The 72,089-nt window shown below is 39.6% G+C and overlaps 3 protein-coding genes across 4 annotated transcripts; 1 reads left to right on the top strand and 2 right to left on the bottom strand.

Annotated features, from left to right (window-relative positions):
- Positions 1-28,371: 28,371 nt before the first annotated feature.
- Positions 28,372-32,609, bottom strand: tent5aa (terminal nucleotidyltransferase 5Aa). The gene is made up of 2 exons (XM_077599700.1): positions 31,704-32,609; positions 28,372-31,377 (listed from the first exon to the last, which is right to left on the bottom strand). The coding sequence occupies exons 1-2, from the start codon at positions 32,226-32,228 to the stop codon at positions 30,598-30,600; spliced, it is 1,305 nt and encodes a 434-aa protein (XP_077455826.1). The 5' UTR covers positions 32,229-32,609; the 3' UTR covers positions 28,372-30,597.
- A 5,795-nt stretch (positions 32,610-38,404) lies between these two features.
- On the bottom strand, positions 38,405-67,991 carry ibtk (inhibitor of Bruton agammaglobulinemia tyrosine kinase). 2 transcript variants are annotated; one of them, XM_077598436.1, is made up of 29 exons: positions 67,858-67,991; positions 65,842-66,725; positions 65,567-65,663; positions 65,346-65,470; positions 63,918-64,028; positions 62,626-62,796; positions 61,378-61,495; positions 60,988-61,168; positions 60,747-60,870; positions 59,247-59,424; positions 58,900-59,053; positions 58,108-58,492; positions 56,555-56,784; positions 55,965-56,051; positions 55,801-55,883; positions 55,266-55,303; positions 55,046-55,142; positions 54,840-54,941; positions 54,648-54,765; positions 54,417-54,477; positions 52,770-52,897; positions 52,535-52,647; positions 52,258-52,403; positions 52,067-52,179; positions 49,756-49,854; positions 49,478-49,636; positions 48,600-48,797; positions 41,863-41,995; positions 38,405-39,316 (listed from the first exon to the last, which is right to left on the bottom strand). In XM_077598436.1, exons 2-29 carry the CDS (start codon positions 66,163-66,165, stop codon positions 39,191-39,193), a joined length of 3,999 nt encoding a protein of 1,332 aa, XP_077454562.1. In that variant the 5' UTR covers positions 66,166-66,725; positions 67,858-67,991; the 3' UTR covers positions 38,405-39,190. The 2 variants fall into 2 exon arrangements, with proteins under 2 accessions (XP_077454562.1, XP_077454563.1); XM_077598437.1 differs by having other exon boundaries at positions 52,258-52,400.
- A 1,206-nt stretch (positions 67,992-69,197) lies between these two features.
- Positions 69,198-71,291, top strand: tpbg (trophoblast glycoprotein). Its single transcript, XM_077598767.1, has one exon. It carries the CDS (start codon positions 69,627-69,629, stop codon positions 70,758-70,760), a length of 1,134 nt encoding a protein of 377 aa, XP_077454893.1. The 5' UTR covers positions 69,198-69,626; the 3' UTR covers positions 70,761-71,291.
- The last annotated feature ends 798 nt before the right edge of the window (positions 71,292-72,089 follow it).

The raw sequence follows: 72,089 nt of genomic DNA, 5'->3' as shown, positions 1-72,089 counted from the left end.
TAACGCCGGCCCGCCCACACTACGCGAAAAAAAACTTTTAAGATATTGAATATTCCGTGCTATTTGCTGTACAATTATAAAATATATTTTTCACTCGGTGATCAAGTTTGTTTGGTTAGGTCAAGTTTTTTTTTGTTAAAAGTTTTCTCAAACTCCCCTGGACATTCTTACAGGGCCTCTCTCAATGGGTGTAGCCCCCTTTGGTGCACTATGAATGGCTTCAGAGGCCATCTGCTGAGAATGATGATTGTTTTTATACTTACCATCCTAACCATTCAGCGTCTGGGAAAGCAGGATTTCCATGTAAATATGTAGAAAAACAATATTCTAGGGTCGTGTGGTGGGTGTGGGGGGTGGGGGCCTGTGTCTGGAGCCAATCCCAGCTGTCTTCGGGCCAGAGGCGGGGGACACCCTGAATCGGTGGCCAGCCGATCGCAGGGCACGAGGAGACGGACAACCATGCACACTCACACCCATACCTACGGGCAATTTAGAGTGTCCAATCAGCCTACCATGCATGTGTTTGGAATATGGGGGGAAACCGGAGTACCCAGACAAAACCCACGCAAACTCCACACAGGTGGAGGTGACCTGGATTTCAACGCAGGACCCCAGAGCTGCGAGGCCGACACACTAACCACTCGTTCCACCGGGCAGCCCTCAAATGATTGTCATTGTAATACATTCATGTATATTGCTATAGGTCACAAGAAATGTCTGAAAAGATTTTGCAGTCCTTCATTTGACAAACAATTTAGACATCCACTGTCCTGATAACTGAAGTAATGTCTAAATTTATTTGGTTTCACACCAACATTTTTAGAAACAGCAAACATGATGGTCTTTCCTCACCTTCCACCTTAGTCGAGAGTGAAGCGAAGTGCTAAATACGGTTGGTCATATTCCCTGCTCTTAGCTTTTAGGAGACTTTCCTTTGTTTCATTATTGTTGTCTCTCGGCATGTCTCTTTAATCACTGCTAAACATTCGTTTTTGTTGTCTGGTGACTGTTAACTGCAATTTATATATCCTGCTCTGTTTAGTACATCCCAAAAAACATGATACATGGAAAGTCCTACACATAGCTTCTCGATAGCTATAATACTTTGTGCACGATGTTACAATGAGAAATAATCTACCTTCAACTGTAGTCTATGTGCAATTAAACTTTCTTCTGGAACGTCATAAAAAACGGGGATGATTCTTTCCTGTGACCGACAAAGTTGGATTTTCTATAGTAGATAGCTTCTCCGTTCCTATAGTGCCAACACAACACTTTTGTATTTCCATATATGAAATGGGGAGTAGTTATAAAATGTTCAATGCCCCATTAGAAATGACATCTAAATTAAAAAGTTATTTTTGTTTTTTTTAATCCAGCACAGAATGATTGCCCACGTTTTCTCTTTAATGCCATTGTATTATGTTTAGTGAATTGACTTGTCATTTTATAATTATCAATTCATTGCTTTAGTAATTTAAAAATATATATCTTTGTTTGCTGAAGTTGTGAATTGTGATTTACTATGACACAAATTCTACATATAACACCATGTATACAGGTTTTCTCTTTAATCCCATATTCTTATGTTTGGTGATTTGCCTTGTCAATTTCTAATTATCTATTCAGTTCTTGGTAAAAAAAAAAATCTTTGTTTGCTAAAGTTGTGAATTGTGATTTACTATGAAATATATTCTACATGCAACACATAAAGACGAGTATAAGCCTATTATACACCATTAGTAGATGAAAGCTATTAGTGATCTTGGCCACAGGAATTACTCCAAAGCTTTTCTTGGTGTATCATTAGCACGTTGTTAGCGTTATTACTGAAAGGTAAAGTAATATACTACAATGTATGTATTGTTGTTCAGAGCCATCGTATTCCCATTACTATTATGATCCACAAAATGAATATGATTTCACATTATGTACATCAAAAACCCAATAGGCTCCAAAGGATTCTCTTTCATAAGGAAGTCACATGTGCCTTAATCAAATGCATGATTTTCCTATTTAGTTTTCCTTGAAGATCATTGATGTCGTAATTGGAATAGTGCCCATTAAATTGTTCTTGGACAGGCATGCACACCCTTATGTTCACAGTGGCTCTGCTCTTCCTCAAGGTTATATGACAGCAATGTGCATCATAATAAATGAGTTCTGTTCTGGTAAAAACCTTTGATCTTGTCATGATTTTGCCTTAATCCTAAGTGTTATTGTAGAAAAACAAGTCTGACCTTTTACATTTCGGGGGAGTTTATTTTCCAAGTAAGTAAACGCAAGGCTACTATCTGCCATTTTTGGCCGATATCTCTATGAGTTGTTTTCTCATGCGTGAGACAGTACAACAATGGACTGGACCGCTAGACAATAGCAATTATTCAAATTATGGTCTGGGCTGAATTTCCTTAACAGCATTTGACAGACAAGATGTGGGATTTAATAAATGGCTAACTATCATAAGTGGAGTCAAGCTAAGCTTCATGCACGAGTTAGGCCTCTGGAGAACAGTGTTAATTTTTAACAGACAAGATGTGGCATTTAATAAATAGCTAACAATCATAAGTGGAGTAAAGCTAAGCTTCATGCACGAGTTAGGCCTCTGGAGAACAGAGTGTTAATTTTTATACAAAGTGAGCTCTGCATGATCAATATTGCGGTCAGCATATGGGTTACTAACTTTTTCAACCACATGTTATTGCTCTCTGCCTTGCCTCTACATGCCACATAACTTGACTTGCATATTTACTGTGGTAAGTCATTCCTCTTTTGCCGCACAATTCCTCCAAACATGTAGACAGCTGCACTTTAGCACCTCGGGGTTTGAGTTTAAGTCTAAATGGACGTCATACAATTGACACCGCTATTCCCTTATCTCTCTATCAAGATAGGTAGAAGCTATGGCATACATTACACAAATGGTTGTGAGTTCAGGTATCATTGAGGGATCGTCTAGAGCAGGCCCAGGCAAGCCGCAGATGGAAATGTCTGATTCTCCTCTTGTCTAAAGATTTATTCTCCCAGTGCTGTATAAAACACAAATCTTCCAGTATGTCTTGGGGGATGCCTAGATTAGGCTAAAGGTAATGGGAATTAACAGTTTAGTCCTCAGTCAAGTGAGTCAAATGAATTTGGCCCTTAACCTGCCCACCATCAATTGATCTATTTTGGCTGCAGCCACATGGATGTCTGCAGTATGTCTCCCCTTGTACGTCTGATGGGAATCAGTAATCATTCATCCTCCATTGCAGTAGCTCCTGCTGGTTTGCACAGAGCTGCCATGAACGTTTACAATTTATTTCCTCAGGCTTTCATCCCAGAAGGACCATCAAAGTACAGAAAGAAGCACAACGATGCCACTAAACTAAATTATATTGGTTAAGACGTATAACTTGTACTGCTATGTCTTGGGTGGCAAGTAAATAATGGGTTAGCACAAGCCCCTCTGAGCTCATAGGTTCAATGGCAGCCAACGGCATGCAGTTTGTTCGCGCTTTTTTGTTAGGAAAAAAAACAAAACAAAAAAAGAACTGAACCATGTAAGCCAGAGATGGGGAAAACTGGTCCTCGAGGGCCACTGTGGGTGCAGGTTTTTGTTGCAATCGATCCAGCACAGACACTATGCCCAATGAGATTTCTGAAGAAAACAAGAAGCACTTGACTGCAATCCACTGATTGGTGGAGACGAGATTGGTGAAAAGGTGTCCTCCTTTTGGGTTGGAATTCGTGGAATAGTTTGCCCACCCCTGCTGTAAGCCAATCGTTTTTTGGAGGATTGATACTTAATAAGAAATGGTCATGTTTATTTTCACACTTCTATTTAATATCCTTCTAGTTTTAGATTTTGCACAAATCCCAACAGGAGCCGCCTCGTGGTGTCGAGGTTCACTCACCTGACTACGGTGCGGGCAGGCAGGGGCTTAATTCCCACTGGTGGCGGTATGACTGTGGGTGTGGATGGTTGTTTGTCGCTCTGTGTGCCCTACGGCTGACTGGGGACCAGTCTAGGGTGTAGTCTGCCTTTCGCCTGAAGTCAGCTGGGTGAGGCTCCAGCAACCCCCGCAACCATTTCGAGGACGCGCGGTATAGAAGATGAATGAATGATAAACAATTACTAACAGGTTCTGTTTCATGTAGGAAACTCTTCAAATGTGGTGTTCACAGAGTCGGCAGTACCCTTCAAGCTCGCTGTTTAACACTATTATGACTGTGTGATTTTAAAATTAAATAAATGTTTATCAAGCGGCTCAGTGTGCAAATGGTTAGTTTGTCTGCCTCACAGTTCTGAGACCAAGGGGTGAGTCCAGGACTTTGGCCTTTCATGTTCTCCCTGTGCCTGAGTGTGTTTTTTCTGGGTACTTGTTTCCTTCCACATCCCAACAAACAGTGTTAAACAGGTTAAACACTCTAAATTGCCCCGAGGTATGAATGCGAGCATGAATGGGTCCTCTCCTCGTTCCCTGTGATTACCTGGCAACCAATTCAGGTCATTCTCTACCTACTGCTCACAGTTGGCTGGGGAAAGGTTCCAGCAACCTTGCGACCCTCGTGAGGATAAGTGGCATGGAAATTAAAAGGATTTAATTAATTCATTATTTTTTCATTTAATCCGTATTTAAAGAAAAAAAATCAACCACAACAATGAACAAAACCAATATCCCCCAGACTGTTTGAGCAAAAGTGAAATTATTATTATTTTTAATTTTTAAAACTTTGACACTGGACGGTTGTTTAATTTAACACCCCTTTGTCGATACTAATCTCAAGAGCAAATCCATCAAACATTGTAGAGAGCATGCTATCACTGTTTTAGAATAAAATGGCATATGAAATTTGTTCCATTATGTGGGTAAATCTTGACCAGATTGATCAACTACTATATGATAAGCTTAACATGTCACAAATAGGAAACACGTTTTGAATAAGGATAGGAGATAGTCCATCTTATAGGCAATTGACTTCCATTTGTTATTACACAATGTTAAACTCCACCAGTTAGTTCTACATTATGGTCACATGGAAAGAGAGGTGTTGAATAATTACTGCTGAGACAGTTTTTGTTTGTTTGTTTTTTTAAACCAAATTACTCATTTTAATGTAAGCATGCCTAAACATTTCCCATACCAATTATCCTCACAAGGGTTGTGGGGAGTGCTGAGACTATCTCAGAAAACTACAGGTATCAGGTTGCGGATACCCTGAATTCGTGGCCAGCCAATCACAGGGCAAAAGGAGACGAAGAACCATTCCCTCATAATTAGGAGCAATTTACAATGCTCAACCTGCCTACCGTGCATGTTTTTCAGGTATGGGGGGGAACGGAGTACCCAGAGAATATCCATGCAAACTCTTGACAGCTAGGTCGGAAACCACCACACGCTAACCACTCGCCCATCTGGCCGCTTATCCCTAAACATGTAATTTTTAAAATACTGAAGATCAGTTTAAAATAAGTATATCAAAATGAAATATAAATAAGAAAGGCGAAAATCCCTCTGCCTGCTATCGTCAATTGCCAAAATGATACTGATGTGAAGCCTGCTGAAATATCATTGTTTTCCAAATAACCCATGCTGTGTAGCAATATAACCTCATAGGCATGATCTCCAACTAATAAGATTCATGTGTGGATTATATTTTGTCCAATGTGTGTCCTAGTATCTTAGGATTCTGTGGTCGGCAACCCCATAAATCCAAAACTCCCTGCAGTGCTAGAGCAGCCAAACTGCCACACAAAGCTTCTTTTTGTTTTCATGAGTTTCCTTAGAAATGTACTTTGAGCTTTAAAGTACCTTACAAAGAACCAAGAAGCTGTCTTGATTGGGTGATTGTGAGCAAGACATGTCCTGGTCTTGCTGAAAAATCTATCTGCCTGGTGGGATAACACGCCACAACTGAACCTTGGACATTTCCCATATTATGTGTTTCGTCTCTATGGGCCAACTCTATATTTTATGCAATTTAATCCGCAAGATTGAATGTTTGCAACAACTTCCAGAAGTTCTGTATTGGTTGGCTAATTGTGGGTGATGGTGTTTCCTCTTATAGGAAGGGACAATCTGGCAAGATCACAACTCAGGGTCATTGCGATTACAGCTAATGAGAAGCAGGATAAAATTCCTTATATCTGGAAGCCAAACACACAGAGAACAACAAAGGGGGTATTTGGTCGGGGAAAGGAATAGTTAAAATGTAACAAGTCAGCCCAAATATATTGGCATAAAATTTGTTTCTACAGGTGAGAAATTACTGCAGCCACAAGTACTGAAGCTCTGTGGTGGGTTAAGTTTCAGTTACAGTGCTATCATGTTATTAAAAAAAGTCAAGGACTGGTTTTCCAGCTCGGGATGTGAAGAAAGATGAACATAGAATTACATCTCTTGTCAAATTTATATCTAGCCGGTAACTCTGTCGCCTTTTCCCACACCCAAAAGATTCAACTGAAATGAAATAGTGTCTAGCAACAGCTTTAATAAATACACAAAGAGTTGTAATTTATATACAGCATTTTGAAGCCAAAATGAAGAAAGCGAAGTCCAAAGAAAAGATAATGTGAAATATGGCATTTGGTCACCTCCTGACAAAAGGTGGAAGTTGACTGACCAATGTGCCAGATGGATTGTTTCCCAAAGCTATCCGAGAACTTGGTGTTATAAACCATTTGGAAGAGGGCAAGTTTTTGTAACACTGTCTTTTGCTTTTGCTTGACATGAAACCTTCAGGTTTTAAACCTGTGTTCTGTGGCTTCAATTATATTTGAAAGCCTGAATGAGTGCTTTCCTTCCATATTTGTGCCATTTAAAATAACAGAGAATGTCACTGCTGCCTACTTTTTTTTAGCTGGGCATGTTAATTGCTCATATCTGGGTTTGACCAGTAAGTTATTAGTGTGAAACAAGACAACTTATTTTCTTTTGCATGATATTGACAACCAGATGATAGTCTATTTTCCTTCTCATCTAGAGTATATGAAGTAAATCTCTACCCAGATTCCAGTTTTTATATATAATGTACTGTATATACTTAAATGCTAGATATTTAGTAGTTGCTTTATTATTATTTTTTAATTCATTCATTTATTCTGTTTTTTTTTCAGTTTCATAAAATTGTGAAGCAAAGGAGAGGTCCTGCTTAAGACTATAACAATAATAACCACAACAGTCAAGTCAAGACCCCAAGAAGACCGGCTTACACCCAGAATGGACTGCAATTAACTTGTAAATATAGCACGTGAAAGAAGGTCTATCCTCAAGAATACACGTCATATTAAGTGGAAACAGATTTAAAGTGGACGAACCGTTGGAATGGCACCAGAAATTTGCCACATTCTGGACTGGGTGAACCATCCAACAGTATTTCACCACTTCAAGTCCCAAAATGCAGGAGTAACTCATTACAGTTGTAGCTTAGAATGGCAAACTATCAAGCAAGCAAGAATCCTGACAACTGATGAACAATGAATGTGTAAGTGTTTATAATATGTAAAGTTGATTATCATGTATTTTCCCACAATTATTAGTTTTACAAGAACCTTGCTGCTTGTGGACAAGGCCAATAGTCTCACTTGCAATCACTCAGCCTGGCCCTGCCCACATTTTTGCATTAATATGCAACCTTAGCTAGTATTTAATCCACAATAACCCACAGTCTTAAGTATTGTAGTAAAGTAGAAGAATTGTATGTGATTGCAATCAACTCAGAAAACGTATCACGGAAAACTTCACATTTCTAGGCTCATGGGTTTGATCTCGAGCGCAACCTTTACTTTGTGGAGTTTCCATGTTCTCCCATTTCTGTGTGGATTTACTAATGAACACTCATTCCAACTCCTTCGTGTGAGTGTGAAAGGTTATTGGACCATGTGCACCCAACGATTGGCTGGCAACCAGTTTAAAGTGTACCCTGATTACTGTTAGGAAAAGGACAGTTAGCTGGGACAGGCTACAACACCTCTGGAAGGATAGTAAGTGTTACAGAAATATAGAAATATGCTTAAAAATAAATGCTTCTTTCTGAAGCTTGGAGGTTAGTGATTATCTGCACCCTCTGTGCCTATTTATACTGAGATGTATATCTAAGGGAAATACAGTCAGCCATAACATTGTATAAACGGGGACAAACACTAAAAGAGAGCAGACGGGAAAATTGAACCCTAAGAGCCTTAATTTTGTAGAATTAGCGATTTGCCACAAAATTGCAGTATATCTTCATACTAGTTGACCTCAGGCCACATATGGAATTTGGTTGAGAAGTTTTCACTGAATTTAGGCCTGTTCAAAGTAACACACCCTCGCTGTACCACTTTGAACATGCCCGGTTCAAGTAACAATTTTACACTTTTTCTTTATTGCTTACAAGGGTCTAAGTCACGGGGCGCCAACCGAGAATGTTGAAAGAGCCATATTGGATGAAAAAAAACAAATGTCTGGAGCCGCAAAAAAATTAAGCCTTATTTAAACCGTATAATGAAGGCAAAACATGCTATATGAATGTCTATGTTAGCCTACTTTCAAATTGACTAAGTTGGCTATGTATGCATAATGAGCATTCATAATTAATAAATGTTTATTTTCTGCTGCACTGGATTCAGTAGAGAACGACGTGACTGCTCTGTTGTACGATGCCACCTCAAGTTTAACTTCATTACAATATTAATGAATTATCTTTTGTAGAAATTTAAGAAATGCAATAAAGAAATCTGATTTATTTTATTTTGAGTATTCAACAAAACAACAACAAAATGGAACGTGCATAATGCTTCCCCTCACCATCTATGAATGGTTTCAACGCTTCATTATCTCCCAGTTTGCAACAAAACTTGCAGCAGTAGTGGAGTTTGGAGATGCAATCCACTTCTTAAATATATTTATGCACTCCTCTAATTCCTCCAGAAGGAATGCAATCACACTTTTTCTTTCTTTCCCAACTGGGTACTTGGCTGCAAATGTAGTATCCCTTACCTTGAAATGTCTTTCCACATGACTCGTTTTGTTATTTGGTTTATCGCTACAAAGCGAACATTCAATGAAGATGATTCGGTTCAAGAAATATTGAATACTCTCTTTTCCTCAGTTATTTGTCTCTTTTCCTCTTGGGATCAATGGCCCATCTCACAATCACCATTTGTTTACAACAGGCACCTGTCTAGCATACCGCCCTAGTGATAGAAACGTGTCACAAACTACGGGCAAATGTTCCTTGACAGAAATGTTGAAATGTAATATTTATTCTACACATTTTACAGCATTGGAAAACATAAAGAATGTTTGTGACATCTTTGTCCTCCTACAAAAACTATATTCAAACAAAAAATATTTTTCCCTCCCCCATTTTCAAGCATTTTTAAAAAGCTCCAAAGCGCCACTTGGGAAGCCCTAAAGAGATCCAGGACCTATGGTTACCGCCCCCAGTCTAAGTTTTGTCTTGCGCACAATCAGACAAGCCACAGGCAGACAGATATGCAGCTCAGTTTTCATGTGATGTTGCACATGAACAGCCTACATCATACCTTCAAAATCATTGTATGAATCAACAAACAGGCTGCTTTTAAAGGCAACGGAATAAAGGCTGTTGATTAGTGTGAAGGACTCATCAGTAGTCATGTTTTATTTCCTACCCTTTTTTCAAGCCATAGGCTTTTCTATGCACAATTAAGGATATTAGAGCAGTAAAGAAAAGGACTCTGCTAGTTTCACTGAAGCAGTGGTGGGCTGTCAGGGCCTTCAAGGCCTTCTCTGCTGGCCTAAGAAATATCTGAATCATACATTATATTTTGTCAATCAATACTTATTAAACAATTCCAAATTGTCTGTTAGCTTCCTTTCATTGCTTTTCCCCCTGGTTGCACTGCTTCCAGATGTGTGTTTTCATATTGAAGCATTTAACCAATCACATTTCAGCCATTATTTGTTGCCACGGTCAGAAATCTGCCGCAAAGCCTTCACAGTCAGTTCTGCAGGCTCTGCTGCATTAAACAAGCGTCGATAAGACTGTTGCTTTAACCAATCAGATTTCGAGTTGGCAACACCACAATGCCTTCTCGCAGGCGTAGGGATATGTCATTGCCTTGTCGCAGGCGTAGGGATACGTCATCGCTTTCACCAACTATGATTAGCTACCAAACTGTATCTGGAGCTAGCTGCACAAGCAAATATATTGTTTTGTTGATTTAAAGCCATTTTCAAGACGGACTATGCCAGAAATACGACAGGACAGGCTTGACTTTCAGCATTAGCTTCAATGGCGATAGAAAAGAAGGAAGAAAGAAAGGAGGATGGATATTGTGTACAGTTAAAAAGGATTTTTGGGGAGTAAAATATGGCTATATTCCTAAATAATATTTCAATTGTGGGCCCGGTTCTGATATCTGAAAAGCTCCAGTGTTTGTATTTAATTACTAAATCCTGCTAGGAAGTGGATTTTACCCCATTTTAGTGCAATTTTTGCCATTTCGCCATTGACGTCCATCGCTGTCTTTTCCTGGGAAAAATCACCCCCTGGCCTGGTTGTAATGTCTGAAAAGCTCATTAATCATGAAATGCTGCTAGGAAGTGGATTTTACCCCCTTTTGTGCATTGATTTATTGATTATTTTTTATGTGTCGCAGCTGTAGAGGTTTTATAGCCATAAAATAGTTTTTGAGGGTTGGATTGATTTGTTGAAGGCGCTACGAGAAAATGCACAGACCGCCACTGAGTTTCAGTGACCTTAAAGTACGGTATCATCACTCAACTTTTACATGGCCAATGGTCTAAAAGCTGTGTTTATCTACGCTGGGGCACGTGTGCATAGTATGTTTGGGATTCTGCTACTGGAGGTATATGACGATGGAAAACTGGATAATTATAGTTATCTCCATTCCAAGTACGTTTTACTGTGGTTTACCGTTTAGAGTTCTGGATTGAAGTGTTGCACCATTATTTGCACAGCATCTTGTCCAAGGAAAAATGAATGACATTTGTAGAATGGTGGTTTTTAAGCCTTTCACTGTAATTTTAGCTTCAATGAGCACTGGGGGTGAAAGGTATGTAGAAAATTGTCACTCTGCGATAATAAAATATTCACACCAAGCCCTTGGCAAAGTTTCAAAGCGTCCCTCCATTGCCCCACTTACTGTACAGACTGTTAATGTAATTAGTTGTGAGTGGGAGCATCTGCTGACCAAAAACGGGGCATAATTATACATCCGGATAGCAACAAGGTAGTAGCGTCATTTCTTATGAAAAGTCTAAAGGGGGGTGCAGCCAGGACTGGGAGTATTATCAAAGGTTTAGAGCAGGGGTCTCGAACTCAATTTACCTGGGGGCCGCTAGAGGCCGAGTCTGGGTGAGACTGGGCCGCATCAGGATTTCCACAAGAAAAGCACTGATAAAACTTTCCAACGTTATCAAATATCTTTATTTTTTAACAAAAAATAATGAATTAAATAAATTAACTTAAAGATGAATAAAAAATAAATCAATCAGTAATATAAAACCAAATAATACTAATGAGCATACAGTAGATATATACTGGCTGGCTAAGTAGAGAAAATGAATTATTTTTATTCCGTTTCAAATGTCTGTATTTACAGCTCTTTAACCTTTAACTTTCTGAACTTGAATGGAACATTGAACATGAAATATTCTGAACACAGCTTCTTTTGCCTACTCCTTGCTGCTAGAGACCTGGCAGCGCTTCTTCTCACATAGTCACATTTGGCTTGAGGGAGGAAGCAGTGGAGACCCTCAGTAGAGCTTGAAGATGCTCATCAGTAAGTCTGGACCTGTACTTGGACTTATTGAAGTTCAAGGTGGAGAAGAGCTTCTCACACAAGTATGTGCTCCCAAAAAGGCACATGGTCCGCTTGAACCTTCGGGAAAGTTCAGGGAAGCTGGGGGTCAACTCTCTCAAAAATTGCCCAAGCTTGTCTGCTTCTCCACTCACCTCCCTGAACTTGGCTTTGAGTGCAGAGTTGCACTGCAGGTCAATGAGCTCCATTTGAAGCTCAGGAGGGGCATCTTGCACATCAAAGGAGAAGGGGTCCGCAAAAATTTGAAATGTGGCTTTGTGTGTCTTGAAGTCTGCAAATCTGTGATCAAATTCCTCCTGTCGCTTCGAAATGGCCTCAACATACTTCTCACCACTGAATGGTGTGCCTGCATCCACGAGAGCCTTGCATGCTGGGAAATGGCAAAGGTTTGTCTGAGAGAGCTGGGCTTTCCATAACACAAGTTTAGTGCAGAATGCTCTCACGTTGTCATAGGCAGCACTGACAAGTTGCCCCTGGCCTTGTAGCTTCTTGTTCAGTACATTAAGCTCATGTGTGATATCAACAAGAAAAGCCAAGTCCATGAGCCATTTGGGATCACTTAGCACAGGATCAATCAACTCACAAACGGCGTAGCTAGCTTTGACTGCTGCATTACTGTCTTTGGTAGCCTTCTTGAAGAGATCCTGTTGCCTCAGAAGACGTGTTTTAAGACTGGCAACCTGGTTGGCTCTCTCATCTCCCTGGTATTTTTCGTACTCCTCAGCATGTCTCATAGTACAATTACGTTTCAAATTGTATTCCTTGTGCACCGCAACTTTTTCAGTGTAAATGAGACACGTCGGGGTGCTCCTGTGTTCAACAAAGAAATATTGCACTCCCCACTTTTCTTGAAACTGTCTGTGCTCATCACCGACCTTTCTCTTCACGGCAGGCTTTGAAAGAGACATCTCTGGGGCTCTGTAATATGTTTTTCCACTTGGAATGAGTCTCGGGTTGATCTTTCACATTCAGTCGCGCGGGTTTGTGGCGCATGTGCACTTTCGCTCTCCGTTTCAATCGCGGAGATGGCTACAGACACTGACACAGGCTGGATCACGGATCATAGCGCCTCATTCAGTTCTATGCTGAAAGCAGCGGAGGAGTGTGCGCGCCGAGCGGAGTGATCGGCCTCACGGCTTCTCCTCCGCCCAGCTGATTGGAGGAATGAATGAGTGAGTGAGCGAGGCACTGGACAGCCCGGCCGATGTCCCGCCCTCCAGAGCCGTATACCTCACCGTGATTGGTTCATTCAGCTCCGAACCAAAGTTCCCTCTAATTTTTTGTTGGTCTGAGCAGAAAGACAACCTCCCTGAGCGCACTGAGTACCAGTGTGAGCGACATCATCGGTACTCGGATGATTCGCTTAAAGACGTTTCGCCGACGGACGTTTGACAGACGGGCAGGTCGCCGAATGGACGTTCCACCGAACGTTCATTCGGCCGAACGGAGGTTTCGCCGAAACGGGATTCGAACGCTCGCCCCGCCGGATCGTGTGTGTACAAGTTTTTCAACCTCGGCCCGCGGGCCATATACGGCCCGTTAGGATTTTTAATCCGGCCCGCCGCCGGTGTTTTCCAAATTATAGTAAAAATCAATGTTCGTCTACCATCAATGGCAGTCCGGGAATAAGCACTCTTGGGCAGGCAGATGTAGCAGAACCGAGCCGTAAAATGACAGCAATCGGGTCAAATCCATCCTAAAACAGCATTTAATGATTAAATACAAATACTGGATGATATCGCGATGGAGGCAAAAAAACGTCTATAGACGTCCATTCGCCAAACGGCTCAAAATGCTCTCAAATTCGGTCAAATCCAGCTGAAAACAGCGTTTAATGATTAAATACAAATACTAGTATTTGTATTTAATCATTAAACTAACAAATACTAGTACGACCTGTCCGTCTGTCAAACGTCCGTCGGCGAAACGTCTTTAGGCGAATCATCCGGTCACGACATCATCATTGCTCGCTATCGGCACACCAGTATCACACCTGCCACAAGCAGGTGCATGTCAATGTTCCCTCTAATTTTTCATGTAAAACATGCTGTAAAACAAGAAAAACATGAGTGGACAGAGCTACTGCCACTGGCTGCCACTTAAACGGCGCCATCATGGGGAAAGGGGTAAAAAAAAAAATTAAAAAAAAAAAAAAAAAAAAAAAAAAAAAATTAAAAAAAAAATCGATATTTCATATTAAGACGGGGGCCGCAAATTATCGTCCCGCGGGCCGCAGTTGGCCTGCGGGCCGCACGTTTGAGACCCCTGGTTTAGAGGGAACTCACAATATCTGCATATTAATTTAGAAATATGTCAAATTTACTGTTCGTTAATAATCTTTCCAAATTTTCCAAAATTATAAAGGTGATCTCAAATGCCAGATGTGTGTTGCCCAGGGAAATACATTTATACTGGACAAAAACAGCGTAAAGCACAGTAAACTATATGCTACCTTTGAAGATGTTGACCTCTTGAAAATGAAATTTGGTATTAAGAATAAATAAAAAGGGATTATGGAAATTAAATTGGGAAAGCCAATATTCTACAAAAAAACTCATTTGATGAAAATTCCTATAGTATTGTATTTGTCTTGTCAATAAAGATGATTTAATCTTCTGTTTTATGCAAGTAAAAAACTATGCTGGCAAAGAACCATGTCTCAGTTTCTTTATTTTCAGCACAGTGCCAAATATGCTTTAGTAACACCATCTGGACCAAATCTCTTTGTGACCCCCTCCCTCCAAACCTGTCCAAATAATTTGGTTAAACATCCTGTCTACAAATGAGGGACAGAGGTGATGGCCAAACCTTACTCGGGCCGTGTTACAAGCCACCCTGCAGTGTTTTGGGTCATCCAGAGAGGAAATGAAAGGCAAACTGTTTTTAAAGAGTCGTTTGTGCGTGACTCACTAAGAAACCTGCTGCTCTCCTGCTAAATTTACACAACTTTCTCGTAGGCCAGAACAACTCTGTTTACTTGAAGTGTAGTTCACCGTGGGATTGCGGTTTAAATCTGTATTTAAGTCCAGTGAAGTTTCTAAAGTTACAAATTTCTGCTGGAGGAATAGGCTACTAATTGTCTGAGGCTACAGTTCGGGGCTTTCATGTCTTCATGGTGTATAACCTTTGATTTTTTTGCATTCAATCCGTGTCACTATTGCACACAATGTTTGTCATCCACACTGAAATCGTTTAGTTGTTTGAAAACCTGCCAAGCAGTCAGAGTAATGCATTTCCCCACGCTGTCCCCTTGCCTTGTTTAAAATGTGTCCCATTTTGTCGTCACAAGTCTGAAACTGCAGATGTCATATAATCTTGCTCATTGTCACATAATCAGAGAAACTTTCTCTTAAATTCTTCTTCAATTTTTATTACTGTCGGAATCCAAAAGACAGACTTTTGACTCCACAATGAATTTTGACCATTTTAATTTCCATATTGTCCACGGGTCTCAGAGGCACGGGTACCCCTCAGTTACCCAATATTATTCGAGTAAAATAACTCTGTGAAACAGGTGAAACTATTCTGTTCTGGGTCTGCTTTGCTATATCTATCACATGGTCCCTTGAATTTGTGGAGGGAGATCTCAAGACTGCAAATGTATTTTAAGTTGCTGCATGTGCAATACAAAGGTTGTTCTCAGGTTAAGGGTCTTGCAACAACCAAGACACTGAGCTGTAAATGCTCAAGAATGTCTATGAGCAAAATACAGGACAATTTCGAAGGAGCCTTGATTTAAATCCTATTGAACATCCTTTTCCCTGATATTGAGCTTTTCCAATTTACCTATGTTATACTGCTGATAACTGAAGAACAGAAAAGAGTAAAATAAATGTTTTATGACCCCGGTGAAAGATGAGAGTTTAACCTTTCTTTTGTTTCTGTATTCGCTTAGCAATGGAATACAATATGCTACCCGGCGGGCGAGTGGTTAGCACGTTGGCCTCACAGTTCTGGGGTCCCGGGATCAAATCCCGGTCGGTCCACCTTTGTGGAGTTTGAATGTTCTCACCAGACCTGCGTGGGTTTTCTCTGGGTCCTCCAGTGTCCTCCCACATTCCAAAGACATGCATGGTAGGCTGATTAAACCCTCTAAATTACCCATTTGAATGAGTGGGAGTGTGAATGGTTGTCCGCCTCCAACACCCCCGCGAGAAAATGAATGAATGGAATACAATATTTTGTGTGCCTCGAAAAATATGTCAAAAATATGGTCCTAAAGGGGGTTTCTTTTGAATAACAATGCCATTTAGCATCATTTTGAATTGAATGCTTTTATTGTCATTATATGAGTATAATGAGATTCACAGCTTCACCATGATGTGCACAAATCAATAATAATAATAATCAATAAATAAGTAATTAATAAATAAGTAGTCAGTATGATAACAACATAAATAAGTGGTCAACATAGGTAAGTAGTCAGTTTGCTATTTAAAATGTTTTGAATGTTTAAAATGTTTTTTCTTTTGAATTCACTTGAACCGAAATTCCATACAAAACGTGTGTACATATATAGGGTATTAGCGGGGCTGGCAAAAAGCAATTACTACATGTCTACAGTATGTCTGTATTAGTAGCAATGAAGTAGATGTTTGTGGGGAAAAATGACAGCTATAAAAATAAACAAATCCCACTGACCCATAATTGAATATAATTGAATTAAAAGTCAAATTGAATTACTCAACTAGTCCACTGGAGTTTGGTTTACGATGATCTTTTCTAACAGCTCTAGCCTCATGGCCTTTTTTTTCCATTTAGGAAAAGATCCAACTGGCTGTGTGTGTGGAATTGCACCGGGGGATCCAAGCATGGCAGGCGCACAGAAAAGAAAACAGCTGTCAGACAATGAATTACTGTTCTGTGACCAGACAAGTGCTTCTCTGAGGATTGGATGAGGAAGCTGGAAGTGTGTAGACTCAGGGGTGTCAGACTCGGGTTGGTTCGCGGGCCGTGTTAACGTCAACTCGATTTCATGTGGGCCGGACCATTTTAGATATATTTAGATTTTTTTAATAAATTGATTAAAAGCCCTGAATATTCAGTTTTTTATAGATCTAAAATAATGTTTATTTATGGCTTTTTTTTTTAGATATTATTAGATTTTACAAAATGATTTTTGAAATAAAAACACAGAAAAAATTGATTAAAAAATTACAATTAATGATTTAAAAGGAGGAAAATCAGGAAATTTAATATACATCTATACTCTTCATTTTAATTTGATCCTAAAACAGAAAGTCGGCACTCATGATTTACTTTCCCGGGCCACACAAAATGATACGGCGGGCCAGATTTGGCCCCCGGGCCGCCACTTTGACACATGTGGTGTAGAGAATCACACACATGACCATGCACTTCATCACGTGCACAAATAAACAGCACAGTCTCTTACACACCTGATAAAAGTGCAATAAAAGTCAATCTTTTGGTCTTGACCAACCTACATAGTGAAATCTTTATATTAAGTGACACTGTTTAGCACCACATTCCAAACTAAGCTTAGCAAATTTACCACTGTGTATAAACATTTTAGCAATTTTCCAAAAATGCTTTTCTTTTTCTGGCAATGACTGGAGAAGGTCTACGCATGCCGCACACTTTGGCAGAAGCGTGGCTTTGCAGTACAAACAGAGCACATCCTCAGACTGACCCCTGTGAACCCAGCCGGCGGCTCCACACACTGATCCCGGAGACTGGAGATCTCAATGCTGCCTCTCACACACCACTGTGAGCGACTGAAGCTCACTGGCCTGTCAGCATAGAAAAGCCTCTTTCAGGAACTTGCACCGGAGGCCTCTATGTATTTAAAATATTTGTCCAATATAGGTGTTCATGGCAGCCGCATTTGGATACTTCACAATCTTGCTGCCAAGAAAACAATCATTTAAGGTTATCATTAGTATTTTAGATGCCACATCTTGGTTGTTTTTTTTCCTGGCTAACAGGATTACTTCAAAAGATACAAAACCGATTTACCTTAAATTTTGTGAAGATGTTGCCTGTGCCATGGAAGTTTCTATTAAATGTTGACTGGTTGGATACAAATATCCAAACTGCAGTCCAGATGCCATTTGTGGTTAGATGCTAAGTTTCTGTCAGCCTGTCGCGCATTCTACCAAAATGAATCGCAGCCGGCGGCACAGCGGTGGTGTGGTGTGGTGTGTGCACAGTTTGCATCATCTCCCCGTGCATGTGTGGCATTTCTCTGGGTACTCCTACATCCCAAAACATGCATGGTAGGCCTATTGACCACTTGAGATTGTCCTTTGGTATGAGGGTATACATGATTGCTTATTTGGCTCCTTGTGCCCTGTGAGTGACTAGGGACCAATTTAGGATGTAGATCTGGTTGGGAGTTTTGCACTCCTGTTTCTGGGGGTCGGTTGGCAGTGGCTCGGATGGGCCGGGGGACCAACTCAAGGCCTGGGGCATGGACGGTGTCACATCGGACACAACTGTGGGTGAGGTGTTAACGTCACACCCTTGGGTTTGCCACTGCGCCCTGGATGGAAATTCTATTTTCTGCATCACTAACACACATTACAGTGGGTGCATGCATGATTAGGTATCAGTAGACACACAGGTACTGAACGTCGGTGCTTGGATTAGAGATTACGTTGTAAAATGTTGATTTATTAATGTTCACAGGTGATTTATTCTGATACTGGGTTCCCTCTTCTGGTTAAAATGTGTATGCCCTGACTATATGGTGATCCCTTGACATGAATTCCATTTTATGAATTAAAAAAAAATACAAGCCACCACAAGGGAGGCTCACCAAACTCCCTTGTGGCACGTCAAAACTGTTTTTACCTTAAAAGTCCCACTATCATAAAGAAAACATGCAGTAATTAATCAATATAATTTTTTCAAGGTCTACTACAGAAATGCTACAATAAAAATAATGTATGTAATATTGTGCCTGCATAGTTAAAATCAATGATTAACGGATCTGGGGGTGTTTTTTTCCTCAAAACAATGGAAAACATTTAGGCAGACAAGTGGTCTGTCATGCATTTAGTACAATTGAAAGTGATTCAGAGGAGGAAGTAATTCCCAAAATATGATTGCTGGGAGATTTTACCACACAAATTTAAACCAGAGACTAAAGAGACCCTGACACTGTAACATATTGGGCTCCATCAACATCGGCTCTCAGGTGCCTACTGAATGGTAAATATTTTGCATTTATGATTTCAACTTTACAAGCAAGTGTAGCAATTGAAAACAGGCCAGCTCAAACTTTGTTTTGTTTTGGTTCCAATGTCATTTTACACAACTCTTCAATGGCAACACAGGATTTTTCACTTGGTCAAAGCAGTTTTCAGTCAAATGTTTTGATCAAAACAACAGATTAGTCTACTTACCAGTTGGTCCATAACCTTTTACATCAGGGCTGGGCTGTGGGTGCAGGTTTTTGTTCCAACCAACTCAGCACCTACAGGTTATCCAATGAGGTTTCTGTGGAAACAAGAAGCACCTGACTGCAATCTAGCAATTATACTTGTAGGACACCAGATTGGTGAAAAGTTGTTTTCTTGAAGGGTTGGAATGAAACTCTATTTATTTTTGTACAGTACTCTTATAAAACTGCAAATGGTGAGGTGTTAAAATTGTTGCAAGAACAGCAAATGATATTTTTAGGTTGTGTCATACAGTTTTAGATATCAAGGCTAAAATGTGTTAAACAGCGACATAAATGATTTCAATTCATAGCAGTCCTCAATGTTGTAGTTAAAACATATTTTAGGAATATGCATTAGACGACACATGATCTCTCTCACCACAAGAATAATATAATGTTTGGAAGGGAGACCTAAGCAGTTTCTCCGCCCACTACAAAGTTGCCATTCGCTTGAGCTCATCTCCAAAAACTATAGCTGGAAGGAGTATGCGCATTCCTCAAACAGAGATTTGAGATGAGTGAAAAGTTTTCCACCCTTCAGATAAACACAAGTTTGATAGCTGCAGGTCTCACTGGTATGAAGACGATAGACTGTTGAAAATCCTATTAAAATGAACTTCATTCAACCCATCACCCTGCAAAATCAAGCACATAAGTGCAGTTTATCTGTGGATTATGTGTGTGTGCGTGTGTTTTTTTGTCTCCAGGGTATCACAGCTGTGGGTGTGAACCAGTAGGATCACAGTGGGTTCTCAGAACTCTGTAATGGCTGCTTTGAATAAGGAAAGAAAAAAGATAAGAGGAAGAGAGGATAAAAAAAGGGATTAAAAAACTGTTGCTGAATTCCTGCAAAGAACATAATGAGTGCCTTTTTGTCACATGTTTTCAGGCTGGGCTTTATTTTATGCTGCAGCACTAATTTGAAATTGTAATATTTTATTGCATTGTTACACCCCACGCATGTTGTTAACTGCTTACCAGTGGCGGGCCGTCAGGGCCTTCAAGGCCTTCTCTGCTGGCCTAAGAAATATCTGAATCATATTATATTTTGTCCATCAATACTTATTATTCCAAAGGGCCTGTTAGCTTCCTTTCATTGCTTTTCCCCCTGGTTGCACTGCTTCCAGATGTGTGTTTTCATATTGAAGCATTTAACCAATAACATTTCAGCCATTATTTGTTGCCAGATCAGATCTGCCTCAAAGCCTTCACAATCAGTTCTTGCGGGCTCTGCTGCATTAAACTAGACTGTTGCTTTTAACCAATCAGATTTCGAGTTGGCAACCCCACAATGATTTTTCATAGGCGTTAGCATTTTGCTGGCTGGGACATGTCATTGCTTTCACAAACTATGATTGGCTAGTAGGTAGACCAAAGCAGCCAGAGATCGCAAACTCCACCCACATGGCCGACAGTGGCAAAAACAAATGAATTCTGTTGCAGATTTCTCTCACAAAGCTATTTTCCAGACGGACTTTTCCAGAAAAAAATGGACATCATTAAGAAAGGGCAGTCAACTCCGAAGCTAGCAAGCCTGTTACAGACGGAATATGGTGTGTGCGGCACTTTCAGTGTGCTAACTTAGCTCCACAAGCAAATAGTATATTGTTGTTTTGATTTAAAGCCATTTTCAAAATGGACTATGCCAGAAATATGACAGGACAGGCTCGACTTTCATCATTAGCTTCGATGGTGATAGGAAAGAAGGAAGAAAGAAAGGAGGATAGATATTGTGTAAAAATGATTTTTGGTGAGTAAAATATGGCCATATTCCTAAATAATATTTCAATTGTGGGCCAAGTTCTGATATCTGGAAAGCTCCAGTGTTTGTATTTAAGCTCCAGTGTTTGTATTTAATCACAAAATGCTGCTAGAAAGTGGATTTTACCCCAGTTTATTTTTTGGCGTTTCACCATTGACGTCCATCGCTGTCTTTTCCCGGGAAAATTTACCCCCTTGGCCTGGTTGTAATGTCTCAAAAGCTCCAGTATTTGTATTCAATCAATAAATGATGCTAGGAAGTGGATTTTACCTAATTTTAGTATTTTAGTGCAGTTTTTGTCATTTCACGTATGGACGTATCGACGTTCATCGCTGTCTTTTTACCGGGGAAATGATACTCCGGGCCTGGTTCTGATGTCTAAAAAGCTCCAGTATTTGTATTTAATCAATAAATGCTGTTTTCGGCTGGATTTTACCCCATTTTCGGGCAATGTTTGCCCGTACGCCATTGACGTTCATCGCTGTCTTTTCCTGGGAAAATCACCCCCTGGCCTGGTTTTAATGCCTGAAAAGCTCCAGTATTTGTATTTAATCATGAAATGCTGCTAGGAAGTGGATTTTACCCCATTTTTGTGCATTAATTTATTGATTATTTTTTATGTGTTTCAGCTGTAGCTGCAGTAGAGGTTTTATAGCCATAAAATAGTTTTTGAGGGTTGGATTGATACGTTGAAGGCGCTACCAGAAAATGCACCGCCCGCCACTGCTGCTTACAATGAGCTCCATGGGTACAGCTGCCCAAAACACTATATTTTCAGAATAGCTGAGCACTAACACCACACATTTATAAACCACTCAGCAAAAAGCTTTCTTTAATAGCTGTTCTTCAAATATCTATCTAGTGCGTGGGGGGTGCAAACTTGGGCCGCATTCATAAAAATCGAAAGATGTGAGGTCCAACTTCAAATCGTTACATTTTCATTTCAACAATATATAGAGTAGTATATTGCCAGATCATACAACACTAATATGCATGTATAGACTATGATATAATATTGTATAAGTCAGGCAGTCGTCGACGTACCACCACATTCGGGACCGACAGATCGGTCGTACATATCGATCCATGTTGCGGATAATGTACTCTGCATTTGTGTTTCCGCATTGCAATTAAGGTAATCGCTCTTCGCCCTTCTTGTTTTTTGAAAAATAAAGCAGTCTCGTCAGAAAAAAAACTAGGATTTTGTTCATATGTTAAATTCAAGAACACAAAAATAATTCATTTTAAATTATGTTTATTGTGTGCCACTTGATGATGTAGTGGTTCACTCGCCAGACTTCGGCGCGGGCAGGTTCGATTCACGCTGGTTGCGCTATGATTGAGTGTGAATTATCATTTGTCTCTCTGTGTTCCCTATGGTTGATGGCAACCAGTCTAGAGTGTAGTCTGTCTTTCATCTTAAATAGGCTCCAGCAACCCCCGCAACCCTTACGAGGATGTGCGGTACAGAAGATGAATGAATGAATGTTAATTGTGTGTGGGTGTGGTGGCCCGGTGGAAGAAAGGTTGGCGTGTTGGCCTCACAGTTCTGAGAATGAGGGTTCCATCCCAAGTTCGGACCTTCCTGTGTGGAGTTTGCATGTTCTCCCGGGCTTGCGTGGGTTTTCTCCAGTTTCCTCCCACATCCCAAAAACATCCAGTTGGCTGGGATAGGCTTTGGCATCCCCGACGACCCTTGTGAGGATAAGCAGTACGTAAAATGAATGAATGTATCTACGTTCTTACTAAATGCCTAGCTGCCTCAAGAGTTGGATGTTCAGGGTTAAAAGCAGTCTATCAGCCCATTTCGTGGTGCAGACCTCCTACGCTGACTTCACATAACCTGCGAATGAGCTCTGCTAACAAAGTACTTCCTCATACCAAGGGTGCCTCAACTCCCATTGAGCAAACCAGCTTCTCTTTTCAGTGCTAAGGAGTTTGCAGTATTCACATTGATAAACACTTCGTTCTGTTGTCTTTCCAATGAGCATACTTACATGTCCAATGAATTATGAACACATTATCACTGATTACATTCAGTGTATATCGCTGTCTTTTTGCAAGCCCTCTAGTAAAAGAGAAAATTCTTAAACCTTACTTCCCATGTGATATTAGTTCTCGCAGAGAGCCTAATGTGAATATGATTAAATTTAAGTATGTTTTTTTTCATTAAAGTTTTTAAGAGCAGAGATTTGTGTCTGGTGGTCCGTGACCTTAAACTGACAGTCATTAAAACTTTATATGTATCTTTAATGGCTTTTACCAGTTTGTAAATGTAATTCTGGAGGAATTTCATTTGCAACTTTGCTCTTATACCGTCTGCTCGGGCTTATCACTCCCCCTCAGTGATATACAAAAAAAGTATGTACATCCAAAAAATTCCAATTACTGAGACTAGACACCACATTAATAAATCCCCAGCGGAACTTTACCGGTCCAAACCCAGCTGTCAGTATGGTAAAGGCTACTCTCCAAACTCTTGTGTCTCCATAAAAACTTGCATCTGGAAAATATTCTTCTCTCCAACTGAGAGGGAAAACGATGAGAAATCCCAAGAAGGTCACTCTCCAACCCCTGCAGTGGAAAAGACATCAGAGGATAGCTGAGCTCTCAGACAATCAGGAAGGACAGACTGGAGGATACGTATATGAAAAGTATCTAAGCTATGCAGCTGCACTGTTTACTCAAAGGTAAAACAGATAATTATACAGGGATTCACGCTGCAGTCTGTTTTAGCTCTCACTCTCCTCCTGCCAACTCTTTGAGGCACGTCAGTGTGGTCTTTCACAACTCAGACAACTGGAAAGTTAAACTCACAGCTCCCTCAAATTAAAATGGAATTATTGTTTGATGCTCCATTCCAAATTAAGGAGTCTGGATTCAGGCCCTTTGGTGCTTCTCTACATAACTTAACGACTTAAAGAATTTACCACAAATGAGAAGGGTCTCTAACGTGGGAATTAAGTTGTGCTTGAAAAGGAATTGGGGGGAAAAAGCTATGGGTGCAAATACAGCTCATCTGTGGTTACAATTGTAGGTTCTGGTTATTATGAGACACTTTCCTGAAAGCAAACACAGTTTGGCTTTCTCACCTGTCTGTCACCTATCATTGGATTGGATAACTTTATTCATCCCGTATTTGGGAAATTTCATAACTAAGAAGGTGTGTAACCTATATTGAATGGAAAGTTAAATGCAAAATTAAATGAAAAGTGAGACCTGCTCTAATTAGGGAGACTTATTGTACAGCATGGCACGGATTAGACATGTGATGTTACTAAGGACATTTTTCTCAGATAGTTCTATATCTAGAACATAATCACATGTATTTCAAGGTTGTAAGAGAAGCCACGTCTTTATATAAAGCAAAACCAAAATAAGCGTCAGGGAGACAATGTGGGTTTTCTTTGCTGTTTGAAAGTGGCATTTTCCATACACTGGACAACTGTTATGATAGAAGAGCCTATTCAGTGGGGCCTCAAAATTCCAGCACCCTTGCGAGAGTTCAACTCCATGGCTATCAAAAAATAAAGTCTGGCTGTGTACAATAGTTTTCGTTTGAGTTCTTTTGCTTTTAAGGAGAATTATAGACTCAGACACTCACATCTTGGCAACATTGGCAAATTCAAGGTAGTTATCATTGTTTTCAAGTTCACAGTGCTTCTTTTTACAAGTCAAGAATGTTAAAAATGAGATTTGTGAGTCACCACTGTGATTTAAATCACCTTCACATTCCATGATCATCATTTGTTAATACTGAATAGACTACTGCACATACACCGAATTGTAAAGAATGCCAGAATGTACTCAAAGGGTTTAGATTGTTGACAGATGATTTTCCAAACAATACATTGGTTCAAAATCTGAGCTCAAACAAGCCTAAACTTGATCAACCCAGATATTTGCCAACTATACATTACCCATGTATGCATGATTAGTTTGAGCATGGAAATTCCTGATCAACCTTAGCCTGTTAGTCACGATTGTTATGGCTGAGGGTAATAACTAATTCGATATAGTGAGTGTGTTAATAATCTGATCACATTTAGTAAATATAATACTGTGTCATACATTGAATTTCGTACACATGCTTTAAAAGTGCCATGTGAAATGTGGGATTGTAAACTCTGATCCAGATCTTTTTTTCCCAATCTGACAATCATTAGCCAATTGTGCTCCATATGGACCTTATACTTGATTGTCAATGTGCAGCTGCCAGCCATGAGCGGGATGCTAATCAGAGAAAATGTGATGAACAGGCGGAGATTCATTTTTTTAAAAAAACTTGAAAGTCTCCCTTTTTTCAGTGTTTGCAAGTCTCTTCACATTCAGCTTCATTTTAGTCTGGCAGTAGATGGCCACTACTGAATGAGTTTCTGCTTGGGCCTGCTGGGCCCAACAGGCTCTCGCAGCAGGGAACTCATCTAAAAAGCATCTGAATAGCAACGTCAGTGAAAAGAGAAGCTCTTACTCTTCTTTTTTGGTGAACAAAGTTTGGATGCATTCAGACTTGGTTTCTTAGAGAATGCACACCACAACTATCTTTCACCCATATAAAACATAAATATATGTTTGGCTCTACTGGCAAGTGGCCTATCTTTCCCTTCACAGGCCCAACCAAAAAAAACATACAAAGGTCAGTTAAAGGACTGGTTATGCAGGCAAGTATAGAAAAAAATGATGTGTTGTGTCCATGTTACATTTTTTTTTATATCTCCCCTAATGTTTATTCATTTTATCTTGGCCTACTTTAAAAGAACTCAATTTTCCAAATAAGATGAAGAATCCTTCTCACAGGGAAACACAACTTAAACCTCAGCCTGTTTTGGCATCTTTTGAATGGAAATATGTGGTTCTTTATTTGTGCATGTTAAATGTACATTTTAATGGGTACGAAAATCATAGATTTGCATATATTGACTTCTATCGGATTTCTCTCCGTCCACTACAAATTTGGAATATGATAAATATTAAAGGTTGAGATAAGTGGGTAAAGCATCCTTCTACAATGCAATATTTTAATTATACTACTTTCAAAGCGCTCAGTTTACAGTGAAGCCCCAAACCTCTTACAAAAATAAGTTGCTGTTCTTTTCATTTTAAAATGCACAGACAGTCTCACTAGGCATTTTTAGAGTAAACGTGCTCGGCTCACTAAATTGCTGATCAATTTAATAAAACCCAATATAAATCCACATTAACTTTAAATGTTTTAATAAGTTAGACTTTTCCCCCCAATATTTCCTTTCAAAATGAGCAAATTCAATTGTCAACTCTTATTGTCATGTAACATAACATTAAGGATGTTCCAATGATACATTTTTGCTTGTGAGTTTAAGTCACCAGATATCTACTATATAAATATACTAATATACTATACTAAAAACAACTAAATACATTTTAAAAATCTGACCTTTTTAAATGTGAAATACTGTCGCACAAAGTATTTTAGTATGCAGATCACGCATTCCTTAGGCCACTGAGAATGATGAAAATAATGTTTAAACTCCCTAAAATGACCCCACTTGGGAGTTATACAAGATTCTCCTCAGCTAGGATGCAATTCATCAAAATATTGTCTCACGCTTCATAAAATCACTTGTAGCTGTAATAAAACCTTCTATATAATTTATGTATTATATTTTTAAAATTGTACATTCACCTACTGGGGATTTTATTAGGAGGGTTTCGGTCCATTTTGACATGATGTTTTAGATTAGTCGACTACACATCCATGATAACAAGCCCTTCCCCATGGTGCTCTATTGGATTGAGATCAGGTGACTGTGGAGGCTATTTGAGTACTACATTGAACTCATTGTCAAGTTTAAGTAACCAGTCTGAGGGGATTCAAGCTTAATGACGTGGCTATTATGGCTGGAAGTAGCCATCAAAATGTGGGCTGTGGTGGATCAATTTATCAATGGATGGATGGATGATTAGATGGATGGATGGATGGATGGATGGATGGATGGATGGATGGATGGATGGATGGATGGATGGATGGATGGATGGATGGATGGATGGATGGATGGATGGATGGATGGATGGATGGATGGATGGATGGATGGATGGATGGATGGATGGATGGATGGATGAATGGATGAATGTATCGATGGATGGTTGGGTACACGGTCGATTGGTTGCTGGTCTTTTGGTCGCCGGTCTTTTGGTCGCCGGTCTTTTGGTCGCCGATCTTTTGGTCGCCCGTCTTTTGGTCGCCGATCTTTTGGTCGCCCGTCTTTTGGTCGCCCGGAAGGTAAGTGATAATTACCATTTAAATCGTTGCTCAAATTCCCTAAATACAAACTGTGAATTACTATTTAGTCATACTTAATGCCCTAGTAATTATTAGGCTAAAGAAAAGCTCCAAATTTCCTGGACTTTTATTGTTTTTTGTTGGAGAACTTGTTAAGACCCTGACTGACGTAGCTTCTTAAAGGGACAACGCATGTACATACAAACTCATACACTCACACGTCGGCTCAGTGAAACTGCTCATGGCCATTGTTGGCTTTTATTGATGCGTATACCGTGTTGTTTTACCTTGTTTTGTCGCCAGTCTTTTGGTCGTCGGTCTTTTGGTCGCCGGTCTTTTGGTCACCCGTTGTCGCGGTCGGGGCGACCAAAAGACGGCGACCAAAAGACCGGCGACCAATCGACCGCACATGGGATGGATGGACGGATGGATGGACGGATGAATGGATGGGGAGACAGAAAGCGACATGGTGGAAGACTGGTTAGCACATCACCCCCATAGTTCTAGGATTGCGGGTTTGAAACATCCTGTATGGAGTTTGTGTATCTACTCCTTGTGCCTGCGTGGGTTTTCTCCAGATGGTCTGGTTTCTCCCCACATTCTAAAAACATGCAAAATAGGCAGAATGAACAATTTAAATTGTCCTGAGGAATTAGTGCAAGCATAAATGGTTGGTTCTTCATCTCACACCCTTGGATTGGCTGGTAGGTGCACTAAGGAAAATGAATGACTATTGGATTTTCATTACTAGCTAAAGATACATCCGAATCTAAAGGAGATATAAAGAGAATAGTGCCTCTATTGTACATGCCTGTCCAGCTCAAGATTGATGGTACAATTTCCTATGGACTTGTTTCGTAAATTCCACATCTATGCAACAGGGTCAAGCAGTGAGTGAGTGCAGAGGATGGATTGTGGTGGCAGCTAAAAGGGTCAGGGGGGAAACAAAAAGTCTTCTCAATAAGGAAAAGCTTTTATTCAAAACTTCTGATCCATTTTTCTTACTTAAATTCCATTAGGATAAATATATTTTTTATCTTCATGTAGTTATCAGGATGAAGGCGCATCCATTTGACTTTGATCAGTGAAAATGACTTGATTAAAATTAATGGGGTGGAAAAGAGCAAAGGCAGAACATGAGACATCTGTCTTTATTCTCATATATTTTATTGATGAAAACATCATTAAATCTGGACCCATTGGACACGAAACATAACATAGCAAAAAGCTATAGAGAACATATCCATAAAAGTCTGATCACATATTCAAAATCGCTGCAGAATAGGCAGTCTCCTTTAGTGATAAACATTGATTTGAGAAAAAAAAAGTACATATACGAGACAATGAACTTTTATGTTTTCCATATTGTTCTATAAAACACTGCATCATGAGGAACATATTGGAGCCAACAAAAGTGAGGACAATGCAGCAATCCATAATGTCAAGTTGATAGGCACAATCAATACTCAACAGGCAGATTGGAGCGCATCATAAGTGAGTTGGCAAAGCTGGAGCATGTAATAATGTATGTACATTGTGTTAAAATGTGGCTACATGTAGCATTCAAGACATTAAATAAGCAACTACATTACAACACTTCAGCTCAAATATTTGTTGACTTGTACATTCCCATGTTTTTTTTCTCTTTCTCTCTTGAAAGAAATCTGGTGATTAAAAAAGCAATAATTCTTTTGGAGGAAGCAGCACTGTCATTATTTTGAGATCCAGTTTGCACATTGAAGCAGGGCAGCTCTCGAGATGAGAAACCCCGTCACCAGCTGCACCCATCTCTCCAGACTGATTTTCTCCAGCTCCTTTTCTCCCTTACGTATTTCTCTCTGACTTTGTTTTTTTTAAAACACAATCTATTCCCATACGTTCGTAATCCATGACCAAATCAACAGCTTTCATCAATGTACTGCCTGCTACCACAGCGGATCCTCAAAATATTTGGCAGGGCATTTTTTTTGACTCTCAAAAGAACAGACCAAACTGGACTGCTTGAGTAGAAGCTGAGGAATTCCCTGTCAGGGTGCTACAGCAAATAGTGTCTTATCATCTGAGGTGTCATGGTAAATATTCTTCAAGCAGCAGCTCTGTCTGACTCCCTCTGATTGGCAGCATTTAGTCTCATTTCGTCGCTTTGTAGCACCGCCAAGGAGCTTCTTGTCATTGCTGTTGTTTTACGTTAGGTAAAAATTATACGCTACCTGTGGTACAACATTTTTATGGAACCTGGCATGAGCCAAAACAGAACAAATTTTATAATACACATAGATGAACATGAAATGGATCTCTTGTACACCCTGAACATGTAGGATGGCTTCAAGTACATAATTGTTTATGCTATCAAAGTGGCTATTGACCTCTGACCTGAATGAACTTGGTGCAGTTTCCCAGGTGAGAGGGGTGGGGGGACGGGGGATCACCCTATTTCCTACAAAATATACTGATAACCTTGAGTTTTACTTTGGTCAAGTGCTTTCATTGGTCACAAACAATATCAGCGTTCTTGGTGCGGGTATGATAAATGAGGGTTTGAGGATACTATACTGTTCTTAACTCTATACTTCCTGTATATTTAATCTGTGCCTGCGATTGGCTGGCCACCAATTCAGGGTGTCCCCCGCCTCTGGCCCGAACTCAGCTGGGATTGGCTCCAGCACCCCCATGACCCTAATGAGGATAAAGCGGTTCGGAAAATGAGATGAGATCATCTATGCCCATTTCTGCTCTCATACAAAATATGAGTCATGGTCTGTATTTGCCAATACCGGTCTTTGCAGGTGTATCTCAAACATTCGCAATAGCCTTCCTGGTGCCGTTGTCTTGCGTGCTGCACTAAACTATCAGATTCACACGATAAATGGCCTGCTCGTTCTTTTCGGGCGATAGGCACTTGAGCACATGTTTGTATGTATAGATAGAAAGAGCTTTCGCTTTGTTCCCTGAAACAAAACAGGGTTTCAAAGTAAGAAAAGTTCTCAAATCTTTGGTCTGTAACAACCACATAGATACAAATGAAAAAGTTGCTGATTTAATAACCCAAGTAATTCAAATAGTAGCTTCTATTTTCCTTACATTGAAAGTAGGTTAGATTGGGTTTCCCTTCACTGATGCAGATTTTGCGTTCACTTGTTGATTGTGTGACGAATGTAATAATTCAAGAAATTGGAGATATTCACATTGGCTGAAAGTCGACTGTTTTGTTATCTATTTATCAGTCATACTCAAAGTATGAACAAAAACACAAGCTTTGATGCAAAACATTTTTTTTAAAGACTCCCTTTGCTGGCAGCTGCCAAATAGTTTATTTGTTGGCAACTGTGCTCCTGATCAAATAAATTTAACCTTCTTCTCCACTCTTGGCTGGCTCAGTTGCAGGGCAGCCAGGTGGAGTAGGCAGCCTGCTGGCAGGCAAACATTGGCTGCACCTGGGCAACGTAATAGTTACTGAAGTTACCGTCTGCCACATAAGGAGCAGGTTGGTAGTAACAGGTGACGTTGGCCACGTTGGGAATGACGTTCTGCTCGGCCAGAACGCGCACTGCGAGCATGGCGATGAGCCCTAGGGTCTGTCGCCTCTCATGTCCCATGAGGCACACCGTGCTCTCGTTGACCACCCCGTGGAGCGTCATCAGGTAGTCGTACTTGCGGTCCTCCAGGCCCACAAAGTGGTTTTGAAGGTAGGACTCCAGCTTGCGCTGCTGTTCGCCAATGTCAGGAAAGTCGATGAAGAAGCGGGAGCACATGTAACGCTGCAGGGACTTCATCTCCGTTTCGGACGTGGCCTGGAAGCCCCTCACCAGCAGCTGACAGTACTTGAGCAGGCCGCCACCTCGGATCTCCTCCGGGTTGCGGGTGCAGATGATCTTGTGACGTAGGTGATCCAGGGCCTGGCCGAAGTCGCCGTACACGCTCTCGCCCATAATTGTAGGGTGGAAAGTCGCGGTCATGGCGTTCTTGGAGCACTCATAGAAGAGTAGCAGGGAGTCCAGCTTGATCTGGAAGGAGTCCACGCTGAACTCAAATTGACGGCGAAGAGAGTCGACGAACTTCAGCTCGACGTTCTTGCCCCGATTGTTGGAGAGAGAGATGAGGCTCCAGCGGTCTGAGTCGTTACACACCTTCACCATCTTCTGCACGTAGGCTTCCTGTGAGAGGCAAAAGATTGCAAGGATAAGAAACATATTGTGCATGGGCCCGGTTATGCAAAAGTGCTATTTGCGTAGATAGTTGTAGCTTTGCAATAAATTCTTCTTTGCTCAACCAACGATTGTGCTCGGATAGTACTAGATCTAGATTTTTCTGAGCTCAAATTACAGTTCAAATTGGTTTAACTTAATCCTCTCCGGCATCCTTTAGTATCACCAAATGAATTCAATTTCCAATTAAGTGCTTGCAATATGATTGCACGGCTGTAATTAAATCAGATCAATGTGGCTGATGGTGCGAAATGATTTTTAATCTGGAATCCTACCTTTAACGTTAAAGGGGTAATCCTCTCTTTATTCACACCGTCTGGTAAAAAGTCCAGAAGACAGTCCAGAACAATGTCCTTGACGACCTGGAAGTCCCTTTCTCCTTTCATATCGGCGCAAAAAATGAGATCGAGATCCTTGAAACCCAAACCGCTGTCTTCGTGAAGTACGTGGCTGGCCGCGGAGCCGTTTAACCGAACGTCCCGGACGTGGATTTGTTTCTCCTCCATCCTGCCGCGCACCGCTTTGACAATCTGTCGGGGCTGCATCTGCAGCGTGGGGAAATTGCCCCGTCCGTGGATGGGAATGGTGTCCGTCAGGATGGTGTCCAGACGCTGCACTTGCTCCCAACTCAGGACGCTGACACTGGAGCCTTCTGTTTCCGGGAGACGGCTACTGTCGCTCTCCGTCATGCTGGCGCAGTTTCCCGAGTTTCTCAACTTCAAAATTAAATGCCAAAATGGAGCCAATGCGCATTGACGCTCGGGTTCAGCTTCGCATGCTGACTTCAACGCTGTGTGCATTGAATCGTAGCATTTAGACGAGGAAAACAAATGGACGTAAAAAAAAAGAGGGAGTGCGCAATGTCGCTTTTACGCAACAAGTGCGTGTGCGTGTGTGTGTCTGTGTGTTTTTTTTCTCTCCAGAAGCTGCTCACTTGAAGTTTGCGCTGAAGTGCGCTCAGTCAAAAAGACACACGCGTGGAAAGTGAAGCTCGACGTTGTGCTTTAGCAGCGTTTGCTCCAGTGCTGCGGTGGATGTGTGCGCACACGCTCTTTGAAGGTGCTATATGAATGATCCAGGAGCTGCTTGGTTTATCCGGCTCCATTCCTCAAAGGCACGCCTCGGATTTGGATTTGAATAAACGACTCCCCGATTCACACTTCTCTCTCTTCCTCTCTCTCTCTCTCACTTCTCTCTCTTCCTCTCTCTCTCACTTCTCTCTCTTCCTCTCTCTCTCACTTGCTCTCTCGCTCTGGCTCTCTCTCTCTTCTCTCTCCTCTCTCGGTCTCTCTCACTCTCTCAATCTCTCTCTCCTCTCTCCCCCTCTCTCTCTTTCTCACTCCCTCTCTCTCTCCATCACTTCTTACTTTTTAGTATATTCTCCAACTTCCAAGAAAAACTACATGCGGCCTATTTAGGGGTGGCGAACATGTGGCTCTTGAGTCGCATACAATCATCATGAGATTCTGACAAGATCATAGAAACCGCAACAAATAACCATTATTTCCTCTTATTTTATGCTGAGTTCAGAGGAGCTCAATTTTTTTGTCAGTATTCAAATATTTCATCTTGAGTCTATGCCCAAAAGTAAGCAAAAATTACATTTGACACAGATCTATTGATGAATAATATCTTCTCACAGCAAGTCGTATTTGATCAGAAACACTCAGAAAAGGCTAAAGAGTGTCAGGGGTCCCACTAAAGGTGACAACCTCATGAAAAAATATGATTTACTGCATGACTAGGAGACAAAAATCCACTCATTTATGTCCCCTCCAGTGCCTCTTCAAGCGTTCTTTACAGAGATAACTTGAATTCCAGGAAAGTCACCTTAGTTTTGCTTTGGTTTTCCATGTGCTGCTTACAGACAAAGGTTTTAGCTGTGGTTTTAGTGCCAGACGCATGACTGACAATAATGTAATTTCCTTCCTGTTTTTCAATCGAAATGCTTCAGACCCAGTCGTTAAAAAGATATCTGTAGAATCACTCCTGTCAAGAAATTGTCGGGTGGGACTTTGTGGGGGTCTCCGGAGAGCAGAAGCAACAGTAATCAGTCTAACAAAGCGGATCCTTCATTTCACTTGTGTTAAATCCCAGGGGCATGGTGTGTTTGGTTTCAGTTTTTTTTTTGCAGATTAAAGATAAAGGTTACAAAGTGTATCATGTTTCACAAGGAAGATTGGGAGGCCCATCTCACTTAATCTGCTTTATTAAAGGGTCTTTGTAAGCACAAAGTCTACAGGTCCATTGCCAACCTCACAGAGGTAGATTCTGGTGAGGCACTTTAGGGACTATTATATTTTATTGATATGTTGTACATTTGGTACTTCAAGTTGGAATCCATCCATCCATCCGTTTTCCAAACTGCTTATCCTCACAAGGGTCGCGGGGGCGCTGGAGCCTATCCCAGCCAACTACGGGCAGTAAGCAGGGGACACCCTGAATTGTTGCAATTGGTTCACATACACACCAAACATGCATGTTTTGGGGATGTGGGAGGAAACTAAAGTACCCGGAGAAAACCCACCCACTTACAAACTCCACACAGGAAGGTTGGAATCAACTGGAGATTGTACTCTTGTTCTCAGAGCCATGAGGCGGACATGCTAACCAATCGTCCACCCACCATTATATTTTCTTGGAAATTTACTGGTCACATAGAGTAACAACTGTAGGACCAATAATACTCCTACTACTTCTAAAATGGAAGATTATAGGTTGAACTATGAGGAGGGTTTTAAACTCGGTAAAAAAAAAATCCAACCAGACAGACATTTTTATTATGCATCAGGGACAGACTGGAGCTGCATTGTGTATGTATATGAATGGGCAGGCAGATGTCAACATTAGGGCAGGATTTGCACTGCATGACTAAATTCAGCCATCCCTTTTCTAAAACGCTTGTCCTCACTCGGGTCATTGGTAAGCTGAAACCTATCCCAGTTGTCTCGGTAGACTGGTTGGCGGCCAATCACACATAAGGTGATATGCCATAAACAACCATTCAGACTCACATTCATATCTATGATTAATGGGATCTTTGATGAACCAGAGTATTTGAAAAAAACTAAAACTTGAGGAATATTAAGGGGATGAGCATCAAAGTAAGATACGCTTAATACTTAATTAAGACCAGCGTGTGATGTGTATGTGTGTGTGTATATATATATATATATATATATATATATATATATATATATATATATATATATATATATATATATACACACACACATACACATCACACATACACATATATATATATATATATATATATATACATATACATATACATATACATATACATATACATATACATATACATATACATATACATATACATATACATATACATATACATTTCATGGAACATACTTATTTATTTATTACCTATTTATTTATGTCTAAAATGCATCAAAGTAAGATACGCTTAATACACGACTTAATTAAGACCAACATGTGATATGTGTATGTATATATAAGTGAAAAAATAAATAAATATGTTCCATGAAATGTGTGTGTGTGTGTGTATATATATATATATATATATACATATATATAGCAAGAGGGTGAGAATACAGACACAGGAAAATAAATTTTAGACATAAATAAATAGGTAATAAATAAACAAGTATGTTCCATGAAATGTATATATATATATACATTTCATGGAACATACTTATTTATTTATTTATTCACTTATTTATTACCTATTTATGTCTAAAATGCATCAAAGTAAGATACGCTTAATACACGACTTAATTAAGACCAACATGTGATGTGTATGTATATATAAGTGAATAAATAAACATGTTCCATGAAATTTATATATATATATATATATATATATATATACATTTCATGGAACATACTTATTTATTTATTCACTTATTTATTACCTATTTATTTATGTCTAAAATGCATCAAAGTAAGATACGCTTAATACACGACTTAATTAAGACCAACATGTGATGTGTATGTATATATAAGTGAATAAATAAATATGTTCCATGAAATGTATATATAATAAATGTATATTTATTTATGTCTAAAATGTATTTTCCTGTGTCTGTATTCTCATCCTCTTGCTACTAAGACAGTGAATTTCCCAAATACGGGATGAATAAAGTATCTAATCTAATCTATTCTAGTTTTTTTTTTTTTGTCGATCTTGAGGAAAATAAATTCAAAGAAAAAATACAGCTTTTGGCCAAGCCATGACCAAGTGGACTGGAATTCCCAATGGAACGCATGGGCAGGGCTGTCTTATCCAAAGTTCTAGGGTGCACTGAATCCGAGGATCCTATGATGGAGAGGGACCTATAAAACATGAGTGTTTAACGTTTAACAATATTGCAAATGATTGTTTCTCTATAAGCACAAATATGGACAATCCTGGGGATCTGATATTTACAAAAAACCTCTACTACTTTATTAGAAATTATTTTTGGGGCGCGGGGGGTTGAAAAGGCAATTTTTGGGGGGATATTCTCTCAAAGTAGTTGACATTTGTATATTAGCTAGGATAAATGTAAGATTAAATGTACTTTTTTCTTACTTTGTCTTACAACATACATTTCTTCAATAATCTCTCAGATGTATTTATTTATTTATTTTTGGCACAGGCAACTTGCAAACAAGCCATCAGCATCTCTCAAAATCCTGGCAACAGACAAATGATTTTATTTTCTGAGTTGAACTGAAATTTCCATTCACTCGTTTCCATTGCATCTTGGATTGTGTCACTTAAGAATGAAGAGCATTTAAACGTTGATGAATCCGTAGAGTCACATTGGATGATCGGGGAGTTTGAGTCACCTACTAAGGCATGGGCTTGGCACTCTCCAGCAGGTAGGAAGCGATTGAATCGAGCGTCTGGACCGGACTCCTTGCCTGTAAATAATACTATAAGAGAAGTCATCATCGCAGTTTCGAGGACGCCTTCGCAACTTTCCCATCTGGCTCACTGGAAAGATGTCCAGGGTCTGTCCTCCCTCATTTCCCAACAGACAGTTTGCATGCACCGTCCTCAAATCAACCATCTTAAAAAAATCAGCCCACCTTGAAACAATAAAAAGCTTAGTTACCTTTGAAGGCTGGACACCTTCTCTATTTCATAGGAATTTCCAGGGTGGAGTGCAAAAACAATGAGATTTGTTCTACGAGGACTAACAGCTGAAATAGCACTTTAATTATCTTACCTTTGGCGAAGAAACACACACACACAAAATGAATGGAAAAGGGCATTTGATTATTTCCAAGAAAATAGTTTACATCTATCTTCACACTGGGTTTTTACACTGGCCTGACAACAAATGTTAGGGTTGACATGAAATTCCTATATTTTAAAAAAGGCTGCATAATACCCCAATCACGCAGCATGTAATCATCAAGTCAAGGCAGGTTTGGTATTTCCAAAACAGCTGCAAAAGGGGATTATTGCTTCATTTTCTATTCAGCTCTTCATGGCGGGGTGGTAGACCCTAACCCAGGGGTAGGGAACCTATGGCTCGCACGTGTGCGGTCGATTGGTCGCCGGTCTTTTGGTCGCCGTCTTTTGGTCGCCGTCTTTTGGTTGCCGGTCTTTTGGTCGCCGTCTTTTGGTCGCCCGGACCGCGACAACGGGCGACCAAAAGACCGGCGACCAAAAGACCGGCGACAAAACAAGGTAAAACAACACGGTCTACGCATCAATAAAAGCCAACAATGGCCATGAGCAGTTTCACTGAGCCGACGTGTGAGTGTATAAGAGTTTGTATATACATGCGTTGTCCCTTTAAGAAGCTACGTCAGTCAGGGTCTTAACAAGTTCTCCAACAAAAAACAATAGAAGTCCGGGAAATTTGGAGCTTTTCTTTAGCCTAATAATTACTAGGGCATTAAGTATGACTAAATAGTAATTCGCAGTTTGTATTTAGGGAATTTGAGCAACGATTTAAATGGTAATTATCAATAACCTTCCGGGCGACCAAAAGATCGGCAACCAAAAGACCGGCGACCAATCGACCGTGTACCTGGCTCGCAAGCCATATGTAGCTCTTTGGATGGTTGCCTATTGCTCCCCGCTAATATGTATTATATATCTATATTATATACATATATATATATTATATTATATATATATATATATATATATATATATATATATATATAAACTTGTGCATGCATAGTCTCATTGATTAGCAACAGCGTAACAATGTTGTTAAAATAATTCTAAGACGTTTTGTACTTCAAGTGTTGAAATGACAAAAAAAAAGCACTTTCATTGATTTTGACTTTTAAATTCTGAGTCCTGCGCTTGGCTGGCCACCAATTCAGGGTGTCCTCTGCCTCTGGCCTGAAGTCATCTGAGATAAGCTCCAGCATCCCCTGCAACCCTAGTGAGGATAAAGCGGTTCAGAAAATGAGTAAGGCTCTCAAGGAATAACATTTAAAAAGTTTCTCGTTCTCTTTGTCAAAAAGGTTCCCAACCCCTGCCCTAACCCATCCCCAAGGTACACGAATTACAAGTTAGTCAATTTCAACGTTCTGGCTGAAGTGTTCAGTTGACTTTTGAAGGGTGGCTTAGCCCCCACGCCCCACTCATGGTGACAGGTCTGATTGTACCGTTTAATTCAGATGACCTGCTATAGTGGTGTGATGAAAAACCACTCCAGTTTAATTCACAGTAATGAGTAATTAATATTTCTCTCACAAGCAGTCTCTCTCAGACTACTGATGCAGTGCTTTAACTGCAATTATAACCAATAAAATTTGTAAATCACCCCATTCTGTGTTTAGATCAGGGTCATCACAGTCAATTAGAACCTGAGATGTGCAAATTGTTAGTGGCATATGCAGGGAAGCCAACAGGTCAGTTTTTAGTCTGATTAGTTTCAGAAAAAAAAGGCTAGGAAATTAATACGGACATTTAATGATATATCACTGTCCTCACTCGGGTTGTTGTTATTCAATTATAATCACATTGAGACTAAAATCATTGCACAGGTGAGATACTTTATTGCATGCCATTTCTCTTCAATATAAAGAAAACCAATCACACAAACTTAATGGTGGTCTAGCTGAGGTACCCACAAATGTTGAAGAAGAAAAAAACAGAAAAATGTGTACATCAGAACAAAAGAAAATTACTTTTCTATGAAGCTGCGGCATGATAGATAAATTGTTGTAACAGCACCTTGAAAATGTGTCAAATCCAGTTCCATATTTATTCACCCTTCTCAGTCTGTATGTAACCAGAGAAGAACAAACAATAGATTGGACGATAAGATTTTTGACTCACTTAGTATTTTTTTTTATCAAATGATACCAATGACAATAGTATCACTGTAAATTCAGTTAGCTGAATGAGCGAGAATGAAAGTTAAGTGTCCATCGAATTTAAGATGCTGCCATTTTCTAGTTGGCATGACAAACCTCGAGATATTGGAGAACTTGAAATAATTAAACACACGTTCTGCACTGTGCTCCCTGTGTGTCTTCCATGTGGTTTCTTTGGCAACATCACATTACAATAATTTTGGAAGGTGTTAAAATAAGCCACAAGCCCTTCACAAAAAAAGGTTTCAACCCGCAAATGCCCCAATAGATTTCCGTAATATGAACAACATTCACCCATGACACATTTATAACACAATGCAGCATATGAGGAAAACCTGATGTAACACTGTGCATGAACTAGTATAGATTTCTAAACTATGAGCGCATGAAGTCAGCACAACTGCCAACAATCCTGACTTCACTGCAATAGAGTGTCAAGCAATCAGTGTTTGTTCCATATTGGTGCTGCCATGGGACCTGAAGAAGCCCTCTCCACTAAAATCATCTCATCAGGGTTGTCGTGTGCCTTGTAATGGAACAGAAGATCTTGAATAGCCCGTTCTTCAATCTAAGCAGAAGAAAGAAAGCAAAAGTCAGGCAAAGGAGCCAAACTTGAGGAAATTGTGGGCAGCGCAATCCCACTCCTTCGGAGGGTAAAAAGCAAAACTGCTGACACCTAAGCCTTGACGATCATTCATGTGTTTCATAATGACAACCAGAAAGGCATGAGTGAAAATGGGGCTTAAGGAAGGTGCTGAAAGAAGGCTGGCAATGGAATAACTTGTGGAAAGCTTTTTCCCTATCGTGTTCAGAAAATGGTCTACCACAGGGTGAAAGGGCGGCGTGTTTAGTGAATTCTGCTATGACCCAGTTCACGGCGCTGCTATTCTGCAAATTGTCAAATATACAGCAGTACTTCTACTCTTGAACGTCCCTACATAAGAAATATTCCAGCTACTACATAAAGTCTCAATGGGAAAATATTGTCTATATACCAAAGAAATTACAAGTTACAAAATGCATCCTGAGCATCCTGAATTTTATTTGGAAATTGCTGTGATATAGTTGCCTCTGGCTATCTTCTAACACTTCACTGGCCTCCCATTGGGCAGAAGGAAGTGCGTTTCCATTAGCGCACTATAAGCGGAGGCCGGCGGTGAGATCCTGATTTGTGTGCCTTCACCCCTCATTCGTCACGGAGTTCTAAAACATTTCTTAAGTTTCTCTTTGGCTGCTTAAAGCATCTTTATTCTTTCCTTTTCATCTCGGGAACAAAGAATGTTATTCCCGGTGTGAGTGAAAAGAAGAAGTGTGCTATGTTAGCAGTGTTCACGAGTCTTCCTATCACCCACCTTGACGACCTATGCCTTGTGAATTTTAGGAAAATCATTACAAGTCGTCAAAGGCAATTGTCGGTCGATCAGTATTTCAACAAACTAAGCATAATTTTAAGTTGTTAAGTTGTGCATTCACACACGCGTACGTATGTTTACTCAGATGCTAAACATTTGCCTCTTCCATTCTCACACTCATTTACCCATCTAATACAACGGAAAATAGCAGTGCACTTCTTATGTAAATAAATAATAAATATTATTGGCCAAACAAAACATGTTCTTATCCTGTCCATCCTCCTTTTTTTGTGTTTCGCACATATTCCATCCAAATTTGATATGCATTTATAATTTTAAGTGTTTCGGAGGTACTATTGGGGACTTTAAAAGGTTGGAACAAATTAGAGTTTTGTATGAACATATAAAATGGGTCTATACTTACACAAAATCCAATAAACAAAACCACGTCTGGAACAAATTAATTTGGTAAGTAGAGCTACCATTGTGCAAAATGTGTCTATATTTTTACAAGGTTACATGGTAAGCATACTATCTGAGGACTTTCAGTGCAGTATTACATTGTGCTGCGACATGTTGGACAGCAGCACTGAAGTCTAGAGAAAGGAATACACCATGACTGATAGCATGGTGTCACTTGACACAATATATGGTATATTTTACAGCACAAGTAGCTTTGAGTAATATTTGTTTGTGTTACTGCCCAGAGCTTGCCAAAGTAACTTTTGTGGGAAGATTCAAAATCATGACGTCCATGTTAACCTCAATTACTTGAGTGGTCGTTTACATCTTTACATTTTACTTTGTAATTAAGTATTAATTTTATTCAATGCAATTACTTGATCGCTTTGAGTTCAGAACTACAATGTTCAGTCATTGTTTGTTTTATTAGTTTTAAAGCAAACTTCAATTGAGCATGATGGACTCAGAATCCAGCCTGCTGCCTTTTATTTGGTGAAATGTGCAAGCGAGAACTTGAGACCCTAAGGTACATGTGTCGAAGTGGCGGCCCGGGGGCCAAATCTGGCCCGCCGCATCATTTTGTGTGGCCCGGGAAAGTAAATCATGAGTGCCGACTTTCTGTTTTAGGATCAAATTAAAATGAAGAGTATAGATGTATATTAAATTTCCTGATTTTCCCCTTTTTAAATCAATAATTGTAATTTTTTAATCCATTTTTTTCTGTTTTTAGTTAAAAAATCATTTTGTAAAATCTAAATATATATATATAAAAAGCTAAAATAAAAATTGTTTTACATCTATAAAAAACTGAATAATCAGGGCTTTTAATCCAGTTCCTTTAATCCATATAAAATAAATCTAAATATTATATCTAAAATGGTCCGGCCCACATGAGATCTGGTCACCATGAATGTGGCCCGCCAACCAAACTGGGTTTGACACCCCTGCCCTAAGGAATACTTTTGAAAGGGTGAAAGATATAGAAGTAGGAAAACCAGAGAGCGAGATATTTAAAAACATATTGAAACAAAAAAAACATTTAAGAGACTCATGGATTTTCATCACACTTAGGTCTGTAATGCATCACCCGTAATAAATGGGGGTTAATTGGATGTTTTTGATAACAACCAGAAAGCCATTGGGGAAAAAGGGTGAAAGGTAAGTGATGAAGAAAGGCTGGCTAAAGTAACGTTAGAAACCTTTTTTCCAGCCGTGTCAGAAAACAATATTCTACATAGGAAACGGGAGATGATGTCTACTGTGTGTCATGGCACGTGTGCACCTGCGTCAGTCAAACAACCTGGATGAGCGCCAGCGGTTTCTCTCGGCTGCGGATTAGCGCTGCTTCCTGCTGCCGCTCCTCTTCCACGATGGATGCAAAGGTCACCAAGGGGGGGAGAGGAGGGCTTCCCACTGCTGCCATCATCCACGGCCTATCGGGAGAGGTGGGAAGAAAGAGAGTGGATGCATGGAGGGCTGTAATGTCTCAGTGTGAGGACAAAAGGTTACACATGAACTACCACTGACAAGCTTCTGAGTGAATAGCTGCCTCTCCACAAGGCTTCAATGTACCCGAATAGCCTTTGTGTAACCAGTCTGGATTGTGTGGACCTCAATTCCAGCAAAATGAAGACAAATTGTTGATCTTTAAATGATCTCACAATCTTGGATAGAGATGGAAGCGCACACATTATAAACCACACTTCTTGAGTCTCAGCAACCAATTACTATTTCTTCTGCCAGCAAATGTTTCATAGCTACAGATTAGTTGTCTGTTTATGCATTTTCTTAACATGTCAAGTCTAATTCAAACACTGACATTACAAAAAATATTACACCGGATGCCTCCTTTACAAGGGAAGGTTATGGACTTATGGCTATGTTGACACCAGGGATGCCTTTAAAGCATTTGTGTCAAAGTGGCGGCCCGGGGGCCAAATGTGGCCCGCCGCATCATTTTGTGTGGCCCGGGAAAGTAAATCATGAGTGCCGACTTTCTATTTTAGGATCAAATTAAAATTAAGAGTATGGATGTATATTAAATTTCCAGATTTTCCCCGTTTTAAATCAATAATTGTAATTTTTTAATCAATTTTTTCTGTGTTTTTAGTTCAAAAATCATTTTGTAAAATCTAAAAATATATTTAAAAAAGCTAAAATAAACATTGTTTTAGATCTATAAAAAACTGAATATTCAGGGCTTTTAATCCAGTTCTTTTAATCCATTTATAAAAAAAAATCTCAATATTATATCTAAAATGGTCCAGCCCACATGAAATCGAGTTGACGTTAACGCAGCCCGCGAACAAAACAGAGTCTGACATCCCTGCTTTAAAGTCTTATCGACTACCAAGAGTGTGCCTTTACGACAACACTTTTGGGTTCCCGTGTATATCTATGTACACTCAATGAATATTCTCCAATGCACCCTCGGACTAGATTTTCCAATGCAAACACACCGCTTGACAGTGGTTGCCTTCCAAAAACTCTGAAAAGGGTTAAGATAAGACTCTTGATGCCACTACAGAAAAACTGTAAACCATTGATGGTTGGACATTTTGCCTATCACAGTTTGCTACTAGGAGGGTACCACAGCGGCGATGAATGCAAACTACCTTTGCTAGAGCTCATTCTGACAGCCGTTAGTCCAGAGTTCATTGAATACTTTGGAGATTTTAGGAGTAGGTACTTTTTTGGGGGGGGGGGGAGCAAATGTAATTGAATTCACAAATGGCAAATCTGCAGGGATGACAGTACCATAATACTACTCAAACATTCATTTTACACTCACATCAGATTTAACTAAGGTCAACCTATCACTTTTTCAAGCAATAATGATGCCTAAACATAGCAAAAAGTGAAACCCAACATTGAACGGAAAAGATTTAATTTATTGAGCAGTCAACAGGTTTGTTTTAAATTCCTCACTATACTATTATGTTTAAGACATATGGAGACTGAAGAGAGCAAGTTGAATTCCCCCAAAAAACTGAGTTATGATTGTGGGATTAGAAATGCAGCTGAAGGAAAGACCGTTCCAAAGGGCAGAGAGCAATGGCTGGTGCTGCCATATTTTGACTCTTCAGCTCCATACCAAGAAGAAAACGATTCCTGCTCCCTCTTCTGTATGATATAGTGTGACATGAGGGCTGCCCTTATCATTTCTTATTAGCATCACTGGCCTTACTAGAGACTTACACAGCTGTTTAACATCTGGAGGAATCTTCGAAAATCCGCCGCTGAGTAAATATACAGCACAAGTATGATAGCAGAAATACAACTTTCCAGACTAGCAGGAACTGAGAAAAAAATATGCTAAATTAAAATTTCTACCGAAGTTGTCATTATCGAATATTTTTACAATGAATTATTCCACAAATTGGTGGAATAAATTATTATAATTCTTATTATTATAACTAATTATAATTTAAAATTATTTTTATTGTTCCACACATTAGCTACTGTCGGAAGAGAGCCAGATATGCTCACCAATAGAATAAGATCAGGCTCACGAGCAATACATTACAGACCCCTATTAAGACAATATTAATGGTTTTATGAGATCGTCAACATGTTGTGGATCTTAACTCTCCAATATCGTCATATCACACACCCCTCATTTCAAGTACAGTAGTACTTCTACTACAAATGCTTCTCCATACGAAATACAGTGGTACCTCGAGATACGAGCTTAATCCATTCTGGAACTGAGCTCGTATGACGAGATTCTCGTAACTCGAGCGGACGTTTCCCATTGAAATGAATGGAAAACAAATTAATTCGTTCCAGCCCTCTGAAAAAACACCAAAAACAGGATATTGGATTGGAAAAAATGTTTTATTTCTTCAAATTCGCCATCTATTACACACATAACTAGTGGTTTAATAGTAATAAAATGTGTTTAATCTAACTAAAATTGGGCAGATTTCGCCGACGGGAGACAGAGATGTTTGGGGGTGTGGGGGGTGGAGTTTCTTTTTTTTATCCACGACAACGCACTTGGAAATGGAACAAACAAATTTAAATTAACTTGGATTAATATATACAGACACTCAAACATACGTTTAATGTAACTTTACACAAAACTGAATTCTAATTTTGTTGTAATCTTTTGTTACCTTCGTTTTCCGGGTTGGCGGTTTGCCACGTCTCCACCCTCACGTTCGCTATCGATGGACTGTTTGCTGTTGTATTGCCTTCAAGATATTCCCAAAATGATGCACACAAATGACCTCACAATAGGATAACGCACGACCACTTGCCAACGAGAAATAGTCTTTAAAGAACGATCGCGGGAGCTTCTTTCCTTAGAAAGAATAACAGGAAATACAATAGTTGAGCTTACCCACATATTGATTGTGGGTAATGAAGTTTTATTCTGAGAAAGGTTGCCATCAATGTTCCCTCTAATTTTTCGTTGGTCTGGGCAGAAAGACAACCTCCCTGAGCACACTGAGTACCAGTGTGAGCGACATCATTGGTACTCAGATGATTCGCCTAAAGACGTTTCGCCGACGGACGTTTGACAGGCGGGCAGGTCGCCGAATGGATGTTCCGCCGAACGGCCGTTCGGCCAAATGAACGCCCCGCCCCCGGATCGTGTGTGTACAAGTTTTTCAACCTCGGCCCGTGGGCCATACACGGCCCGTTAGGATTTTTAATCCGGCCCGCCGCCGGCGTTGTCCAAATTATAGTAAAAATCAATGATTCATTTCCCTTTGCCGCTCATCACTCTCAATTTATTAGTCTACCATCAATGGCAGCCCGGGAATAAGCACTCTTGGGTGGGCATGGCAGCCCGGGAATAAGCACTCTTGGGCGGGCATGGCAGCCCGGGAATAAGCACTCTTGGGCGGGCATGGCAGCCCGGGAATAAGCACTCTTGGGCGGGCATGGCAGGCCGGGAATAAGCACTCTTGGGTGGGCAGATGTAGCAGAACTGAGCCGTAAAATGACAGCAATCGGGTCAAATCCATCTTAAAACAGCATTTAATGATTAAATACAAATACTGGAGCTCTTTGGACATTAGAACCGAGCCCATGGAAGTGAATTCCTCGGTAAAATGTCGCGATGGAGGCAAAAAAAACCTGTCTATATACGTCCATTCGCCAAACGGCTCAAAATGCTCTCCAATTCGGTCAAATCCAGCCAAAAACAGCGTTTAATTATTAAATACAAATACTGGAGCTCTTTGGACATTAGAACCAAGCCCAGGGAAGTGAATTCCTCGGTAAAATGTTGCGATGATGTCGCGATGGAGGCAAAAAAACGTCCATATACGTCCATTCGCCAAACGGCTCAAAATGCTCTCAAATTCAGTCAAATCCAGCTGAAAACAGCGTTTAATGATTAAATACAAATACTAGTATTTGTATTTAATCATTAAACTAACAAATACTAGTATTTGTATTTAATCATTAAACTAACAAATACTAGTATTTGTATTTAATCATTAAACACTGTTTGAACGAACGTTCATTCGGCGACCTGTCCGTCTGTCAAACGTCCGTCGGCGAAACGTCCGTCGGCGAAACGTCTTCAGGCGAATCATCCGGTCACGACATCATCATTGCTCGCTATGGGCACACCAGTATCACACCTGCCACAAGCAGGTGCATGTCAATGTTCCCTCTAATTTTTCATGTAAAACATGCTGTAAAACACGAAAAACATAAGAGTGGACAGAGCTACTGCCACTGGCTGCCGCTTAAACGGCGCCATCATGGGGAAAGGGGTAAAAAAAAAAAATACTGCGCGCCATATGATTTCTGCTGCGCAGAGAAGACGAGAGTAGTGCGCAATTGCGCACGCGCGCAGCTTAGAGGGAACATTGGTTGCCATTGCCTATGGGTGTTGTGTGCACGAGTATACTTCATTACCCAGAAAGCCCTCTTTTTGCCCGCGCATGCGCATTGTGCGTTTCCTGGTCTTAGGAGAAACTCGTCTGAATTAATCGTTCCGTGCTCGTAAATATTGTTATACACGAAAGATATGCAAAAAAGACCTGGCTTGGTCGCATCACGAAATTTTGATCGCATGACGGGCGAATTATTCAATCGAAATTTCCGCCGTAAGACGAGAATTTTGTATGACGAGCCTTCGTATGACGAGGTACCACTGTACTCAGGTTTCGAACAGCCTTAATGGGAAACACTTTGACAAAAGATATGAAAAAAAAAGCCAAGTTACAAAACGTTAAACTTAATCAAAACATAAATAAACTTGCTGCATGTGGTATTTATTTGTTTTAATTGTCGTAGCTATCTCCCAACACCTCGTTGGCCTCAAGATCATCGAACAAATTAGGTCAATTCAATGTGAAATATGTCTCTACTCACAAAAAATCCAAGTAACGAAAGGACTTCCGGAATGAATTGATTTTGGAAGTTGAGGTAGCACTCTACATGGTATTGCTGGTGTGGTAGGGTAAGTGCCGTCCTTACCCTGATGCAATGTTATTTTAAATAAATTCAGAAGATTATAGGTCTGCTTTCATGAATGACAACAGAACTTGGAGTAAATTAACTGTTGAGGAAACTCATTTATTAACTAGATTTCTCTATTGGTCTATTAATCAATTATTTGAAATACATCTAATGTTGTTAGAGGGACACAGGGTTTCTTGAATAATAAATATGACAAGACTAGTACATTTACAGTATGTAGGTATTTGTCAAAAATGTGTTGTTTTTGTTACACAAGTCATTATGACTCAGTCTCTTAGGTCAGGTCAACCTTGCTGACCAGGTCATTTTGTGCCGAGCACACAAATCCACCACAATCTATATTAGTAAGCACTTTCTTCTGAGTTATTCTAACCAAAATAACAAAAAATAAAATTAGATTCCAAGGACCAATATTTACTGGCCCATTCTGCATAGCTACCAAATTATGACAATCGGTTCATAATTGAGAGAGGAGTAGATTCCAGAAGAAGAGAAAGACCAACAACAATTACTTTAGGGGCACCTTGACAGGAATTAAGCCTGTAAAAAAATGGTATTGAAAAAACTCAAGGATAATATCAGTTTTATAGTTTGGTTTAAAATGGCACTTGTCATTTTCTAATATTTGTCACTTGTTCATGCATGAGATGGGTTGAAATGGCAGTGTGCCCTGATTGAATGATATTTATGTAGTTTTATGTAGTGTTTGTAATCACTTCTGTAAGTGAATTCTCGCTGTCTGGAAATGGCGAGTTTTGAAATTGGTCACTGTGTGACCCCATATTCTGCAAGTACCTGACTTTCTACTTTTCTTCCACGCCCATTAATATCAGGAGTGCTGAGAAGATAGGTAACCTGTCGCAGGTTAACCATTTTGTGGCTCTAAACAAAGCTGCACTAAGCATACAGTATATGAAAATTCTGTTTAATTGATTATGATGAATTTATGAATATTGTACATTTTACTTTTTTTGCATGACTAGTCTGTGCCTTTGCCCCCCACCCCACAACGGGGTTCATTGTCTACTTGGCCAAGAGACACTTTGGTTGGCTTACGTCGTCACCGTTTTCACATTTTTTGTTTTCCTATCTTCTGTGTTTCGCCACCTGACATCTGCAATATGACGATAACCACCAGGCTTAATGGACCACCTGGGTGTGTAGGCATCAGATGAGTGAATGTTTTATTTAAGTATAAATAAGGAATATTTTAGCATTTTGGAAGCAGGACATCCTGGGAAAAGCTTTCCTCCTAAATGTAATATGTCTGTCACACACGGTGCTCTACCGAAGCGCAAGTGTAAAATGAGTAAATATTGTATTTTGTATAATTGTTAAATAGCAAAGCTTGATGTCCTTTTTCAGGATATGCTCAAATAATGGTGATCACAAATTTAGGTATTCAATTCACACAAACTGAAGAGAGGCACACAGTATAATTGGATACTTTTCACAGAAACCTGACCTATTACTTGTGTATGCACAATGGTTGGGGGGGATAGGTTTAGACATGAATTGTGTGTAAAGCAGTGTTTTATGGTAACAGTGCCTTCTAGTGATAGCTGAACAGATTACATGTACTTAACTTACCCAGGTTTCTCCAGCTCAATGCCCTCAGCACATTTGAATGTGACTTTCCTGTTAACGGGTGTAACAGTGACAGGGGATGCTTGAGCTCTGTGGATCTTGGGAGTTCCAGCCTGCCCCACTCTGGTAAGTAAGTTCTCCTCCTCCTTCATCAGTTCACGAAATGAGCATGAAGAGGGTGAAGACTGTAATGCCAGTGCCCTGATAGAAGTTGAGGGAGAACAAAACAAAACTGTATTGGGACAGTCCAGCTTTATGTGAAATACAATACTGAGTTAATCTAACATTCTATAACTATCTCTATGATTGCTGTCATTTTTGCATTTTTAAATTTTTTGGGGGAAAGTCTAGTTTGCATTTTTTGTATTATTTTAACCATTAATTAACCGGTTGAGGCAATTCAACAGAGATATTAATTTCCAATGTCTACCAAGTATAACACAATATAGTAAAACAAAATAGGAAAAGTGAAGGGAGCTATTCGCAGCTTTTATTGATTTTGGCTTGAGCATTAAACAGTTGAGTTAACCAAAGAAAGATTTTTAAAAATAATTTGCGATCATGTGCCAAAAAGGTAAATATAAATATATATATATATATATATATAAATATATATATATATATATATATATATATATATATATATATATATATATATATATATATATATATATATATATATATATATATATATATATATATATATATATATATATATATACATACACACACATACACACACACACACACACAAACAAACACACACACACAAATTGTAACAATAAAAATTGTGTTTCTTCACACAAACTACCACAATTGCATGGACGTGAGGATATTTTTTTACACCACTATTTATCTTTCTCATCCTGAAATACACTCACCAGGTCTTCCCACTACTGTTCTTGGATGGCGTGTCTATGGGGGTGGATTTTAATGCTGTGAACTCCACACTGTTCTCCTTACTGGCCAAAGACAATTTCTTCCTTTGCTTCTGGGATAATTTAGTAGAAGCAGTAGAATGTTTGCTGAGGGGGAGGACACTGAAGGCAAGCAGAAAAATACATCTAGTGAGTGTGGAAACAAAAAAAAAGTGTGCGCGCTGTAAATAGTCTTGGCAAACAACGGCCTCAGCCAGCATGAATGACTTCAGGCATTTTACCTTGCTGGGCTTTTTGGAGGAGCTCTGAGAGTCTGCAAAGAGTTGGCTTCCATGTCCATGATGGCTCTAAAATCCAAGACCGGAGGTGGATGGGAGGGACTACAAAATTGGAAAAACATTCTTTAACATCAAAGGATGTGAATAAAAATGTCATCAACTAAGGCGCAAAAATGGTCCCATCTACCTAAACTATGTACAGTGGTACCTCGTCATACGACCGCTCGTCATACAAAATGCTCGTCTTATGGGGGGAATTTCGATCGAATAATTCGCCCGTGATGCGGTCAAAATTTCGTGATGCGGTCAAAATTTCGTGATGCGACCAAGCCAGGTAGCCATGGCACTGTCTTTTTTTTTGCATCTCTTTCGTGTATAAAATCTTTCTACGAGCACTGGGCGGACTTTGCATTTCCATACCCGTTTTTCCCCCCACTTTGGTCTAAATTTACATACCAGGTAAACAACAATGGATCGGCAGAGTTTTGCAAAGAAAAGATATGGAATATATGTACACTCGGTAATCAGACACGGGGAAGCGGCAAGTTCCAAACAACTCTTGATGCGTTCGTTTTGACGGCTCCGGCAGAACGTCGGGGTGGGGCCAACCCGTTACAAAGGTAAAAAAGATTAAAACTAAATTAGAATTCAGTTTTGTGTGAAGTTACATTAAACGTTGAGTGTCTGTATATATTAATCCAAGTTAATTTAAATTTGTTTGTTCGTTTACGAGTGCCGTGGATAAAGTCCCCCCAAACAGCCCCCCCCTCTCCGCCTCCGTGTGTATGTCGTTCACTACCCCTCCGCGAAATGCGTCTAATTTTACTTCTATTAAACACATTTTATTACTATTAAACCACTCGTTATTTATTACTTTGTCAATACATGGCGAATTAGAAGAAATAAAACATGTTTTACACGAGTGCGGCGTTGTCGTGGATAAAGTCCCCCCGAACAGCCCTCCGCCTGCGTGTGTATGTCGTTCCCTTCCCCTCCGCGAAATGCGTCTAATTTTACTTCTATTAAACACACTTTATTTCTATTAAACCACTCGTTATTTATTACTTTGTCAATACATGGCGAATTAGAAGAAATAAAACATGTTTTACACGAGTGCGGCGTTGTCGTGGATAAAGTCCCCCCGAACAGCCCTCCGCCTGCGTGTGTATGTCGTTCCCTTCCCCTCCGCGAAATGCGTCTAATTTTACTTCTATTAAACACATTTTATTACTATTAAACCACTCGTTAGTTATTACTTTGTCAATATATGGCGAATTAGAAGAAATAAAACATTTTTTCCAATCCAATATCCTGTTTTTGGTGTTTTTTCAGCGGGTTGGAACGAATTAATTTGTTTTCCATTCATTTCAATGGGAAACGTCCGCTCGAGTTACGAGAATCTTGTCATACAATCTCAGTCTCGGAACGGATTACGCTCGTATGTCGAGGTACCACTGTATGTATATAAAAAATGGGTGCATGTTGATCGACTCTTCTGTATAAAATTTTGAAGTGGCCTTTTTCAATCATGGTTAATAACTGGTTGTCATTTGCAATCAATGAGTAGACAAAAACATTGAAACACACAAGAATTAAAGAATTATTTACCAAGAGGGTCAAATCATACTAAGGATTAATCACTTCAAGGCTTCACCAGTGGCTTCACACGACAGTCACTAAAACATTTATAATCAACATGCTGGTAGTACTTTTGTAACGCACTAACTACTGTAGTAGTTGCACAAGATACCAGTATTGTTTGAGATTTCCCCAATGGAAAAAAAAATAGGTACCATATCTTTGTAGACGTTTTAGAAAAAAAAAAAAGTAAAACACACAATAGCTCTCCGACCCAAATTAAAAGAGCCATCCACACAAAAATGACAACAACCAATGAAATGTCTATCTGCTTAAAATGGATAAATGCCTTTTAGTGTGCGAATAGTGCGTGTTTAAGTGCTTTTAATTCATGGTAAAAATAAATAAATAAAAAATCTCACATTATGAAACAATATTTTTTTAAGAAAATTCCCTGATTCACCATTATTGACAGAGCTAAAAATTCTTACAAAAAAGAAAACAAAACATTAATTATTTCTTTAATTTGTAAATCATGAATTTGATCAGAGTAAATAATCCCTTCATGTTTTCCGGGGTCTTAAGTATGTTTTTAGTATATTTTATTTAACTTTTTTTCCTAAACAGGAACATAATTGACTGAAAATACCTTTATCTTTTGTTCTTCTAAAAGTCACACGCAATCAACCTAGTATTTACCATTATGAGGGGTTGGCGGTAATAGGATTAATTTTACCTGTGAAGGCTCTTTGGAATATCTTTTGGACTCGAGTTGGGGGGAGTTGGCAGGCCATTCTTTGTAAAGCTATTTGGTGGGGATACCACCTTCTGATAGAAGACCTTCTCCTCCTGTGAAAAATGAAGTTATTTTTCATTTTTGTTTTGTACCTTGTTTATTCTTTACAGTATTCATTCTCCAACACTAACCACAGCCTTCTCCTGAAAGTTTGGTGATGGCATGTCTCTAGGACTGCCCGGCCCCATGCAGCTTCCCTCGGAGTCTGATGTGAGCAGTTCCTGCAGTGATTCTGTGGAGGTACCTTTTCCTGTCTTCACCAGGCAAGGAGAAACTGCTGAGAAAACAACTGTGAGTTAGTCCAGCCTAATGGTGCCATTTGAGTGCACCTTCAAAAAAAAAAGTTAACATAAAAGTTAATATTGCATAATGCACACTTCCATCATGTGAGTGAGTATGTAACCATACCTGAAGGCGGAGGGCTTAGAATAATATCTGACAATGTGTAGCCTCCTGAGCTGTCCGACCGTCGTCTTGGTTTCTTTTTCGCCTTCATCTTTGCTTTCCGCAATAGTACTTCTCTTAAAGATTAAAGGTTTTCGTTAACCAGTAGCTCACATTTAATAACAATTACTTCTTTGCCTTTTGATTTAAAAGCAAATACAAAGAGATCGTGCAATATAGTAATTTTAAGTCTAGTCACCTGTTCGATTGCCCAAGTTCGGATTCCAGTTTGGGGCTGAATGCTACATTTATGTCCTCATCGTCATAGAGACTGAGATCTGGGGCATCAGGATATGGAGTGAAAACCCTCCTTTGCATTGCTGGGATCTGAATTTAAATGTAAAAAAAGAAATTAAAACGTATGTTTAAATGTCTAGGGAAAATTTTGTATTAAATGGGTTGATGATAAAACCTATTTTGTTGGAGAATTACTGTATTATCCTGCTCCAGTACTCATGACACATATGAAAACCCATTAACTAAATACAACTATAATTACAATTTTAAAATATAAAGGCCAAAAGTCATCCATATGCATACAATACTGACCTGTACAAATGGGTGTGGCATATATGTATGAAACTATAAGTCGCATATTCTTCATAGTTTGGTTGGGCCTGCGACTTGTGTATTTTTTCTCTCTAACCACCATACCCTGTAATGTTGTTTTTCTTAGGCGATAGTTATCTAAAAAACTTTAATGCTAAAAGATACCTATTTAGCCTGTTGCACTACATTTTATTATTGTTACTTTAAGATGTTTGCTCTTGATTTTTGATCAAATAAAAAAATTGTCCTCCCAAAAACGGAACATATATTTCCTCATCATTGCGTATTATTTGGATGGTGCGACTTATAGTCTGAAAAATACGGTACTCGTTAATTGATGTGAAACTTATGAAAAAGGTGTATTTTCATCTAGAAGTATAAATAATCAACTTCATTACTATGTGGTATGACTTCTTTGGGCAAAGATATGAAATTTTCCAATATTAAATATTGATACGAATTAATCAATCAAACTGATATGTATATTTAACACAATTAGTTGCATTTGACTTAACAATTTTCTTTTGAAGCCAAAAGATGATCTAAAAGATGTTGATCAATTTTGGGGACAGTCCAAAAACAGGTACAGTTATACCTCTACTTTCAAAATTAATTGGTTCCAGAACTTTTTTCGTAACTTGAAAAAATCGTAAGTAGAGGTGTACTTTATATGTAAATTCTCTAATTCGTTCCACGGCCCTCACACAACTACCAACTAAACCCTTTAAAATTGGTCAATTATCCCAATTTTGTATGAAAGATGCAAGGAAACACACAAAAGTGAGAAAATTATAAGGACATTATTTAATTATGTCTAAAAAATAAAAGATCTCGTAACCTGAAACTTTCGTACCTATAGGTATTCGTAAGTAGACGTATGACTGTAGTTCAATGTCACGTAATGTCCAAAAACTGATCCCTCATCATCAAAGTTTGTGTGAACATATCTACATGCCCACATCCATCTCTGAAAATATTTTCTTGATCATCCTGTTATTTCAAAATTTCTAGGCATTGTTTTTCCCTTTTTACAGTGACTTGAAAATATCATATATTAAAAGCTATTGCATTGGAATTAGACTATTGTTCTGATATTGCCAGAAGTGGATTAGCGCCTGAGTGCCACTTCTAGCAATGTCTACAAATTTTGATAATGGCTTACATTTGTCAGCAAACAACATTACTGTGGACTCAGTTCATTGACATAAAAAAATAAAACTACCATATATAGATGTTGTCAGAAACACAAACTTTTCCTTAGTTGCCAAGTTGAAAGTTGCTATGTAAAGTGACTTACCATCCTCCTGTAAGATGCAGAAAGGTCTAGAAGCACTTCATCACTGATGCAATCCAATGCTCTTAAGAGATCACATGAAAAAAAACATTAAAAAAGAAAAGACAGATATAGCATGTATAGTACTAAATATACATTTTTCCAAGACCAACCGTATTACTCTATACATCATAATTTGGTGTTTGACAGCAAATAGATTTTTCAAGTCATTGCATAATTAATCCAGGTTCTCACTTTGTCTCAAGTAGCGCACCCAAGTTCAGCACTATGAACTGAAGGCAGGAGAGTTTAAGTTGCTCAGCGTTGTACATGGCGGAAAACTCCAAAAGTTCTGCAGCGTTTTTTAGGGTTACTGCAAAGACCAAAATTAGCTTAATTTTACAAAGGTAATTAGAAATGATATTGGAAAAAAATAAAGACACTTACAATTTTCTGTGATAGCAACTTCACAAATTTCCTTCAACCGTAGGATTAGCAGCTGATCCGCTACAATAAGAACGTTGCAAACAAATGCCACATTCATAGACTCTAGATTAAAAATAGGACAATAACATTCCTGAGTTTCATGTGCATCCATATTCATACTTTGTACAATTCAGTCTTTCAACGAAACATGTGAAATGAGAAGTTACCTCTAGTTGAGGGAGAATCATCCGTGTAAATATACTCAAGAATGGCCTGCAGAACATCTGAAGTGGTAGGCATCTTAAGTGCAGAACACGATGTAGACTGAAGATGGCAACATAACATCAGTCCTTAAACTAATATGATTGATTCGTGGTATTAGTAAACTAAATTGTTAGCACCACTAACAAGCACGTTAGGTTTTAAATTAGAGAAATGAAAACAGACCTCAATCCACGGATTGCCAAGCATACTGTAGAAGTATTCTGTAGAAAATGACACAAATGTAAAACATGTAATTGAAAGGGAATAATAATGTCAATTTTTTTGTGAATAATTGAATATAAACATTTGACATTTGGTGCCTACCCACTCATCTAAGGAAAAGTGCCATTAATGAGGCAAATGAATTAACCCTACACAGGTGGAAAAAATAGTGTACAAGATAAGGTAGGTAGGTACAAGATAAACAATGACACACACACGTAGCATAATTTTAGACAGCGTCGTCATTGCAATTTGGTTCGTCTAACAGCCAGGCTTTAGGATGTTAATTGGTAAACAAACTATGTTTATCATAGTTGAATTTAAAATCATGTTTTGTACTGCGAACCGCCTAAAGACTCACTACTGTGAAGAAAATCTATTTTAGGCGCTTGCAGACTAAAATTTTACACTTCCTATTAGAAGGCAAAGATTAAATACAGATGTAATATCAAAATCCTGTGTGTGTAATTTTGGTGCCGTTTAGGCACAGTCATACCTTGTCTCGCGCAGAGCACACTTTTATGACAAGGGAACTCTTTTCCATCTACGGATTTCAGAGTGACGTCACATAGGTAAGCACTGTAAAATAAATGCAGAAGGGAGGCTATCTTCAGCAATTATAAAAAAAGGCTTTCTATCAATAAAACAGACTATACAAACCATTTCATTTGGTTGAATCTTAGTTGGTTGGCAGTTTTTTTGTCCATAACATGGATCTTTCCACCCTCATATTTCACTCCATCCAGTCTGTTGAGGAACAATTACGTTTTGTTGATAAGAAATGGAAATGTACTTGATGTCATACAGTAACACCTTGACATATGAGTGTCCCAACATACGAGAAATTTGACACACGAGGAAAATTCTGGGCAAGTTTTTTGCCCTGAGCTACGAGACAAATTTGACATACGAGCATACGATGCAGCCGCTAGGTAGTCCAATTCAAGCTGCGCAGTGGTATTCATGACGAGAGGGAGGGGCTTCTTTCAATATGGATAAAGGAGAAACAGTTAGCGGAATCTGCGAGGACTTGAAAGTAAAGCAAGCAGCTGGGAAAGGGGATATTTTGATACCAGTCGAAACCTTCAACGTGAGTCCTGGATGGTAACTTTAAAAAACTAACAGGGCATACACTCGTTTGTGAGACAAGGGGAAGCAACTAGTTCCGACTTGAAAGCCGCGGCGGAATACATTAACACCTTTGCCTCGGTTATGGCACAACAAGGCTAAAAAAGGGAAAAAAATCATACCGTGAAGACAAGCTGCACAGGCCAAGCTTCTTTGCTACTACCTGTAGAGTTTTGACTGGGTTGGACCCGACATCACTGGGACCTTTGCCTTTTCCCTTCTTGCCTGGTTTGGAACCCTTGCTTGTGAGCTTGTTACAATCTCCTTTGGCTGCAAGGGGAAGCTCTAGTGCTGAGCTACCTCTCAGATTCAAACCTCTTAAACTGTTTACAACACTCTGTTTCTTTGAATCCTGGTGAAGACAAAAAAAGAGAAATATTACAATTATAGATGAGACTGACATGGTCTGGAAAACTGTCAAAACTGAAGGAACAATTAATTGTTCTTTTCATTTATCAATTTCTTATGCCGCTTATCCACACAAGGGTCGCTTAGGTGCTGGACCCTATCCCAGCTAACTACGGGAAGTAGATGGTGTACAGACGCTCCCCTACTTACGAACATTCAACTTACGAACAACGGTACATACGAACATGTCTGCAAATTGCGTTTAAGTCCAAAAATGTTCGCAAGTCCAATTTTGTATTTCGCGCCTTTTTCGGAGTAGTACTTCTTTCCGCCGCTAATACCGACGCCTGGCGCTGTGAGAGCTCAGCTCACCCAGCATCTACCTTCTTCTTCGTTGCAATGCGGAAGGGCGTGAATGTATCTCCAGTGTGCAAAGAACCTTTTTCATTTGTATCATTAAATATCTCATGCATCCAATATTGAATATGGTTGGTAAAAAGCTAAAGGCTTCTATTGAGGGAGTTGCAAGGAAGAGGCAAGCCATTTCATTTGAAACGAGTGGCAATAATAACGAAGCTTGATGCGCCTGAGAGTGGTGAGCGTTTCACGGGCATACAACTTGTCAGTACCATTTATAAACAGAAAGATCGAGCAGCAGGACCCAAATATTGAACGTTGCACAAAGTTTGCAAATCAATTGAATGATGCCATACAGTGCTACCGCATCATTTATGATGGAAAAAAAGAAGAAAACTGTGCAATCGTCATTAGGTCGCTTCTTTTGGCCAGTTTCTAATACATAAATCTCTCTCTCTCTCTACAGTACTGTACATATTCTCTCCATTTTATTAAATTTTTTTTTTCAGTACAAACCAATGCGTGTTACTTATACAAGCCTTAAACATACAAATGCACTTATATAAACCTTCAATATACTTATATCGGCCTTAAACATAAATTATAATACAAAATATAGCACTGAATCAACTTACAAACAAATTCAACTTATGAACGATCGCTCGGAACCAATTGCGTTCGTAAGTAGGGGAGCGTCTGTACATCCAGAAATGGTTGTCAGCCAATCGCATGGCACAATCAAACAAACAACCGCTCACGCACTCAGTCATACCTACGGACAATTTGGAGTGGCCAATCAGCCTAACACCTATGTTTTGGGGATGTGGGAAGACCCATTCAGACATGGGGAGAACATCCAAACTCCAAAAAGGAAGGCTAAAGCCTGGACTTGAACCCTTGTCCCCAGAACTGTGATGTCAACACCACTCTTCCATGATGCCGCCAAAAATCAGGGATGAATGAATTTTACCTCTTTTTGTTCAATCCAGGAGCTATGTTGTTTATGCTGGGCCCCATGCACCAATAGCTCACAATTATCTGTGTAGATGAATTGGAGGGCATACTCCAGCATGTCGGGTGGAATCGTCTCGAAAATGAACAAGTCGCAGCCCACAGCATCTTCACTCTTCCTCACTTCCTTATCAAGTTCCTCAACAATCCCACACTGCTCGGCCACAAACTGTTTCCGGAAGAACTCAGACCTCATCGACAGGATATATTTGTGTGCTGCGAAGGTGCGATTGCCGGCTTGAAGTGTTACATCATGGATACTGTCCATTTCATCTGCTTCCCCCAAAAATCTCTGGAAGTGTGTCGCAAAAGAGGATGGAGAAATACTGGGAATCTCATATAAACTGGAAAAGGGGAAAGAACAGATTTAACAAGTTAAATAATTGTTAATAACCATGGTGGGAAGCTTCTATGATATTACTCAATCCATTATTCCACAAATATATATTCATTGTAGAATTCTATTAAAACGTTGAAGTTATCACTACGCTGCCTAATTCAATATATATTTTTAGACTATATCATGCAAATCGGTTGTTTCTATGAGGCCATCCCTGAGGGGAAGTGCCAAAAAGTCATTCAGGCAGAAAATCAGCTCTTCCTTTGGATATAAAAAAGAAGCTTTATGTTCTAAATGTCATTATTTAATAGCAATGTCGACATGTCTGTGGAACCCCTACGAGCTACCATTATTTTCTACTGACTTGGATCCAGGATTAATCAACTGGACTTTTATAAAATGATAATGTACCTTGTTTTGGGATCAACCTGGAGCAGTCCAAAATTCCGACCATTGGAGTCCATGGTGATGCTGACAGCTCTGTGAATGTGGGTGAGCTTTTCCAAACGAATTCGCTCAATTATTGTGCCAGCATCTGAATGTCCACAAACTTCCACATTGATCTCTGATGCAAGGGTACAAAAAAATTAAGTAGTAATTGTTTTTTACTTTTCACCAACCATTTTTTTAAAGAATAGTTAACAGGTCAGCCACTAAATTGAGAAGAGTAACACGTTGTCCATAAATAAGTAACTTGATATGATTCATATTTCAACAATATGTGGTTGATGAAGTCATCACTGTTTTGCTTAACTTACCTTTTTTGTCGCTGTATTTTTTATATTCTCCAGCCCACATGCCACTGAAGCCCTCCCCCTCCTTAGTCACAAACATCATGGCATTTTTGCTGAGAGCAATGTCTGACATGAAAACCTGGCGCCCGTACACCCACCGGCACTGTCTCACCGAGCTACCCAAGGAGCGCCAGCAGAACACCTGACAGGAATGAAAAAATACAGAAGTTATTTAAAACTTAGTCATCAATTCCATCTTTAGGCCTCTATCGAGACATGGCTGCTTGGGATTGTATAACTGTCCACTTTACACAAAAGTGTTAGATAACACCAGCGAAAGCAATGCTGGTTAAAAAAAACCAAACAGATAAATAAAGAAACTGTCTTAGTGCAGGATTGAAGCTAAAATGTATGTCCAAAAACTGATGTTCGCCAACTGGTTCACATCAAGAGCATTGAACAGTTAAAGGAGCATGGTCTTTTTTTCTGGCCACTAGTTTGGGCACCATAAATGTGACATGGAAAATCTCTCCCACTAAATAAGGAATATTTTTTGAATGAGTAAAATTAATAGTCACAAGTATAGTACATTTGTTATGGTATTGTGGAAAATATTTACCACTTTTCTGAGAAAAATATCGTCCTGAGTTTAGTTTTGCTAAAGTTTCGTGATAGATATTTTGCTGGGTCTCAAATGATGGAACATCAGATCTCAAGCTTTGAGATTGGAGCTCTGAACTCCTACTGCTTTTTAAAAGCCACAATGGTGTTCCCCGTGGTAGCCTTGATTTGCATGAAAATAAATTATTTGCAAGTATTTTAAATTTCCAAAAAGCTCATGTTTTTGTATTACCACAAGAGTTGTAATCTTGGAGAAGTGCTTGACACAACATTACAACTCATTTGAAATTTGCCTCCCTTTGTCACGGTCATGTTCACAATTTTATAAACACGCACACATTGATATAATTTTATTCATTGACTTTGCACGTTTGTAATTTGGAGTCTGCTGTTTCAATTATTCACCATTACAAGTGCTGTTTTTGAGAAGCAGAGTATCTAGGGCTGCTAATTTGATGTTAACATTTATTTTATGTGAATAAAAAGTGTAACTACTATTTTTTTTTTTTTTTGGGTGTTTTACATTGCAAATTCTTCTAACAGTTCCTAACACTCTAAATTGTGCTTGGGGGTGAGCGTGAATGGTTCTTCGTCTCATTGTGCCCAGCGATTGAATGCCAACCAATTCACGGTGCCAAACGCCCACTGCCCACAGTTGACCGGGATATGCTCTAGAACCCCCACAACCATTGTGAGGATAAGCGGTACAGAAAATAGATGGATGAATAACAATTCCTAATTCAGTCTAACGGTAATTGAATGTTGTTAATTTTACCAGAACTGATGTTACATGGTTGTATAGGGAATGATGAACAAATAAAAAATGTTGTAAAAGTTCCCATGGTCAATTGAGTTCACAGTTAGCTAATTCAAAACAAAAAACAAAGCAATTTCTGCACTGACCCGGCCAGCTTCATCCAATGCCAAGATGGAAACCTTTTCTCCCCCACACTCATTTAAAATTTGAGGATTCACACGATGGTCGAGATTGCCACCATTGACAAGGATTTTCTTGATGTTGAGCTGTCTGAACAAGACCAGAACCAGACAATCATTATGACTATGATCCAAAACTCTTTATAACAGGCGGTTTAATAATGAAAGGTGTGTAAAAATGTCTGCGGTGATAGTTATTTTGAGTCACCTGGAAGCTATTTTTTTACACTGGTAATCAGCCAACAAGTAGACATCTCCTTTCTCGGTCACAATCACGGTCGCGCCCCCACTTGCAGCAGCCATTGCTATGGTGACGTCCTTGTGGTGCAGGGCACAAACCTGCCGTGGAGCTGTTACACATTTCTGTCCATTAGGGTCCAGCAGGTACCCTGAAAAACAAACAATAGCGGAAGGCATTAATAGACTCAACTGCTGTCTTTCAATTACACAAAACAGAATGTACATAAGTTACTTTGCAAGATAGATAGAGGAATGCTATGTAATAAGATTCGGTTTAAAACATCTCAAGATGTTTGAGCTTCTATTGAACAGGGTGAGAAAGCTATACTGCATGTCACCTAGCCACATCAATCCTTACCAAGTTGTCCTCCGTTGAGTCCCATTGTATAAACTGCGTCTCTAGTCCACAGTACTGTATGGAACCTGCCTGCAGCAACTCCAATTATAGCCCTCCCTCTCAGTATCTTAGAAAACACCTAAATACAAACACAAGAGACAAAAATAATCGGACAGACAGTTGGTGATTGAGTTATGCAGTTCATACTAAATATATGACATAACTATAGTATCAGAGTGGCAGCCCAGTGGCAAGTGCCCACAGTTCTGGGGTCAACAGTTCGATCCGAGGTGGGTTCTACAGTGTGGAGTTTGCATGTTTTCCTTAGGCTTGCGTGTTTATTTTCCAGGTACTACGGTTTCTTCCCACATTATGGGTGAGCACTCTAATTTGCCCCTAGGTATAGGTGTGTGCATGAAGGGTTGACCATCTCCTTGTGCCCTATGACTGGCTGGGCACTGATTCAGGGTGTCCTCTGCCAGGTGCTCATACAGTAATATTTTGACATACAAGTGCCCCGACATACGAGGAATTTAAGATACGAGTAAAATTCCGAGCAAATATTTGCCTTGAGATACGAGACAGTCAGGTGGCCGAGACGCGAGAGGCTGCTATGATTTCAGCGCACTCTTTCTCGCCGCATCTCCCTCGTGTAAAGATCTCTACGAGCACTGGGCGGAGCGTAGCATTTTTTTGGCATTAGTCAGTGCACAATTAAAGTAAACACAATGGGTCTTAAAGTAAAAACAATGGGTCCAAAGCAAGCCGGTGCAATGAAGGGTAGTAAAACTTTTTTAATTGCGCGTGTATAGGAATCTAAGTTCACTTAAGTTAAATTTAAAGTTTGTTATGTTACAAGCGCATCCGTCAAGTCTCTTTCTCTCCCATCCGCGATCTCCGCATTGTATTGAATAATATATTTTATTATTAAACATCATAACCACTAGGTATTTGTTACTCTGTTAGTAGATGGTGAATTACAACCAATAAAAATATGTTTTTCCATTGTAATATCCTATTTTTTGGTGTTTGTTTCAGAGGGTGGTAATGAATTAATTTGTATTTAGTTCATTTCTATGGGAAACGTTGATTTCAGATATGAGTAAATCGACATAAGAGTTCAGTCCCGGAACGCATTACGCTTGTATCTCAAGGTATGACTAGTTGGCTAGGATAGTCTCTAGCACCCCCCGCGACCTTTGTGAGGATAAGCAGTTCGGAAACTGAATTAATAGTATTTGAGTATTCTGTTGTACCATATTTAATTACCTGTTTAGGAACATGTGCAGAAGCTGGTGGAGGAGTTAAACCAAGCTGGTGGAAGGTGTTCAGCCCAAAAGTGTAAACATAGCCTTCTTCTGTCAGCACCACTGTATGATCTTTTGCTGCTGCCACCTGAGAGCAGCGGTGGGACCTCAGACCTTCCACCATTTGGGGAACCTGAGGAGTTAAGTGAGAATATGGTGAAACAGTCTGGGCAACTATGGATCATGCTGAATGGATATTTTAGGGGGTGTAGGATGGACATTATGCATTGATTTTTAGCATTTCATATTTTTCTTTAGTTATGGAAGGATAGAACAATAGTCAGGGCAGCGAAATTAGAAGCAAAGGGAGAGTGTGTAATTGAAGACAATGAGTGTAGTGTCAAACTCAGCTGTATATGTGTATATTAACTAGAGCTGGGCGATAAAACGATGACGATAATTATCGTGAAATACTTTTGTCAACAATAATAAAAACTTTTGATTAAATTTTGATAAGCACCCCAGACCCCCGTGACCCTGAGGATAAAGCGGTTTAGAAAATTATATGAGATTTTATATTTTATTTGCTTGTAAAGTAAGGTAAGAGTTACTTTCATATTTGAATGAGGAAAGTAATTTATTTACTTATTCACAGGAGTTTGAAGTTTCACATTTGAAACTAAGATTATTGTTATATTATCGATATCAACTGATATTTTTTTTAATCATAACAATTTTTGTTATATCGCACTGCTCTAATATTAACCCACATAATTACCCAGCAATCTCAAAGCACAACCTAATTACCTCAAAAGAACGTTGCGTAGATACTTGTGAATCAAACACTATTGTTTGATGAGAAGTGAAACAACCTATATTAAGAATCGTTCATTTTAATGAGAATCTGAATTATTCAACCCCTGTGGTGAACTGCCAACACCATAAAAAGTATAAATGCTGTACAAGTTCAGAATAACCCTAACACTCTTCAGTGTTACACACACACATCTGTTAATTTTTTTAAAGAATGATGGACATTCACAAGAAAGGGAGTAGGAGATATTATTTATAGCACAGAGATCATTGGATTATCCAGTCCTATGAACAGAACACATTACAGTGACATGCTTTATTTGTTTTTTAAATTTTTTATTGCGACTACGACTTCTGCTCCAACTTTGACTCAATTTAGTGGTCCACTATGGCACATTGCAACTCATCTAATAAACTTGGGTTATATCACTCTCAAAAAAATGAGAAGGATTTATCTCGGTGTAATTTTTAACCAAAATCCTGCCAAACAACAAGTCTCACCAAGTAAGTCTGTTCATCTCCATGGCCAAGTCGTCCACCTTGTCCATGTCCACATGTAAACACTTGACCTTTTTGAGAGAGAAACACTGAATGGAACTTGCAGAGCACCACCTAAAAGTGTGATCGAGAGAACCATTAAATATACAGTAATACTCAAACATTTTAACTCCTGAAAGGTTTGCTGTATTTCTGCAATTCAACTTAAGAGGTCATTTTGACATATTATATGAATCAATATATACTATTTCTGGCTCAATACAAAATGTTGCTTTCATCTTTTATGTTTTTTTGTCAAATTTAATCCACTTTTACTTGCTATTCTATTTTTTCAGGAAGTACTGTATTCATTTCATGAGATTTTTGGCTCAAATGAGATAATAAATGACATTTAACAGGATATCCATGAATGCATTAAAGGGGGACAAAATACAACTCATCTCAAATTGGTGTTTGCACAAAGACCTCATGATATATGTCACCATCCCTTCTCATGTCCAACAGCCACAAGCCCTCTTGTAGTGGTCGTAAAATACTACACTAATAAAGAGGCTGGTGGACAAGTGGAAAAGCAAACATCATTAATAATAAATGGCGCCTCTCAAACTTTCAATAGACACGGGGATGTTTTGCCAAGTATCACATTGATGTGGACACTCACACACATCATAGGTGTTCATTTAATTAAAACATGTCAATGGGGAATTAATATTTAACTTCTGGCACCTGCTACATTCAACTATTGATGACAAGAGAAATAATATGCTGTGCCACAGAGTCATTGTGTAGTCATGAAATTAGATCTACCTGCATCCCAATAGGTTCAGGGTTAAAAGAAAAAAAATCAACAAACACAGCAATCCTGCTCTTAACAGTAGCAGAGAATTCACCTCACTGAGTACACGAGCCTTGTGACAACAGAGTTGTGTTGAGCAATATTGTCTAAATTTGATTCCTCTAATCCCCCGCCGTCCCCAAATGCAGATATTTAATTTTGCACCACAAATTTAAAATGATGTCATGTTCTTGAGTACATTAGATAACACTTTTTACTGTATTTGATTCCTCAATTAATTAAAATAATTAAGACATTAATCAATTAATAATATCATTGGTAGATGCAGCCCGATTGTCAGCTGAATTTTGTATCCAGTTGTATCAATTAATCTTGTATGAGATCATTTATTTTTTTCCCTCCCCTTGAGATGATTACATAACATTGGACTCAGGAGATCGTGTTTTACTGGGGTAACCAGGTGGTGTTCTCATTTGGCAAACATATAATGCCATGTTTTTATGCAAGACCTTTCTCTTCATTGAATTTTCAATCGACACAGGTCAGTTTTGACTAGTGGGACAGGAATTTAGAAAACATTGTGAATATGAAATGTTGGATAGGCAGAAGCAAGTTGCTAAAACCCCAAAGCCTACCTGCTTAACATAAACTCCAGTTCTGGTAAAGAAATCCACAAGTTCAGGGTGCTGTCGGCTGTCTTGATTACCATGGCCAAGGCTGAAATTGCTATTGTTTCCCCATGTATAAACCTCAGTTGGGTCTGTAATGAATCAATAAAATGTACATAAAAAAAGAGGAAAAATATATTAAATAAGGTTGAATTGAACAGGATAGTGAATGCAAAAAAATTTTTTACCTGCATTTTCAAACACCACATGATGCGGTCGGTCTTTCATGATCAAGTCCACTGTAGAGAGTCCCTCCTTATCCTGAGTGGATAAGACTCCACCATGCTGGACATAATGAATATGAGATACATATATCACTAGCATTAGGAAAAAGTTATCTAAATTTCAACAAGTTACATAAACAGACAGCTGACAGCATCACATTTTGCTTTGGCAATATGATTGATAAAAAAAAACTTGATGAGACAGTTTTGTCATTCCTACATAATACATACGTACATACCTTGACCAGCGAAATGAGACAATGGATCTGTCCATAGAAGACGCTACGGTGCAGAGCGGTCCAGCCTGATTCTTTATCCTTTACTGTCAAGTCAGCATTCTTACTTTCCAGAAGCCACTCCAGTAAGGCCTGCTTTCCCAAGGAGGCAGCTAGGTGCAATGCTGTGCGACCAAATTCATCCCGCAATATTGTAGCATTGTGGCAGTGTGATGTTAAGAACGCTCGTAGCTGCCCTTCAGAGCCACTTGTTATTGCCGCTACCACCTCATTTGCATGCTGCAGCGAGCGGCATTTTGGGGTGCAGTCTGGCAATACCAGACTCATCCTGAGTCACTCAAAAACTTCAAATTAAGAAGCCTGCTGACTTCTGACAGTCTACCCCAATAACTAAACCAAATCTAAGACACAATGTAGAGGTGATAATCAGTATCAAAAAAGGATTCTCACATTGGGAGAATGCATTAGATCCTTAAGTTCACATTACAAAAGACTGACCTGGTAGCAATGTAGAGAGCTAGACTTGTGCTTGTGTTAAGGTTCCACCGCACTCTAGCAACCTCAGAGAAAGTGAGACTTTCTCAGTCTACCATCGCAACATGATGATGGCCGTAAGTCAGTGTATAACTCATGGCGTACACAATCAACAACAACAATGATTTTGTGTGCAAATCTTGTCACAACTTTGTGTGAAAAATCGTAAAAATAAATACCAAAAAATAAGCAGTCTTCTATTAAATTTTCTGATAATTTACAAAAGGCAACATGTTCACCAACTCCTCAAACCTTCACCCCTTGCAATCCAGCTGTCAACTTGAGGGGAAAGCCACCCTTTCCCCTCAAAATCAACTTTCTCCTTTTTAAAACTCCATAATTGAAGGAGAGACCTGTGAGGGGAAGATGAAAATGAAAGATTCAGCTTAAAATATGTATGTATATTTATATATACTTATTGGCTACCATTGACGGCGCTAGACATCCAATCATTTATCCTGGAAAAGGCTGTTCACTTTCAGCTCTCTCAATCAAAATGAATTGGACTTCAAGTGCCATCAAAGCCACTGAAATATTCACGGCAAGACCTCCTAGTTTAAATAAATTGGACGTCTGTAATGAGTTAACAATGTGTTCAGAAAAAATACAATATATATAGCAACTGTATTGTCCAGAAATATTTGAGAAAAGTATGTAGGCGGGTTAGTGGTTAGCGTGTCGGCCTCACGGTGGGAGCCCTGGATTCAAATACAGGTCAGTCCACCTGTGTGGAGATAGCATGCTCTGCCGGGGCCTGCGTGGGTTTTGTCCGGGAACTCCAGTTTCCTCCCACATTCCAAAACAATGCATGGTAGGCTGATTGGACACTCTAAATTGCCCCTAGGTATGAGTGTGAGACTGAATGGTTGTTTGTCTCCTTGCGCCCTGCGATCGGCTGGCCACTGATACAGGGTGTCCCCCGCCTCTGGCCCGAAGTCAGCTGGGATAGGCTCCAGCACACCCCGCGACCCCAATGAGGATAAAACGGTTCAGAAAATGAGATGAGAAGCATGTATGAAAGCAGGTGCATGAACAGCATGATTGAAGCCATTGATAATGGCGTTTGGCTAGTATTGTGTAACAAGTGACCCTAGTTAGCATCGGAGTGAGAAGCTGATTACTACTTACTAATTACTAACTCAAATTGTGAAATTAGCAATTTTATTTTGCAATTTAAAGCAACTTTCCAACCAATAACAAGTTTAGTTTAAAGCATTCCACACAGGGTACTAACTTCATTAGCGAGCTTGCTAACGCTGCTAAGTGAACGTCCCGAGCAAACATCAATAAAAACATTAAGATCGTTAATACAGTGCTATAGTAGATTAACTTTATGCACGGATTAGGACAGCCTTTAAATCAAATTCCATTTTAAGAACGTAAATTAGCAATAGCCAGAAACACTAGCTGTGTTGACACATCAGCACAATCCAGCAAAATAGAGATCTAATGCCAAGAGACAAGAAAACCAAGAAAAAACATTACCTTCCGCTAGATGAATGAGAAAAGGGAAAAATAACTGACATTAATCGTATATAATAATCGATCCATGGCTTCCAATAATTTGCACATCAACGAAAATTAGACAAGAGTCCTTGCCCGTTCGGGTCAGACAAAGCTTTGACAAACAACAAGAGTTTTGATTGGTGCATACGTGTGTATTCAGTTCTACTATTGGTTGACTATTTTTGCTTCTCAGTAACCAGGTACTTGCTGAGCTAATTCTGTCATAATGCATAGGGAAGGAAATACAGTACAGTTTTCCGCAAAGCAATAATAATAAAATAATAATAAAAAATAAATGTCAAAAATTGTCCCTACAAGTACCAGCATCGTGGCCAAAAATAAAATACAGACGCATTAAAGACTGCAATTGACATTTAAAAAATGAATGACAAAATTTAGACTGAGGTAGAAAAGTAAAATACTGTTTGTAGTAATTGCGTTTTTTAAAAATCTGTACCTAATGAGTGTTAATTAAGTACAATATATTCCACAATGCGTGTGTTTCCTCCGGGTACACCGATTTTCTCCCACATTCTAAAGACATGCATGGTAGGCTTATTGGACACTTTAAATTGCCCCTAGTATTGGTGTGAGAGTGCATTGTTGTTTGTCTACTTGTGCCCTGCGATCGGCTGACCACCGATTCAAGGTGTCCCCCACCTCTGGCCCGGAGTCAGCTGGGATAGGCTCCAGCACCCCCAGTGACCCTAATGAGGATAAAGTGGTTCAGAAAATGAATGAATGAATCAATAATACAGAAGGCCGAGAGGTTAGCCCGCCGGCCTTGAGGTACTGGGGTCGATGGTTCGATCCCAGCTGGGTCCTCACTGTGTGTAGTTTTCCCCCGCTTGCATGGGTTTTCTCTGGGTACGGTTTCCCAACAAGCAGGGTAGGCTGGTTGAACACTCTAAATTCCCCCTAAGTATGAGTGTGAGCGTGAATGGTTGTCAGTCTCCTCGTGTCCTTTGATTGGCTTGCCCCCGATTCTTCTGGGATAGGCTCTAGCACCCTCCGCAAGCCTTGTGGGGATAAGCGATTCAGAAAACGAATGAATATTAATTCAATCAGTAGAGTAGAACATGTCCACACGCATCACTTGCAATTACTACTGAAATTTAAAGCAGGCCCGTGCTCAGGGGTCCCAAAAGTCACTGTGCATTACTCAACACCACACTCATTACGCTACTCAAGATTATTTGAATTCGCAACCAAATGATAAACACGCAATGCCGGCTGACTCCCCTCAGCGACCCCTCGCAGGGACGTACAATGGTTTGGTCCACCCTGTCACGGCTCAGAGTGGTTGCGCTTTGTTTGGATTCTCTCTCCCCGGTTTCACGACCAGGTTGCTGAGTGGCAATCTCTTGGATTGGAGTATCGGCGTACGCATCTGATCATCATCACATCCCCCCTAGACCAACGGCGTTGTCTTTTTTCGACACAGCGGAGATTATTTTCATTGAATTTGTCATTTGAATATCTTACCTATTGCCTTTCTTTAAAGCTCTTTTTTTTAAATAGCCCTGCCCATTAAGGTCGAGGCATTCAACCCAGCTAAGAAGTTTGTATACATCTCCAGTTTTCTCTTTCTCGAGGGAATGAAGACATCAGTGAAGATGGTTTGGGGGTAGATTCATGGCATTGGACTTTGAATTGGAACGGATCGAGGTGGGGGGAAACTTCACTCAGAGCTGACTGTTCCAGACTGATATTGCGCACGTCGGCAAGCACAGACGGTAAAGGACAAGATGCGCCTGTTGAGCACATCTTGCTGGTGCCAAGGCGCACGAATGAAAGCATCACTGTCCGGTGTGATGCAATTAGTTTTCCTCCTTGCTCTCATGCTGTCCTGTCAAGGCTGCCCGGACAAATGTGAATGTTCTTTACAAACTGTAAAATGCCAAAATAAGGACTTGGATGCAATTCCGCCTTTCATACCTGCCAATTGTAGGGTACTTTTGATCACGGGAAACAATATTTCAAGCGTCAATGAGGAGTCTTTTCCTAGTCAACTGGAATTCTTAACACATCTTGATCTCAGCGACAATGAGATAGAGGCTGTGGAGGGAATGGTGTTTCATAGTTTGCCAAACCTAGTGCAGCTGGATCTTAGTAATAATAAAATCCAAACTTTCAGCAAGGAGGCTTTTCCAGATGAGAACAAACTGCAGGTGTTGAACCTCAGTAGTTCTTTTCACAATTATTCCTCTATGAGTGGGCTCCAGGAGATCATAGAGAATGGAAAGCTCCGCCAGCTGACAGTTTTGGACCTATCAGACAATGACATTGGTCTTTTGCCAGATGATTTATTCACAAATGTAACTAATCTGGTCAGCCTCAGCCTGCAAAACAGTTCCATTAGCTCTATCCCCAATGGTTTAACAAAGTTGCCACAACTACAAGACCTTGACCTGAGGCACAACAGTCTCGCGACTCTCGCTTACACCATTATGACTGAGTTCAGCCTGAAGTCAGACTTTCATATTCATTTGGAAGGAAACCCCTGGCGTTGTGACTGTTCTATTGAGGGGATGTTGGTCTGGCTCAATAACTCCACTCTGGTCACAGACACGAAGAACCTGACCTGCGCAGAACCTGAGCATCTTAGGCAATGGCCACTGCTGCAGCTGGAGCCGACTCAGCTGAAGTGTTCGGGCAACATGGAAGGCGTGCTAGAGACTTCGTATGTTTTTCTGGGTTTGGTTCTGGCACTGATTGGTGTGATATTTTTGTTGGTGCTCTACCTGAATCGCAAGGGTATCAAGCGCTGGATGTACAACATCCGGGATGCTTGTAGGGACCACATGGAAGGATATCATTACAGGTATGAAATAAACTCTGACCCACGTTTGGCCAATCTGAGCATCAATTCAGACGTCTGAATAAGGAATGAGAGTTTGTCCGGGAACACCGGGTATATGCTAATATGACTTTACCCCACTTAAAGTTGCATGAGTCTTCTTCCCCCTCTGTCATGGCTGGTTATGAACCCTGTTACCACCTCACTTGTTCACCTACTGCTGCATGTGCTGTACCTGGCAGCTCTGATATAACCCAATGTTCTTTTTCTGTACTTGTGTGATCATTGCATGGACAATCAATCATGAAGACAGACTGAAATGACTCCTTGTTCACTTAACCTGAGGATAAATAAATTCACTGGCTTTTATGAACAATACGATAGTGAAGTCCATACAGTCAATACTATTAGAATGAACTCAGTTTCTGCTTAAGTTTTTGCTGATGAGAAAATATACAATTCCTCTGTGTTTGTTTTTTTAATATGTGAACTTGTGATAATTAGACTTCTATGTATTAATATAGTGCAGACTGCATCCTTTTGGAGGGGGGCAAATAGCTGTAACTTTTTTTCATGTGGAGATGTTCAGGTAAATAAAATGATTCTAAATACACATGGCAGATTTTGTGGTGAAAGACACTCTCCAGATGTTCATTAAGCAACCCTAAAAGCCACCATTCATGACTAAAAATACAAACTGTAGTTATTATGATGCATTGTTAAGCATCCTACAAATGAAATGTGCTTATTGATACTTCAAAATATGATACCGTGTATAATTTATTATCTATTTAAATTAGCCACTGGCAAAAATAACTACTAGTAGTTTCATGACAATTGTGTGTCGAGTGGAATTAAGTTCTGAAATGCAAATACCACTATATTGTGTTAATCTCTCTGGGAGGGTCCTGCAAAATGTTTTCCTGTCCACTATTTTTCTCGTTTAAGTATACTCCAGTAACTTAATGATCAAAAAGCTTTTGTGAACTCCAGACTCCTGAAGAGTTAATGAACTTTCATTAATAGGATTTGGATTTCTACTGTCAAACCAGACAGGTCATGCCTGTGATGGATAATCAGCCCAAAGTGTACCAAAAGTGGTCTGCGGGGTCCCTCTTGTAGCATGTAAGTCTGACTGAATTCTATGTTTGAATGACTTATTTTGTAATCCACTGAAAATACTTAAAGTTAAAGCCTTTTTCTTTTCAAATGTTGACCATTCACACCATTTTGGTCTACTATACTGAAATATTTTACTCATTGGCTCCATTTGACAGTTCAAGATGTCCAAGACATTTGAATCGGCAGGGGACCTCTACGTCCAATTGGATTGGATGTCTAGTTCAGTCATTAGTATACTGAAAATGAGCATTCACTGTCAGTCTTCCTAGAAAGAACGACAGTATGGAGT

This window comes from Stigmatopora argus, chromosome 4 (assembly GCF_051989625.1).
Source record: "Stigmatopora argus isolate UIUO_Sarg chromosome 4, RoL_Sarg_1.0, whole genome shotgun sequence".
NCBI lineage: Eukaryota > Metazoa > Chordata > Actinopteri > Syngnathiformes > Syngnathidae > Stigmatopora > Stigmatopora argus.
The sequence above is the reverse complement of the archived record's forward strand: the minus strand, read 5'-3'. Positions and strand labels throughout refer to the sequence as shown.

Bases quoted from the DNA above. Each gene is read 5' to 3' on its own strand.
- tent5aa (XM_077599700.1), bottom strand. From the start codon at position 32,228: ATGCACACAGCGTTGAAGTCAGCATGCGAAGCTGAACCCGAGCGTCAA. The intron at 31,378-31,703 runs GTAGGATTCCAG...TGCCTCTCACAG, and splicing joins TTACCCCTTTAACGTTAAAG to GAAGCCTACGTGCAGAAGAT.
- ibtk (XM_077598436.1), bottom strand. From the start codon at position 66,165: ATGAGTCTGGTATTGCCAGACTGCACCCCAAAATGCCGCTCGCTGCAG. The intron at 62,797-63,917 runs GTGAGACTTGTT...TTAACTCCTCAG, and splicing joins GAGATGAACAGACTTACTTG to GTTCCCCAAATGGTGGAAGG. The intron at 59,054-59,246 runs GTAAGTTAAGCA...CCCTTGCATCAG, and splicing joins AAAATACAGCGACAAAAAAG to AGATCAATGTGGAAGTTTGT.
- tpbg (XM_077598767.1), top strand. From the start codon at position 69,627: ATGCGCCTGTTGAGCACATCTTGCTGGTGCCAAGGCGCACGAATGAAA.